At 43.5% G+C, this 72,089-nt stretch overlaps 1 long non-coding RNA gene across 2 annotated transcripts; it reads left to right on the top strand.

Moving 5' to 3' along the window:
• The first annotated feature begins 30,053 nt into the window (after positions 1-30,053).
• Positions 30,054-63,920, top strand: LOC309519650. Of its 2 annotated transcripts, none has more exons than XR_014213933.1 (3): positions 30,054-30,197; positions 56,520-56,643; positions 63,765-63,920. It is a non-coding gene; the product is annotated as an uncharacterized lncRNA (long non-coding RNA). The 2 variants fall into 2 exon arrangements; XR_014213934.1 differs by lacking the exons at positions 56,520-56,643; positions 63,765-63,920 and adding exons at positions 41,920-42,162; positions 52,294-52,520.
• Positions 63,921-72,089: the final 8,169 nt, after the last annotated feature.

Raw genomic sequence — 72,089 nt, 5'->3', positions numbered from 1 at the left:
TTTATCATGAGGGCAGGGAAAATATTGCTGTGTTCCAGCTTGCCTAGAAACACTGTGCTTGACCAGTCTGTCAGCTTTAGCCTTGATAATATCCTGTTCTAAGCTTCCCCCAGCCAGTCCATGTGACTACTGTACTGGGATATAGTTGTTACCAATCACATGGTCCGGTGTGAAGGCTTTCATGGAATACACAGTATGATAGACTTCTTTATGAGCTTTGTCTCAGTGGCATTGGGGGGCCTTTCTTGAAGTTGAGCCTTAAGCTGTGCACAAGCTCTTCCTCCACATATATGTTGAGAGTGGGATGGGACCAAGCCTGCGAGTCTCTTGCCCTCTAGATGACAGGTTGTGTACACTGTACAGCTAAACACATGGACTAGGGTTTAAGGCAGGCATGTCCAGCCTGGGGGCCACTTGCAACCCCCAGGCTGGTTACAAACAGCCCCCCAGGCAATTTTGAAAAAGCAATCTCTTGCAGGCCCTGAGCGCCTGACCACCAAAGCCATTTCCTTTTTGCAGGCTCATCACAAGCTCGCCCCTCTGCGTGGGGGGCGTGGCTAGCCCCTGCAACATTAGGGAGTCCCCGGCTGTGTCACTCCTTGGGTCGACCAATCTGGTCAGCTGATTCCTGGTTAGATTTAGACATGGCTAAATAAATACTAGAGTACATGTTTGGGACGTTGATGCTGCAGCAATGGCGATGGCAGAGGGGCCGCCACCGCCTTGACCCAGTGCCAGATTTATGTATAGGCTAAGTAGGCTGAAGCCTAGGGCCTCTAAATCTAGGGGACCTCGCCAGCCCACCCACTCCCCAGCAGGTAGTCTCCCCTCTCCCAAAATTGTAAACCCAAGACTTCATGCAAGGGCAGGGCAACTCAGGCCCAGCAACTATGAGACTCAGGGCTAGCCAGTGGGGCTCAATTTGAACCAGTGGGGCACAACTTGATTTTTTATTTTTTTTGTAGGGCCCCAGTTCACAGCCAAAGTCTGCAAAATCTTATAGATTTAAATAAAATCCATCTAGATTGCCCTGGTGCGGGGGACCCCTTAGGAGCGGCACTCGGGGCCCAATTTGGCCAAATTGCTCCAATTGCCTGAAGGTCAGCCCTGATGAGACTGTGCAGGGGCTGGACTGACAAGCCCTACACCCTCTAGGTCCCTGGTGTCACTATTCAGAGTACAGACTCAAGAACTTGTTATGGAAATAAGGGGGGCACTTATTGGAAATTAGTTTTGTCACCTCTTTCCCCCCAAACCCCAAGACAATGAGCCCAGCCACCTTTTATTCACAGTCACATAAGCACTACACTACAGCATGGCCATAAACCTGTATGTTCAACTGCTGAAACATATACCCAATATGTAGCAATGGAGATTTATGTTACTGCTTTATGAATGAACACTGTGTTTTATGAATGGACTCTGTGTTTTGTGAATTACCTAAGAGCCACCAATTGGGAGCTCTAGAATCTGACAGCTAACCAAATGGGTACTACCAGACAACGACCCCTATTGCTGAAAGCAGGTAACCAGCAGGGAATGCTTCAGCTCAGCCTTTGCTCTGTTGACTGAACACCCCCTGCTGTGCAGAAAATGGAGAAAGCTCGTAAACTGTATCCCTTCTGGCATCCTGGCCAACTCTATTGCACTGGTGTAAACCCTGGTGCACCAGAAGCCCAGAACAGCAGCAAATAAAATCCGCTCATACATCAGTGACTGATAAGACTTGTCAACCAGTTCTTCCAAAGTCTTCCTAAATTATAAAGCTCCAAAATACAGGCCAAAAAAGAGCAGGTCTGGGAGGAGCAAGGCATACAATGGGCACCACCAGTGAAAAGGCCCTGTTCCTGCCCTGCCACTTGATAGAGTGCCCACTTGCCCTCCTTCTTGAGATGGAATGTTCTTTATTGGAGTCTCCAGGTCCAGTACAAAGACCAAAAGAAGGGAGAGCACAGGCCTTGAAGTTCCCAACAGCTGTTAATCAAGCAAGCAAGCACACACACAGGTCACCTTTGTCACAGTCAGGGTGCCTATGTCCTGGCCAGACCTGCACCCAATCTTATTTTTGTACAATCTTGTTTGTCCTCAGTAATCAAAATTATATTATCAACATATACAAGCAGAAAAGTTATTTTCCTTCATTTGCAAGGAATCATACAAAACAAAGTGGCACTAATAAAGAAAAGTTCCAGGGTGGCAACAGAAAGCAAACTAAAAATGCTTTTGCAGTTCATCAAAACTATCCAGCAATATCAAGTTATAGGAAAACTGGTGCCATTAACAGTAATCCTTCTAGCTGGTTAATTGGTTCGGCAACTTCCATGCACATGACGTGTGATGCTAATTTAAATTTTAGATTAAAATTGATTACTTATTTGAGAAGGGGATTATAACAAAACACTGGGGCCTAATTTGAATAGTAGAGTATCTGGTGGGCAAACCAAAGCACTCGTCAGGAGAGCTATGAGATTCAGGTGAGGGTCAGATGCCTTGTCAATCCCAGCAGGTATATAAGAGGCCTGCCCTAAACGTGTACTGTATAATGAAGGCACCAGGCGAACTTCCCTGGGGAGAGCATTCCACAGATGGGGAGCCACTGCAGAGAAGGCCCGTTCTTGTGTTGCCACCCTCCAGACCTCTCGAGGAGGAGGCACACAAAGAAGATGATCTCAGGGTCTGGGTAGGTTCATCTGGAAAGAGGCCATCCTTGCAGTATTGCAGTCCTGGGCTGTTTCTGAACAGTCTTCAGAGGCAGCCCTACGTATAACGCATTGCTGTAATCTAACCTTGAGGCTACAAGAGCATAGACAACAGTAGTTAGGAGTTAACATAGTGTCCTGAAGATGTTATGGACTAAGATCCCCATTAATGCTGCTGATTGACCATGGCAATTGATGGTTATTGTGGTCCAAAACATCTAGAGAACACCACATTGTAAACACCCATCTCTATGAACCTATGATCTGACTCTGTATAAGACAGCTCAGTACTTGTGGAGGGTGTGTGGCAAACAAGCCATCTTGTTTCCAGGAGAGAAAAAATAAGAAAATAATTGCACAATGTGCATCCCTGTTCAGCAGAGATCCCCCCAATTAAATATGTAGACTTCAGTATGAAAATTTAGTAAGTATAATAATTAACTTTTGACTCCACTACATAGCTGGATAGGATCAGGAGCTTCCCCATTGCTAAGCTGAATCTCGTTTACGGTTGAAACCAGCCTTTCCATCATCCCCACTGTTTCCAAACCCAGCTTCTTTGTGATCAGGTGTGTGGCAGAGTCTGGGTCAAAGGGAGCCCTCTGCCAAGGAGAGACGCAAGCCTCAGCTGTAGCCAGCGGCATTAGCATATGGCACCAAGATCAGGGGTGGGGGTGGGATTGAACAATTGGCAGAGGCGGCACGGAGTGAGAGAGAGAGAAATTAATCGTCATTTAGGAAAGAGTCGAAAAAGGCTGCCAGGCTCCGTCAGCGCTGGCCAGCTTCCCTGCTCTCCAGAGTGCTGTCTGTGCCAGACCCATCCGTGCAGAGCTGCCTTGGGCTGGGTCCGCCGGGGCTCTCTATCCTCCTCTCAGCAGTCTGTTGTCACTTGGCATATTTTCACCCTATTACGGAGGCACGTGAGCAGCCTAACAATGATGCTGGAGGGTCTTCTCAAAAACAATAATTCCCAACTTGGTGGATCGATGTTATTTATTTTACAAAAAGTTGTTCCTCTGCAGCCATTAAGTTGTCAAGATTCTTCTCTCCTCGTCGTATTCATCTGCAGATGTGCCTACTGCTTCAATAAGACTCCAGCTCTCCCATCTCTTTTTTTATTCCATTTGAAAGTAATGAGATATAATCTGTTTAATTCTAGTCTTTGAGCTCATTTAGCGGCCCACTTTTTACTCCTCTCCTTCGATTTATTTTTTCATTTGAAAAGGAAAACTTCATGGCCGTGTTAAAAAAGATTCACTAATCACTGGCTCTAATTACAAAGTTGAGCAAATTGCTATTTTTCCCCTTCTTTTTCCTTTTCCTTTTCTTTCTCTCTTTCTTTCCTCTCTCTCTCTCTCTCTCTCTCTCTCTCTCTCTCTCACACACACACACACACACACACGAAACTTGTTCTATAATTAAAGATCAAATGGGCAGCTGTGGATTTGTCTGTGCTCCATGTAGGTCAGGCCACAGGAGACTGGATGGTGTTGGAGATTAGCAACTGGCTACAGACACTTTTCTTTGGGAGAGAAGGAGGTGACAGAAGAATCTATATTATGCCAAACAGCAGAAAAGTTGGGCTGGAGGTGATATGAAAGCCACAAACCTTGATCCACTAATGTGAGCTGTTCACGTGTCCAGCTGTTTGTGTGAATAACTATACACGTGAGGAATTTAAAAGTAAAAAGATGGGGTAAACTAAAACATATGGAGACTAGACATACAGCTGCACATGTGTTAAGCATACTCATGCATGCTTGTGTGCCTTGTTCTACAGAGATGGGGGGAATGTGTTTTCGATTTTGCTCTACTGGATGTTGAAGATCATAATTTGGTCAGGTCCATTAATTTCAGTGGGTCTACCTTGAGTAAGACTAGCACTGGATACAACCCTATTTTATGTATTGCATTTCTTTGGGTGACCTTCCCTGTGACCATTGTTGATGAAGGGCAGGATATAAATCTTACAATTAATTAATAATAGAGAGGATTGGTCATTGTGTGCCCAGACTGCATGTGAGATCACATATGGCTGCACAGCAATGTGCATCAGTTATTATGCGGATCTGCATAAAAATAGACAGGCTTATAACACCGTCCTGAATATGTCTGCCCAGAAGTAAAACCTACTGAGGCTTATGACCAAGTAAGTGGGTGTAGGTTAACAGCAATTCAGTTTAAAGCATAAATCTCCCTAGAGGCTCTACACTGCACACTGTATTCACAACATTCTCCTCATTCCTCCAAGCCGGAAGTACTGTAACTCACACTGTTCCAAGTTGGAGTTATTTATTAGCAAAAACACAAGCCTCCACAGACTTGGTTGGGTGTCAGGCCTAATGAGCAGAGCAGCTCATTCCCAGTGGTCTTACTCCATGAAAATCAGTTGCTGAGACCGAAAGTCCCCACCTCCTCACAGCCATCAGTAAGTTCTCCACTATCCAGGGTTGTCCATCCCCCAGAAGAAGAAAAAGAAGAAGAAGAAGAAGAAGAAGAAGAAGAAGAAGAAGAAGAAGAGGAGGAGGAGGAGGAGGAGGAGGAGGAGGAGGAGGAGGAGGAGGAGGAGTTTGGATTTGATATCCTGCTTTATCACTACCTGAAGGAATCTCAAAGCGGCTAACATTCTCCTTTCCCTTCCTCCCCCACAACAAACACTCTGTGAGGTGAGTGGGGCTGAGAGACTTCAAAGAAGTGTGACTGGCCCAAGGTCACCCAGCAGCTGCATGTGGAAGAGCGGAGACGTGAACCCGGTTCCCCAGATTACGAGTCTATCACTCTTAACCACTACACCACACTGGCTCTCTCAAGCAATCAGACACTGCATCTGTATGAAGCCAACCTCTCTTCCAACCTTTTCATGACCCTTCTGCTTCTGGGAGACAAGTGGGGAGAGAACCTTGTCACAGAAGGAGAGGGGAGGCAACCACAACTCTTCACCAGCCTGGCTCATCTTTAGCTCTTGACCTTCTTCCTCCCATGCTCCGTCTTCAGCTTCTGCCTCCAATTCTGGATTTCTCTCTGCCACAGACTCTCCCAGCTCACTAAGCCCTGTTACCACTTCAGCTTCCGACACCACTCCTTCCCAATCTTCTCCCTCTTCTCCCTGTGACCACTCACCATTGTCCCACCACCACTTGTTCGGACTTTGAAGCTTCTTCTTTTAGTAGTTCCCCAGCTGGTTTCTCCCACAATCGTTTGCGTCCAACCTATCCATGGCAACTGGGCTTTGAAAGGTCCTACAATGTGTTTTATGCAGCCTCCAGTCCTGCTTCTTACAATGCCACCAAATGTGCTAGCTGGAGCTGCTCTAAGAGGCTAGCCCATCCCATCCCAAGCAAAAGGGCCTTATGTTAAAGGGCCCACTATCTGTAAGCGAAGTAATTTAATGCACTACATTCTGCCGAATGTCAGCGAGGTTCTAAAATACAGCCAAATAAATTTGGAGACAGGGTTGTATAGGTTTATTACATGCATTGATAGTTTCATAGGGTTTGTAAATCAATCCATTTCACAGGTGTCAAGGCCCTCTTTGGAACAGGTAAGTGATAGTGATTGTGTCCTTGCAAAGGATCAGGCGACCCAATTAAATTTCATATCCCCCTTTTCACTGGTGATATGATTCTGCAATTTCATTTGCTTAGTAAAGTCTGAAAGGGAGTTCAGCTATAATCCTGTCCTCCACTCCTCTCATATAACTCATATTCCAGAAGTATAAAGTTCCTTAAAAAAAAATTCTAAGTGAAAATAATGTAAGGGAATGTGGCTGGATTGTGATACAATATGCAATTGATAATGTTAGTTGTGGTTAGTTGTTAAAGTGTCACAGGTGTGTTTGCTGTTTTTCCACAACAGACGAACATGGATACCCCTAGGGCAGAGGTTTTCAACCTTTGGGGGTCCATGGCTCCCTTGACTAACTACATTCTTCCTGTGGCACATCTGTGGGTCTCAGAAGCCCAGTTATGTCACCCCTTGCCTGCAGAGCTGACAGCCCCTCACCCCTTTTGGAGTATTCCCTCAGCCTTATCTCTTCTCCCCTCTTCTTGGGAGTCCTCTGGGCAGCCGCAGCTGCTACACCTGATCTGAGCTGCCCCCCCTCCCCAAAGAAAGATGCCTCCTCTCAGTGCCCCACAGGGGCCTGGGAAGCACCCCCTGGCCAGCCCTAGAGGCACCATTCACCTGGGGAGCTTGTAGCCAGGGCCGCTGCAACAAACAGCTGTGCATGCCTTTGGGAGGCAGAGATGCAAGAGGGCATCAGAGGATGGAGGAAGGAAAGAGGGACAGAGGCCAGTGTTGCCCGTGGCACATGGTTTTCCCCATATATTCCTGGGAGCTGTACTTTATGAAGGGTGTTAAGAAAAGACCCCCAATCCTCATCACAGAGATACAATTCACAGAGCAATCAATCCCTTGTCCAAGGACATTTTGGGAACTGTAGCTCTGTGAGGGGAAAGGGGGCCTCCTAACCTCTCTCATCACCCTTAACAAGCTGCAGTTTCCAAGATTCTTTGGAGGGAAACCAGCAAAGTGTTATGATGCTGCCTCAAAATGTATAGTGCAAGGGATTCTCTTTTTGTAGTGTATAACTATTGACCTGGATTAGGGATGCCTCCAAATTTAGGACCACCTGAATTTGGTGCTCAGTTTTGACAAAAGCCAGCAAAAAATGGAATCAAGGCTTTCCAGAATCTATCAGCAGCTTTTGCAGTGAGCCACTCAGGACGACGTTACTTGAAAGGCTGCCTGCCACTGTTTAGACCTATAATCATCTCTCCCTATATGAATGGACCCAAACCCTGTGACTATCAGCTGAGGACCTTCTTCAGGTGGCTTCTCCATTGCAACACAAGAACGGGCCTGTTCTGTGGTGGCTCCCCATTTGTGGAATGCCTTCCCCAGGGCAGCTTGCCTGGCAATATATATATATATATATATATATATATATATATATATAATCACCAGGCAAAAACATTTCTCTTCAACCAGGTAACATTATTTGGTTTTTTTAAATGTGTGTGTGCAGGGGGGTGGGGTTATTGTTTTGTTTTTGTTTTATTGCGTATTTCGTATTCTCATTTTGTATTTTCCTTTTGTGAACCGCCCTGGGATTTGATATCCCGCTTTATCACTACCTTAATGAGTCTCAAAGCAGCTAACATTCTCCTCTGTGAGGTGAGTGGGGCTGAGAGACTTCAGAGAGGTGTGACTAGCCCAAGGTTACCCAGCAGCTGCATGTGGAAGAGCGGAGACGCGAACCCGCTTCCCCAGATTACGAATCTACCGCTCTTAACCACTACAGCACACTGGCACTCACTGACACCACAGAGCCCAAAAGACATGATTTTTCAGAGCAATGCTCTCACAGCTCCCAGAAATGTGTGTTTGGGGGCACCACGTCAGATGTTGAATTGGGAAGGGGGGATGATGTAGAATTTGACAGCGGGAGAAAAGAGGATCTGGTATCCTTAATGCATGGATTTTCCCTTTTTCTTTCTTGAAGTAACAGCTTCCTTCTTATGTGTATTCGTTCCTGGGGGTGGGTGGTGGATGGGGAGATAATAAAATCTCTGGTGGAGTATGTCGAAAGTTACTTTATAATCCCAGGATAATCAAGAAGGCCCTTCTATTCCAGTTTAGTGGTTCCGCCACCCTCAGACCTTGTAATTGCAGGCAAAAATGCTTTCCATTTTCAGGTCAGTTTTTGATAGAAATTAAATGTAACAATTAAAGAGGCCTGAGTCAGGGTTGCCATGGAAACATGGTTTGTTTTTAGCCGTCATCTGGGTGTTCGGCAGTCTTAGCAGACCCCTTCTGGCTTTCTTTGCTGCCACTTCCAGCTCCAGCTAGACTTTTGGATGGGTGGGAGGGCTGGAAGAAGCAAGTTATTTTTTTCCCCATATCTAAGAGGAAGGTTGATGCAAGGGCATGCAAGGGCAGGGAACTGTTCTGAGAATGGGGCAGAAATTCACTTCAGTTTGCATTTAAAGGGAAACCTCTTTAATTCTCACTTCCCGTAACAACATAGCCAGCGTTCAAGACCACATTTTGCCTAATTTTGCAAAGTAGTTTGCCCAGCCAAGTAGTGTGTACAAAAGTACATATACTTTGATAGTTGTGCATTTTAAAAAGCCTATATCAGTGAAAATTTGAGAGAGAGAGAGAACATAATAAAAATATTTATTATATTAGGGGAAATTGCTTAGCAAAAGTGTGTGTATTAGGCAAAACTGCTTTTTAAAATGTGATTGTTAGGAAAAAATTGCACTAAAAGACTGGTGAGTTTTCATAAGGACTTTTTTTAAAAAAAAGAATTGCAGATTGATGTGGAAATGTGGGAGAATAGAATTGAAGACTGAAAAATGTGAAATGCAGATCCTCCAAGTGCCTCTGTTTTCCAGGGATAGTCCCAGATTTACAGAAGCCATCCCGGTTTCTGATTTGATCCCGGAATATCCCATTTCTCCTTAGGAAGACCCCATTTTCATTGGAGAAATGTTGGAGGTTATGGAGTTATGTGACCACCAAGCCAAGGAGATAAATAACTATACAACTTTTAGAAGACATGTGAAGGCAGCCCTGCATTGGGAAGGATTTTTTTTTTTTTATGTTTAATGTTTTATTATGTTTTTATATATGTTGGAAGCTGCCCAGAGTGGCTGAGGCAACCCAGTCAGATGGGCAGGGTATAAATAATAAAATTATTATTATTATTGAATAGGACGTCCCTATTTTCATCAGAGAAATGTTGGATGGGATGGAAATGGAGAGAAACCAAAACTGACAGCTTTCAGTTTGGTTTGTAACTTGGCCTTGGAACAGAATGAACCTTGGTCTGCTTCGTGAATGATTTACAGGGAGATTAGATAGGGAGAGTATGACCTCCTTTAAATACCATTGACCATGGCATCCTTGTGTCAAACCTGCCTTCTCCAGGGATGCGATAGACCATGTGATAGGCCAGAAACACATCAGTCTGCAGATCTGGGACTCCTCTTCCCAAGCAAGTCCCACCTCCGTAGTTTGTTCCTATTGGCCAGCTTGTAGAAGAAATGACACAAGAAGCCCAAAGAAACCTGGGGACAGTGTTGGGTCAATGGCAACTCTCCTGTTGCTCCTGGATAAGCAGATTACTTCCTCCCATCATGTATCAACTCTGATCTATCTTCCTGCTTAGTTGTTGTTGTTTAGTCGTGTCCGACTCTTCGTGACCCCGTGGACCAGAGCACGCCAGGCCCTCCTGTCTTCCACTGCCTCCCACAGTTTGGTCAAACTCATGCTGGTAGCTTCGAGAACACTAGTCAACCATCTCGTCCTCTGTTGGCCCCTTCTCCTTGTGCCCTCAATCTTTCCCAACATCAGGGTCTTTTCCAGGGAGTCTTCTCTTCTCATGAGGTGGCCAAAGTATTGGAGCCTCAGCTTCAGGATCTGTCCTTCCAGTGAGCACTCAGGGCTGATTTCCTTAAGAATGGATACGTTTGATCTTCTTGCAGTCCATGGGACTCTCAAGAGTCTCCTCCAGCACCATAATTCAAAAGCATCAATTCTTCGGCGATCAGCCTTCTTTATGGTCCAGCTCTCACTTCCATACACCACTACTGGGAAACCATAGCTTTAACTATACGGACTCAATTCCAGGTTCTGCAGCCTTGGAAAGGTGCTCTGTCTTATGCTTTCCACCAGTTCTCATATGCCAGCTGCTCTGCCATGCCTAGAGAGGTTGGGTAATGAAAGCACTGTAAGGTGTTATGATGCTTCTGGTCATTCTTTTTTTATAAAAAATTTTTTATTAGTTTTACAAAAAATTTTAAGACAATACAAACATAAAGAAAAGACATACAAACACGTATAAGTTCATAACCTTTTTTTCATAAACCATATTTCTCCGACTTCCCCATACCTCCCCTTTCTGCATCCCAATGTCCAAAATTTTTTAGCAACTCTAAATATATCCATCAGTCCTCTGTCCTCTTAATCTTTCCTTCAGCTTAATCTTATGTCGCTGTAACCCTTTCTTGCTCAAAACCTCGACATTCTAACATTCAACAAGTTTATAATAGTCCTTAAGGTAGACTTTAAATTTCTTCCATTCTTCTTCCGCCGTCTCCTTTCCCTGGTCGCGAATTCTGCCAGTCATCTCAGCTAATGTCATATAGTCCATCACTTTCATCTGCCATTCTTCCAAGGTGGGTAGATCTTGTGTCTTCCAGTACTTTGCGATAAGTATTCTTGCTGCTGTTGTAGCATACATAAAGAAAGTTCTGTCCTTCTTTGACACCAATTGGCTGACAATGCCCAAGAGAAAGGCCTCTGGTTTCTTAGGGAAAGTGCATTTAAGTACCTTTTTCATTTCATTATATATCATTTCCCAGAAAGCCTTAATCTTCGGGCACGTCCACTAAAGGTGATAAAAAGTACCTTCAGTCTCTTTACACTTCCAACATTTATTATCAGGCAAATGATAAATTTTTGCTAGCTTGACTGGGGTCATGTACCACCTGTAGATCATTTTCATGATATTTTCCTTTAAGGCATTACATGCCGTAAATTTAATACCGGTGTTCCACAACCATTCCCAGTCAGCAAACATAATGTTATGACCAATGTCCTGTGCCCACTTAATCATAGCTGATTTAACTGTTTCATCTTGTGTATTCCATTTCAGCAGCAAATTATACATTCTTGACAAGTTCTTAGTATTGGGTTCTAACAGTTCAGTCTCTAATTTAGATTTTTCCACCTGAAAGCCAATTTTCCTGTCCTGTTTAAAAATCTCCATTATTTGGTAATACTGAAGCCAGTCTTGTACCTTAGGTTTCAATTATGATGCTTCTGGTCATTCTTGAAGGGTAGGTCTTATGCAGGATTCTACTTTAAGGACTAATCTGATTTAAGAACTAAAGTTGAGGATTTTCATCCAATCTATAATTTTTCCTGCAAAATGTTCCCTCAACTTCACTGCAGGGATCTCGCTTCTCCTCAGACACAAGAAATAGATTATAAAAAGTGCTTCCATAATGAAGAATTATCCCTGATACAGAAGTACAGAAATACAGTGGGTGGCGCTGTGGTCTAAACCACTGAGCCTCTTGAGGTTGCCGATCAGAAGGTCAGCAGTTCAAATCCATGCAACGGTGGTGAGCTCCCGTTGCTCTGTCCCAGCTTCTGCCAACCTAGCAATTCAAAAACATGCCAGGGAAAGTATACAGTGTTTCCGTGCACTCTGGTTTCCGTCAGTGTTCCATTGCGCCAGAAGCGGTTTAGTCATGCTGGCCACATGACCCAGAAAGCTGTCTGTGGATAAACGCTGGCTCCCTCGGCCGGAAAGCGAGATGAGCACCACAACCCCATAGTCATCTTTGACTGGACTTAACTGTCTAGGGGTCCTTTATCTTTACCTTTTTTACCTGTATTCTATCAAATCAAATGCATTATAGTTACAACCAACAACAAAGCAACATAGCATCTATGGGCTATGGGAATCCAGTCCCAGAATAGGGAGTTCTGAAAACCACCTCTCGTTCCTACCCCTGTTCCTTTAATCCCCTACAAATCTATCAGCCTCACCCTTTCTAAGGTATGCAAGTCATTACACTAGCTTCCAGCATCTCATTGGTCAAACAGTGCTAATCTAACAACAATTTAAGGTAATAACTTAGGCTCATTAATTTCCATGTGTCTACTCTGAGTAGAACTTAGTGGGTTTTGAGAACTATTTGCATCCTTGAAAATGTGCAGAAATCTGGCAGTACTTTGGGTGATGATCTGGGGCCAATACTCATAAATTGCACTGAAAAGAGCAACTGAAGCAATGAGGCATGGAAACCTCCTCCTCGAAAAGAAATTAACTAAAAGTGGCACCAATCATTTTATTTACTTCAGCCATTTTTCTGCCCTACTCTGCAGACTTGGAGTGGGTCACAAATAAAAAATATTAATGTCAGCACTGGAAGCAGACATAAACATCGAGATTTAAAAAGGTCCTGTTGCACTCTCGGCCCTCTTGCCACATCAGTTGAACTCCATCCATTAAAAGCTGGCCAACGTACACATGGCTAACATAGCTACAGGAAGATGTTCAGATTCAGGGTTTGACAGATCTCCAAACATATTAATCTCACATGGCTTTACAGTAGTTACTGAGTATTCCAAGGAAGGGCTGTAGCTCAGGGGAAGAGCATCTGTTATGCAGGCAAAAGGTCCCTGGTTATTGAACCCTGGCGTCTCTGAGCAGGACCGGGAGAGAAGCCTGCTTCAATTCTGCTGTCAGGAGTGAGGCTTTGTCAGCAGATAACACCTATGCTCAGAGATCTGCGCTGGTTGCCGATCTGCTATTGGGCCAGGTTCAAGGTGTTGCTATTAGTATACAGTAACCTGGGACTATTTTTCCTGCAAAATCACCTTACCCCACATGTGCCCACTCAACCACCTTAGCTGGTGGAATTGAAACTACTACAGGTGCCACCTAATTATTGTTGTTTAGTCGTTTAGTCGTGTCCAACTCTTTGTGACCCTAGGGACCAGAGCACGCCAGGCACTCCTGTCTTCCACTGCCTCCCGCAGTTTGGTCAAACTCATGCTGGTAGCTTCGAGAACACTAGTCAACCATCTCATCCTCTGTCGGCCCCTTCTCCTTGTGCCCTCAATCTTTCCCAACACCAGGTCTTTTCCAGGAAGTCTTCTCTTCTCGAGGTGGCTAAAGTATTGGAGCCTCAGCTTCACGATCTGTCCTTCCAGTGAGGACCCAGGGCTGATTTCCTTCAGAATGGATAGGTTTGATCTTCTTGCAGTCCACGGGACTCTCAAGAGTCTCCTCCAGCACCATAATTCAAAAGCGTCAATTCTTCGGCGATCAGCCTTCTTTATGGTTCAGCTCTCACTTCCATACATCACCTAATACCTGATCCACATTTGTAAGAACTCAGTCATTGGTGTGGCAGCACCTGCACTTTGGAACTCCCTGCTTATTGATATCAAGCAGGCGCCTTCACTGTCTTTTCCTGCTAAAAATGCTCTTGTCTAGATGACCCTATCCAGATGCTTAGAAATGCTGGTGTGAATTCTAATCTGTTTTAGCATTTTAGCTTCCCGTATGTTTTACTTGGGGACGCGGGTGGCGCCGTGGGTTAAACCACAGAGCCTAGGACTTGCCGATCAGAAGGTCAGCGGTTCGAATCCCCACAACGGGGTGAGCTCCCGTTGCTTGGTCCCTGCTCCTGCCAACCTAGCACTTCGAAAGCACGTCAAAGTGCAAGTAGATAAATAGGTACCGCTCCAGCGGGAAGGTAAACGGCGTTTCCGTGCGCTGCTCTGGTTCGCCAAAAGCGGCTTAGTCATGCTGGCCACATGACCCGGAAGCTGTAAGCCAGCTCCCTCAGCCAATAAAGTGAGATGAGTGCCACAACCCCAGAGTCGGTCATGACTGGACCTAATGGTCAGGGGTCCCTTTACCTTTACTGTTTTACTTATTGTGAAATTTTCCTGCTTTTAGGATTTTATATTTTTGTAAACCGCTTTGAGGTGGGGTTTGCTTTTTTTTACAATCAAGTGGTGCATAAATTTTATGAAATAAAACAAACAAACAAACCCTGCGAGGCACTGCCAATAGATGGACCAATGGTCTGGTAAGGCAGTTTCCTGTGTTCCTATGTTTATACTTAATGATTGGGAGATAATTACTCAGTAACTACCCCTTCCCTCCTTTTCATTGCTAGCTTGAGAAATGAAGTGCAGAATTTAGTGAGTGGTGGGCAACATCAGATAGCCTGTTAGGTGATTGACCATTACAGTTTGCAAAAAAAACCAACAACTGGAGAGGGTTGTCAAATACCCGGCCAGCCACCATGTACTCCCTACTTCTCCTGTTCAGGCTTTTGTTACATTAAGAAATAAAATCTGCTGTGCATGTTTGCGTACAGATAACCAATGAAATAAGATGCTGGGTGGATGGAATTCATGGGATAGTCTACCAATAACAAAGAGAATCTAATGTCATCAGAACTTGCTGGATCAAAGATCCATCTAACTTTGAAGAGTGTCCTGTCGCTGATACACAAGAAGCTCACAATGCATAATGCAGGTAGCTTTTCTCACTTGATGTTTGTCTCCAGCATCTGATAATTGAAGGTATACCACCTTTCAGCATTGTGGTTCCATTCTTCTGAAGCAGCCTTCTCCAAGCTGATGATGTTCTAGATGTTCTTGGACTTCAGCTCCCATCATTCTTGACCATCGACCATGCTGGCTGAGACTGATGGGAGTTGCAGTATAAAGCATCTAGAGGACACCAGGCTGGGGAAGGCTAGTCTGGAGGCATGTGAGGCCTTCACTTAGCTCAAGCTGAGCTGGTCTGGATCTGGTTGATGCCTCAATCACCTGGAAACCGCATGCATGCTAGCTTGGGTTCCATGATGGAAGAAAGATGGAATAGAGTGTTAATGCATTCCTCACTAGTAATGTGGCCCTGTAGAATGCTGGGCACCCCAAAAAGATGTCCAACCCCTGGGGAGAGAAGTGGGAAGCTGAAAACAGTTTAATTATGAATTTCATAAGTGGTTTGGACATAATAATGCATAATCAGTTTCATTGGGATTCTCCCAAGTTCTCGTGTTTTGAAATGATCATGATGATTAGCTGTAGTACTCAAAAAAAAACAACAAAAAAAAGCTCTAGTAGATTTGATGATATTTCTGGGGCAGATCCAGGAACATAAGTGTATTTCAGTTAATGTTAAAGCATTCATTTTAAATGTATGTTAGTTGGTTGGTTGGTTGGTTGGTTGGTTGGTTGGTTGGTTTATTTATTTATTTATTTATTTATTTATTTAAAAGAAGTAGACTGGGGGGGGATTTAGAACCCCATATTTGTGACTGGTGGTGGAGATATCCTATTGGTGATACGATGTTATATGCAGCAAATCAAAAGGTAACCAAAGCCGATAGCTTTTAAGGCTTTTGACAACTGGAGAAGTGATCCCCCCCCCTTTTTTTTCCCTTCAGCAAATTTTCTGTGAAAATTAGAAGCGGGAGGGGGGAGCATGTTAAACAAACTGAGAGTGTGTTCCTTTCTTTTATGCACATTGGTTGTAGAGTCCATATCATAAAAAAATAGATAAAAAGGAAAACAGCTTTGTTATCACTTCTAAATTGAACTTTGAATATATTTGCATAGAAATACTCCAAACAGAGACCTGATTTATACATTACGGATGCCAGCATGCAAGCAACATTGGGGGGGGGCACGTCCTACATGTTAGCACAACTGCAGTGACAAAGACAGGAACCATGCGGTGAGTGAAGTTTCCTTGTCAGCGTAAAGCTTCTCTGAGGGCCAACTGCGTTTGGCATGGGAAACAATGGTTGATAATTCCACAGAGGCAAGAGGAAATTGAAGTGCCACTCGGCTTGACCTACTGCCCTTGCTAAGCCCCTGAGCAAGCTGTTATTGAGTGTTTTATTGCCTTGAAAGCATGCTCTGTTATACTTACAAGAAAGCACTACGTATTATTTTCACAGCTAATATATGACATGATATCTGATGCCTCTTTTATAATCCCTGTTGAAATGATGGGGGGAATTCCCCCAAGCAGATGCAAATCTGATTAGGGGAACAGATTTGTCTTCCTCAAACTTCAGGAAATGGTTCAGCTTATTCCACACCCAAACCAGGTTCTGCTGTGCGCCCCAAATGTGTATCAGGAGTTCCACATTGTTGCATGCCCAACAAAACCTGCTCCCAGTTAACCTCCAAGTACTGTGCCTCCTTCCTACATAGCCACACTGCTGCTTGGGTGATATGCTTAGCTAAAGGGTGAAACAAGTTCTGTGGTCAGGTAAGTAGTAGCAGAGCTCAGTGTTTGAACAGACAGTTTTATCTCAGGCTAAAGAAAGCATTTGAACCAGAATCACTTATGCAATATGTAAATATGAATTTCCTCCAGTTTGCATGAATTATTTTGAACACAGAATCAAATTAATCTTGGTGCCTAATTCAGATTTCCCACCCCCCTCTTCCATACAAAAGTCTCACTGGCATAAACAAGTAGCAACATTAGGCTGAGCAGACCAGAAAGCTTGTTGTTTGGCTCTGATAAATATGGATGGCGTGTATCGCCAGGAAACACAAAGCCCACATCAATACAACTTGCCATATTAAGGAAAGTCATTTTGCAAATAAGATTTTAAAGTGGTATAATACACATCAAGATTTTTCAATACCTAATCAGCAATGTAGTCATTTGAAGTAACAGCAAAGGTAATTCTGCAATGGAGAGATGGGGCTGGGGCTTTAAACAAATGGCCTTTGAGTGGCAATATATCATTACATTAATCAATTGTTGGCACCTTGTTGCTTTCCCCTGTCTTCTCTCATCCAAATCTCATGCATTTGCTCTTTGCTTGTAACCACATGTGAGGGGAAAACCCTGAGCAAACCAGAGAAGAAATTTTACTGAATGCACACTGGATAATTGAATGCACAGTGGATATCTGCAAGCAATTGAGTATACAAGGCTGCTATCTAGCATGTACAGTAATAAAAGCCATCAAGTCCAGGTCATGACCTGGTGAGTGATGGTCATGGACCTCCATGGTTCATGGCGAAAAACCCTATCAATTGTAAAGCAGCTAAATTGCTGCAATGTACTCTGTGTAGAGCTTCTCTTAAGCCTGGCCCTGAAGCTTCAGCTAGTGCAGAATATATAGTGGCTGGACTGCTAATGGGGGTAGATGGTTGGATAGCATATGATACCTCTGTTGAAACATCTGGCTGCCCATATGCTGCCAAGGCAAGGATCCTTGGGTCCAGGATACCTTAAGGCAGGCATCCCCAACCATCAGCCCTCCAGATGTTTTGGCCTGCAACTCCCATAATCCCTAGCTAACAGGACCAGTGGTCAGGGATGATGGGAATTGTAGTCCAAAACATCTGGAGGGCCGAAGGTTGGGGATGCCTGCCTTAAGGTGAGCCTTTATACCCCACCTCAATCACTGATATCATCCTTTGTTACAGAGACCTCCTTGTCCTCAGCCAAAAGAGAGCCATTTAGTGTTGCTGGTTCAATGCCATGGAAGCGTTCTTCCAGCAGAAATTCAAAAAAACATTCTTGCTTCTGACTTTCAGTGACGTCTTGTAGACCTTTTTTTTTAAATGACAACAAGCCCATGCAGCTGTTTAAAATTATCTTGCGTAGCCATCCATTTTAATGATTGTTTTGCACAATTTTTAGTGGCTCTTTAATGCTTTTCCGTCACTGCACACAGCCCTGATATTTTATGAGAGGGAGGTATGTGCGTAAATAAATAGGACCACAGCGCTCCTTAAACTGAGTCAGACCATTGGTCCATCTAGCCGCGTGCTGTTTGTTTTAACTGGCAGCAGCTCTCCATCCTTTCTACTCAAGATGTTTCTGAACAGTGAAATCATGGATTAAGGCAGGCACCATGGACAAGCAGCCAAAGCCTGGGTTCTGTCACTGAACAATGTTCCCTTCCCCAAAAGCAGCAGACCTTTCATTATCAGAATATGTGGGCAAACAAGAATGAGTGGCTCCAGCCAGCATTATCCTACGCTTTTCAGAGCTTCGTGGTATTGTGTGTTCACATGACCATTCCCAGAATAGTTCCCCAGCTAGAAGCTGGCTGCAAAGAGCTCTGCGGCCTTTGTGAGCAAACACAAAGCTTTTCTACATGCTTTGAGGATGGAGAAAGGCCCCCTAGTGGGGATGGACAAATTTGTTTTCTCTGTTTATCGTAAAATAAAATAGAAATTTAGTTAAGTTCTCCACATTTCCACATCAATTTCCAATTTTTAAACCCTCATGAAAATTCATCAGTATATCAGAATGAATTTTTCCTAACGTGCATATTTTCGTATGCAATTTTGCCTGATATACACATTTTTGGAAAGCAATTCTCCCTAACATATTGCATCTCTATGTTATGTATGTGCATTTTTGTACACATTACTTAGCTCTGAGAACTGCACTGGAAAATATGGAGAAGTGCGAATTTTGACGGGTGGCTGTCCTTCAACTCTTCTATTTCGGAAAGTGCGAATTCAGTAAGTTCTCTTTCCAATGCAAATTGAATTTCTCCCCGTCTCTACCCCTTGGTCACCTTGTTACTCCTACTCCTATTGGGTTGAACAATTGGTGGTGGTGGTTGGAATTCCTTGCTCCTCATGGAAGAAGCAGGGGGGAAAGGATGATTATTTTGTGGAGAGTGAAGATCTTCCCAGGATGGATTGATGTGGGGATTGGTACAGCACTCAACCAGATAGGCCAGGGTTTCCCAAACTTGGATCTCCAGCTGTTTTGGGGCTACAACTCCCACCATCCCTAGCTAGCCAGGGATGATGGGAACTGTAGTCCAAAAACAGCTGGAGACCCAAGTTTGGGGAACCCTGAGATAGACCCTTTGGTCTAATCCAACACAGCACTATTCAAGGCCAGATTATCATTAGGTGGAGTGAGGTGACAGCCTCAGGCAGCAGATTCTGGAGGCTGGTGGTGAGGTGTCAAAGGACCCCTGGTGGTTCCAGGGTTTGGAAGACGCATGGGCAAGACACTCTCTATGCCCCTCTCAATGAGTCAACCGAACCACCCTCCTTACCAGGTGTTGCTGTTCCTCATCGTTATTCCTACCTGCTTCCTTGCCAGTCAGAGAGAAACTCGGGGAAACCCTGGTCCCTCTAACTCACTATTGCTGACTGGCAGCTTCAGGCAAGGGTCACTCACAGCCCTATCTGAAGATGCTGGGGATTGAACCTGAGACCTTCTGCATGCAAAGCAGATGGTCCGCTGCTGCTGAGTGGTGGTCCTTCGAAGCCAATAAACAGGCAAAGCAGAATGTGTTGCCTTTGCCACAGGTGATCATGCAGGTTACAATGCTGATGAGGAAGTGCAGGCTCAGGGGGAATGGCTCTTAACAGTGGGCCCCATGTAGGTATGTAGGACCTTGACAAATGCTCAACCATGCTATCCCTTGATGCTAGCCCCGAACTTGTGAACCACATATAGTATCCTGAAGTTTGATAGTGGATGCTGTCACATTGTGAATGTTGAAGTGAGATGCAGCTGCCAGTCTGGTTGGCTTATGTGTCTAGAATGGTGGTGGTGGTGTGTGTGTGTGTGTGTGTGTCAGTGTCACCTTGTCCTTCACCTCCAGCAGTAAAATGTCTTTGGGGGGTCCTGACAATTTCTTTCGGCTTCATATCCTTCGGAAGGAATTGCATTGCAGGATGAAGAAAAAAGCATGTTGGTTTTGAATGTGGAGGATCCATTTTCCAATTCCCATTCAGCCATGAACCCAGTCAGTAACCTTCAGCAAATTGTGAGAGTTAAAAGGTCCAATAAAAACGGCTAATAATAATAATAAATTAGTTTGACAGCAACAGAAGAGGCAGCTGATCAGAGCTCATATGACTGATGGTTCAATCTAGAGATCCTGGAAGAGGAGAAGGATCAGCTACTATTATATTCAGTGCTATTTTTCTGGAAAAAGAGGTGCCGGAACTCACCATCAACACCTCCCTCATTCTCTTAGAAAGACAATGGTGCCCACCTGAGAGATGCTGGAACTGAGTTCTGGCAGGTTCTGGCAGAAAAAAGCCCTGATTATATTACTCTTCCCCCCTTGCAGAGATATGGTACATATGGCATGGGAAAATCTAGAATAAACCTGCAGGGGACCCTAAACTGAGTGGATGGGCTGTGATCTATTATTATTGTTATTATTTGTTACATTTGTTAGTCTATACACACAGAGAGAGAGTATGAATTGATGTAATTAGATAAAATACAAACAGATAAAGAGCCATTAAACACCAGAGCATTTTAAAAAATAAATGCAAAATTCATAAAATGCTCTTCCAGCAGCACAATAAGGAGGGCAACGTCTATCCTGCCCCACAAAAGATGAACACCACACTAGAGGCTAACTTAACTACCAAAAGCCTGTGTATAATAATTAAAAGATGTCTTAACAGGGCATCTAAAAGAATGACTATGATGGTGTCTGGTGCTTCACTGGGGGAAACATTCCTCAAATGAAAAGGCTCATTCTTATGTGAGTGAGGGACACAGAGAAGGACCTCTGGTGAAGGTCATAGAGTTTGGGGTGGTTCATGTGAGGAGAGGTGGTCCTTGCGGTATTGGGGAAACTAGGCTATTTAAGGCTTTATAGGTCAATACCAGCACTTGAATCAAGCTGGAAAATTAATTGGCAGCCATTGCAGTTAGGCCAGAATCAGAGTAATATGCTCAACACTTCTGTTCTCAGTCAATAGCACTCATACCATAGCCCTTATGGAGAATAACTCAGGTAAGGCCTCTGGATTCTGTTGAATGTATTTTTATTTTATTAATGCTGACTTTCCTTTTCAAGTGTGAAACATCCAAGGCAGCTGACATCAACAACATTTTTTAAAATCATTCACATAATATTATACAGCCGCCCCGCCCCCCCCAAAAAAAACCTCAAGATAAACTCAATCAGCAGAGAAAATCGTATTTTTTGCATCTCTGGGGAAACAGTCACAATCACATATCCCTGTTTAAGCAATAGTTAGTCATCAATAGGAGGAGACATAAATGACTAGAGACAGAAAATATTCCATTAAGCTATGAAGCTAATTGATTGGGATATTTTACAAAGATGTAATTCAGCTTGTTGACTCTTCTGGCAGTCCTCTTTGCTGACTGGGCAATAGGGACAGTCTGGAGGTATCCTGGACTTATCAAAGCATTGAGAGAAAATGAAATCCTACATGCCTAAGTACCTAGTGACTGAGCGATGCAACACCGCCCCCGCCCCCGGTGGGCAGCCGCAGAGCTTAACAGAGCAAAAGAGCCACTTTGCAGTCCATACCAGCTAGGGTGGTAGTAGGGCAGTAAAATAATAGAATCATAGTCCAACCCCCTGCAATGCAGGGATCTCAGCCAAAGTATCCATGACAGATGGCCATCCAACCTCTGCTTAAAAACCTCCAAGGAAGGAAATATTATAATATCTCCAAATCCTGGAGTTCTGCTGTGATAGAAGTCTTCCAAGTGAACCCCATCCCTTGAGGTTTTTCTCCAGATCCAGAAACAGCGAGTAACCATTCATCTTCAAATCAAAGAGTTCACCACACTTTTTTTTCCAGTTTGGGTAAATTTGTGGCCAATGTTCTAAGTTAGTTATTTTGCTTCTTTTATATTAGGCACCATATTCACTATGCATTTAAAGTGGTAGTCTCATACCACTTTCAACAGCCATGGCTTCCCACAAAGAATTTCGCAGTTCCTTCCTGGGAACTGTAGGAAAGATTGCTGCAAGTTGTTAGGAGAGCCTCTGTTCCCCTCTACCTGGCGGGGATTCCTCTTCCCAGGAAATTAGGAATTGTAGTTCTGTATGGTGAATAGGAGCCTCCCAACAGCTCGCAGCACCTTTAACAAACTACAGATCCCTGGGTTCTTTGGAGGAATCCATGACTGCTTAAAGTTGTAAGATATGCCTTTAAATGTATTGTGCAGGTGGCTTCCTGCTGTTCCCCAAGAACTAGGAACAACACAATGCTATTTCCTCACTGGGAACACGATCCTGCTCATAGGATTGGCTCCATCACAAAATGATTGAAATATGCTTCATTCATCTCTTTTAAATATGTCTATTCAGCCTTCGAGAGTAAAAGGGGAAAAAAACTCTCCCAAGGTGACTTGCATACAAACAAAAAAGCATAAAACTATAATATCCCATTCCAATAAAGTGCAAAGTCATTTTAAGAACCAGCAGTTTAAAACATTTCACAACCCAGCAACCGACTGATATAAAAGTAGCTTAAATACTTGAAGAAGAAACAATTTAACGACAGCAAGTAATATAAAACCATTTACACCCAGAAATTCAGCTCAGTGTCTCAGCTAAAGTCATCTTAGAATAGATAGGTTTTCAAGGCCATTAAAAAGTTAATATTGAGCCAAATGTTTATCTCATGAAAGGAAAGTCCACAGATGTGGGGTCACCACCAAAAAGACTCCTGTGAGGAGATTGAGACTGAGGCAGTGCTCCCTGTGTTATGACCACAGTTGCAAACAGTTGTATGCTAGTAACACTTTATTGTGCTTTAGTACAGGGATACAGAAAACGTGGCCCTGCAGATACGGTTGGGTGGCAAATCCCATCTTCCCTGACTATTGACCATGCTAGCTGAGGCTGATGGGAGATGGAATCCAACAACACGTCAAAGCCACAGGTTCCCCTGCTCTTCTTTATCAGGAGAGTACCCCAACTTCTCTCTCCCACTCCCATGTTCTGCAGCTCTCTACAACCCTTCCTTTGTAATCTCTCTCTTCCCATCTCAAAGGAGCATTACCCTCACTAATGGGCCACTTAGTCTTGCAAGAGCCTAATGATTATTGGCTTGGGGTGATAACACAGAGGTGGTCTTTTCCCTGGTGGCACTGCTGTTATGGAATGCATTACCAGCTGAAATATAAGAGGCCCCATTTGAGGTTGCACCAGTTTACACAGGCATTCTCTTGATCTCTCAATCTCTCAATCTCTAAATCTTCTGTTTTAATTACTGTTATTTTAGTGGGATTATTGCATGTTTTAATCATGGAAGTTTTATACAATGATGCTTGTGTACTTGGTTTTTAGACTTTTAGATCTTTTTAGACATTTAGATGTAATAATAAACATAAAATAATAATAGACATAGAGTAAGGTTACTAAAGGGACCAGGGTTGCACTGTGGTCTAAACCACTGAGCCTAGGGCTTGCTGATCAGAAGGTCAGTGGTTCGAATCCTCACGATGGGATGAGCTCCCATTGCCTGCTCCCTGCTCCTGCCAACCTAGCAGTTCGAAAGCACATCAAAGTGAAAGTAGATAAATAGGTACCGTTCCAGTGGTGAATAGGTACTGCTCTGGAGGGAAGGTAAATGGCGTTTCCATGCACTGTTCTGGTTTGCCAGAAGCGGCTTAGTCATGCTGGCCACATGACCCAGAAGCTGTACGCCGGCTCCCTCGGCCAATAAAGCGAGTTGAGCACCGCAACCCCAGAGTCGTTTGCGACTGGACATAATGTTCAGGTATCCCTGTACCCTTTACTAAGGTTACCAGACATCCTCGTTTCCCGGGGACAGTCCCCAGATTTACAAAATCCATTGAAGTTGAAAAGAGTCCCTGGAGTCACTGAAAAAAATCTTGTAACCTTAACATAGAGTCAGGCAATAACTGTTATCATCTGGTACTTGCATTACATGAAAAAGTAACAAACAGTAACCTTTGACTATAGGATTAAGCCCATCTGAAGCCATTCAGCAACTGGAACTGGTAATGGACCTCGTAACATGGCTGAAAGCTATAGACAAACTGATTACACAACTTCCACTTTGTGAACTTTAAGCAACCATTCCTAATAATCAGAATTCACCCTTGGTCTGGCCTTCCAAAAGCAGAATCATTTAGAACAAGGGTGGGGAACATGTGGCCCTCCAGATGTTGTTGGACTCCAACTCTCATCAGTCCTATCCAGCCTGGTTGATGCTCATGGATGATGGGAGTTGTAGTCCAACAGTGTGTTTGGACAGGTTCTCCTGTCTGGTTTAGAATGAAATAGCCTCCAGCATATCAGAGTTAATTCCTGTGATTTCTGGTGATAAATTTTTAAGTGGTCAGCAAATATCAGTTTCACCCAGTATCATTCTTCCTGCACTGCTGCAAAACATGAGAAAGAGAGCATGGTTGTGCTTGTGTCCTATTTGTGGGATTCCCATAAGCTGAGAACAGAATGCAGGTCTACATAGGCATCAAGTTCCACAGGTTGTCGGATCATCCCTCGCAGTAACGGCACCAATTCTCTAAAAGCTGGCTGAAGTCATAGAACTGGTTCACGCATACTTTGATACATATCACTCAATTATTTAGCACCTGATGATTCACAGCTTAATATTTTATCTCATTTCATTTCATTTATGAATTGCTGCTCATGAACCATCCCGAAGCAATTAATATGTGAACGGACTCCATTGCAAAGTTTGGTTAAAGGTGATGTGCAGTGATACAAATATCGAAGTGTTTCCAATGTAGCACTAAGTTAAAGTCCATGTGCGGAATGTTGTTGTGAAAGGGATCTCTTGATGAAGGGCGGTATATAAATTTAATAAACAAACAAACAAGGAACAAACTCCAGTATGTTACCAAAGATTGTCGTGCAACTGTTGCAAAATAAAAAGTACATTATCAAATATGGTTGGGCAACAGAATCAGCTGTTGCACCCACGCTTCCACTAGCACAACCATTGCATTGAATTCCCATGTTGTGCAGCCTTTAAACTCTGCCATCTGCTTGCTGAAGGGCTCTTAGACATAGAAAGTTGGATACTGCCCATTCTGTGGTTTATGAGCTGTGGTGGCTTATTCTAGAGATTAATTGGGTTGTTTTAGTTTGTGTGTGTTCATTATAAAGTCAATTTTCCATTTCTGCCTTAATCTGCTATTTCTCCCCTAAGAAACTTTTTTTAAAAAGGTATTTTAATGGTTAATATTTGAATATGTGTTTTCTCACAAAATATGCATTTATAAATGTCTTTTTCTCTTCAAGTCTGCATTTATAAATATATATTATCCTTAAAAGATGTGTTTTGTTCTTTTCAACATGCATTTTGGTACTTTCATTTTTGAACCACAAATACATGACAAAATTGGGGGGGGGTGGCAGCATGCCTAATTATTTCACAGGGATGGAAGGATACTTCATCAATTACTTTAGAGAACGGGTATAAAAAGCTGTATTTATAGCAGTTTCTGAGAAATGTATTCACTATTTGTGCACCATAAGAGGGCAAACAGAACCAGAAGTGTGGTGGAAATTTATGCTACATATGAATAATCAACCTGTTCAATTTCTTAGACCCTATAAATACGCAGTAGTAATCTGCTTCTCTCTCACTCGCTCTCATGTGTTTGTGTGTAATTATAATTTGTTGCTGCTGTTGTTGTTATATTTCAGATAGTATGTACTTGCATTTTCCTTTATCATATAAAAATATATATTTTCAGGATGAGGAGGCAGGAAGTGCAGAATCCAAAGTATAACTGCAGAGGCAGATTTAGGGGAGTGCAACCAGTTCACCCACACTGGGCACCAAACCAAGGGGGCACCACAGAGGGCACAGCCACAATGACAAACAATGGAAGGCAAGAAGCAGGGGGCACTGAATTCTGGCATCACACAGGGAGCCAATGGAATTTTAAAGCCCAACGTCTGCTTTATAACAGTTTTCTAATTCACTTACTGATTCTGGAGGCTTGGAAAAAACTCTTTAAGCTCCCCAAGCTTAGGTTCTATCTGCCCTATCCTTTTAAAGCAGTCTCATACTGCTTATATGGTTATGGCTTTCCCAAAGAACCCTGGGAACTGCAGTTTGTTAAAAGTGCTGAGAATTGTTAGGAGGTCCCTAGTCCCCTCCCAAAGCTACAATTCCCAGAGGGATCGATTGTTAATGAGAATTATAGCTCTGTGAGGCAAGGGGATAGGAGTCTCTTAAAGGCTCTCATCCTTAACAAGCTACAGTTTCCAGGATGCTTTGACAGAAGTCATGACTGTTCAGAATGATATGGGGACTCCTTTAAATGTATAGTGCAGAAGCGGTCTTACTGCCAAATTCAAGTCATCAGATGATGCAGTCATCCATTGAGGAATATGCATGTATGAACCAGACAGTGGTGAAGCACAGTTGGGTTCTCATGCAGTTAACATCAGCTTAGGTTGCCACATCAAACCAGGGAGCCCAAAGATATGTGATGATCAGTTTTAAAATAGCCAGAAAAAGTCCAAAGTACACTTGGGGATGTCTTGCTTGAAGTGCACAGCAGTTGTGCTGTCATTAGCAGATCCACCACCATCAGAGAACATCCTTCCACCGCCAGAATGCCTTCTGTGTGCTTCTGATGCTGCCTAAGCATTTCCTGCACACACACACAAAGCCCCTGTAACCATTTGGGATTCTCCACGCTCAAGAGTAATGAAGATGTAACTTGCAATATTTCAAAGCAGTTACATTACTTTTAAGTCCAAGCGCAGGTGCGCTTGACATGATTGTGATATTCATTTAATGTGTGTGCCTGTAATTAGGTTGATTTAATGGGGAAGAAGGGCAGCAAATTGCTTTGGGGAAAAGTAATCACATTGTTTTATTAAATTCCTCTTTTGTATCCACTTCCTTCCAGGGCTTCTTGTTCAAGAAGAAAAAGGCAGAGTTTGACTCGGCACACCCCAGTTATGTCTATTTATTAATATTATAATTCTATAAATCCAGTGGAATTTGGGTTTGCGTGCTGAGTGCAATACAGCCTTTACCTATTGATCTTTGCAATGATTGATCAGATGTCAGGGACTGGCTGGATGAGGAAGAGTAGTGGGGGCTGCCTGCCCAAGAGCCCCCTAGGGCACAGAAGAAGATGACTTAGATCCTGGATCCTGGTGGTGGGACACTGAAGAAGAAGAAGAGTTTGGATTTGATATCCCGCTTTATCACTACCCTAAGGAGTCTCAAAGTGGGTAACATTCTCCTTTCCCTTCCTCCCCCACAACAAACACTCTGTGAGGTGAGTGGGGCTGAGAGACTTCAAAGAAGTGTGACTAGCAGCCCAAGGTCACCCAGCAGCTGCATGTGGAGGAGCGGAGACGCGAACCCAGTTCATCAGATTACAAGTCTACCGCTCTTAACCACTACACCACACTACACCACCACACCACACTGGCTGAAGATTGAAGCGCAGTCTGCAGAAGGGACAAGCTGAGAGGTCTGAGAAGGAAGGGGTCTGAATGATCAAGGGGTGTCAGGAGAAGGAGAGCCTTCCAGGACAGAGGCTAAGAGTCACAGTGTGAGCACAGACTCTAAGAGGAGTCAGAGGAGTAAGAGTAAGAGGAGTCTAAGAGGAGACACAGCAGCAAGACAGTCCCTGTCCAGTTGGCTCGCTTCCCTCACTGACACCCCGCATGAGTCCTGCACGATACTGAGCAATGAGCTGGACAAGCCCAGAGGAGAAGCCCTTGATGCAGCCTTCGTCTGCTTGGGAGGTATCCAGAGTGAGAGGCATAGAAATATACACAGCAGCCCTACACGTTGCTGTAAAGAAGGGATGGAGAACCTATGGTCCTCCAGATGCTGTTGGACTACAAGTCACACCATCCCTGACCTTTGGCCATGCTGGCTGGGGTAGATGGGAGCTGGAATTAAACAACATCTGGAAGTTGGAGTCCAATAGCAGACTCACTAGCTTGACAGCATCACATGGTGAGGACCACTAGCTAGTTTGTTTAGGAGACATTAGTGGAAGGTAGACTTACCCCTGAATATTAACCATAGCTATCCAAATTGAGCCCCCATCATCAGAGGCAATGTGTCTCTGTTTCATGGATGCTGGGAGGAAGAAACAAGGCATCTTTCTATCCACTTTTCGAAAGACAATCCTGCGGTAGATGAAGGATTGGTGTGATTCACCGATCTAAGAAAGAAGAGCTCTGTTCCCTTCCCCACTAAAAAAAATAATGCAATGCACAGCAAAAAAGAAAATGTCTCTGCCTCCCATTGTATAACACATTTTTTAAAATTATTGTAAGCTGTCAATTTTTTCTAGAACATGATGAGAAATAATTAAAGGCTTGAGATATCTTTAGGAAACTCCAAGATCACATTGGTTGAGTGGGCGATTGCTTTGTCCCCTGCCTTCCTCTTCCCAACACATGCCTCTCCTTGTAATGTTAAACTCTGGTTGCTCTGTTACTGACATCTTATATCAACACACACAGTCCTCCTCCCTCCCTCCCTCTTTTTCTTTCTCTCCCTCTCTCTCTCTCCCCAGAAAAGCTCGTCAAAGCCCTTGGGCTCATGAATAATTCAAGCTGACACGGTGCTTGGTTCAAATTAGTTTGGAGGAAACACAAAACCTACAGAATGGGCAAGCGTAGGTGGCATTCACAGATGTGCGAATCCCCCCTCCTGATTCCTCCAGCCTCCAGGACTTGCAGATCTCCCCACTTTGTCTGTCCATACCTCTGATTCAATATCGCCCTTCTCGTTGTGTTAGTAGTGGGCATGCACCGGACACGAGACAATGGGGTTTTCCTTTGCTTTTCGCTCGCCATCCCCAGATCTCCCAGATGAACAGCTCCATCATTTTTACTGCACACACACCTACACTGTTTTTGTACAAGACACACATCTCCTCCTGTCTCTTCTTTCTTAGGTAACTTCGGGAATGGATTTGTTAGGAGAGGCAAATTTAACCAAATATTCAGAGCAGTATTGGTGTTAGGGTCTCTCTCCTAAGGATGGGCAACCCCGTGCATTCCATTCACCTGGGCAAACTCAGTGCCCACCAACCAGAAAATAGTGCATGCTGTGTTCCAATGACATCACTGGGTCTGGTTCTCTACATCCATGACTGATGGTTCCATCCATGACTTGCCAACCCCCCATACTTGGTTTCTGAGCTGGTGGTGGCATTCTACTGCTTGGGAGTAGGTTGGATCTGGACTTGGTTTTGATTGTCATTCTGCTCAAAGTTGACCATTTGCCATTGGGTGGTAGTGGTGGTGAGTGGGTAGGAGGAAAAAATGCCTGAAAACCCAAATTAAATGTTACAAGGGGGCAGAGGAAACATCAAGCTTGGTTACACACATGTGTGTGTAATGTGTAGGTTTCCCTCCATACCTTCTATGGACCATTGTTTCTAGCCACAACTACTGTGCTGGGTTACATACACACCATACATTTTAAGAGCCCTAATTAAACATTAGCCCTGCTCCTCAAATTAATTGAGCAGATCAGGACAGGAGAGCTTCTTCACACAGCTTTGGTATAAGACACTTTCTGCTCAGTAATTGAAAGCCAGACTCTCCATAGTTCTCATACAGTTCTGTACTTAAGGGCATATTTTCTCCCTCCCCTCCACCCCCCATACACACAAATTACAAATTGATCCTAATACCAAGGGGGGATAAGGAGGATTTAATCCTTTGCCCTTTCTGTGATCTCTCTCCAGATTGCTCATCTTCCTGTATCTACAAATTGTATTGTCCAGTTTGTCCCATAAAAATGAATGGGACCTTGCCCTGATCTGCATCTACGTTAAAAATACCCTGGTCTCCCCATACTAGGGTTCCAATCCAGATCGGTGCCCTCATGCTGGCAACATGTGGTGGTGGTGGGGAGTGAAGTAAATCCTACACTTGAGGACAAAACTGCAGGAGAAGCACTGAAGCCTAATGCTGATAGCTGGACTCTAGTGGGCAGAGCTTTTTTGCTGTACTCTAGAATTGGCCCCTCCCTTCAGGTTGTCAGTTAAAAAGAGGCTAACTGTCACTTGCCTCAAGATTTTCTGTTTCTCTCAGTCAGTATTTTTCTACTATTAAAGCTTTGTTTCATATATATACTTGAACTGTTTACTTCACTGGATGAAAAGACAAACTCTGCTGAAGAAGGAGAAAGTGGAATATCTTACACTGGGTGAGTAAGGATATATTTCCCTGACAGGAGGACTGATTTTTAGTTGCACACAACCTCCACAACAAAAACCTGAGTCGCATGTGATTTGGCCCTAACCCGCTGTTATTACAAGCCCATTTGGGCACCCCCCCCCATTCTGCTCACATGGGAATCGGTGTTATAAGCTCCACCTGGGCTTGCAACAGGGCGTAAATTTCTTTTCTGACCTGTGATCATCGCTTGGAGCGGCGTTTCCCTTCCACTGCAGTTCAGCTTCTGACACACACAAAAATACACTATTTGTCTTCCTGTCATCTGTAGTGGAGTTTTACACATTTCATTTCATTATAATTATGTTATTCCACCCCGTTCATTTCAGTGCAAAGGAAATGCAATGCAAATAGGTGAGGGAGTCATTATGCATCATTTGAGGACTGAAAGCAACTACTACTGATTGCATTCGCTGGATTGATTTCTGTTCGAGACATGGCATACATAAGCAAATACCTGCAATTTCCACTCCTGTTTCTGTTCTGATAAGAACTTTTCAGTATCCCTAGCTCCTCCCTCATACATTGCTACCTGCATTGCACTCCAACTCATGGAGAGCAAAGTCGGAAAGGAGGAGCCTGTTGCCGTACTCACATAGGTCCCTGCACATTTTCAAACCCTGCGAGATCAGGATTCTGGGGTTGCAGTGCTCATCTCGCTTTGTTGGCCGAGGGAGCCGGTTTACAGCTTCCAGGTCATGTGGCCAGCATGACAAAGCCGCTTCTGGTGAACCAGAGCAGCACACAGAAATGCCGTTTACCTTCCCACTGGAGTGGTACCTATTTATCTACTTGCAGTTTGACATGCTTTCGAACTGCTAGGTTGGCAGGAGCAGGGACCAAGCAATGGGACCTCACCCCGTTGTGGGGATTCGAACCGCCGACCTTCTGATTGGCAAGTCCTAGGCTGTGTGGTTTAACCCACAGCGCCACCCACATCCCTCTAAATTGCATAGGGGATAGTAATATAGGAGTGGGTGGCAGAGCTTAACATGCTTATCCCTGCTTGTTTGTTTCCGTGCAGGATTTAGACACAAGCAGAATGCCTAAATAGGACTACAGTCTTAAGAAATTATCAGTAGTGATGATGTTGTGATAAGATGGTAAAATGGTGACATTTCCAACCATTTCCCCACTTCCCTTTGAGCTCCCCAACCTCATCTTCAGAAGCACAGAGAGCCCGAAGGGTGAGAAGATGAAGCTTAATGAGACAAGTTTTAAAGGTTACTCAGTGTAATAAACCCACACATTTTACTATTGTAACTTTTGAGGCATTTAAAACTTCAGGGCCATCCCAAGATGAGCCGTGTTGGCGCCAGCCTGACCCGCCAATTGCCACTAAGTGTTTTGCCTCTGGCATTATCTGGTTTCTCACATGGTAATGAAAGGTGGTGGAGTTTTCTCCTGCCACGAGCCTTTCTGCAACTCACCCGCCAGCTTTGCAAGATGAGAAAAGGGTGCCAGAAATAATTATCCATCTAATGGCACTGAGAGATAAATATTCAAACTTCAGTGCAAGGATGACTTAAAGTGAGGATGACTGGTGGCTTTAAATGTTGGGAACTGTATGTGGGAAACCACTGGCTGAAGGTGGGTGGGATGCTGGCTTCAGAACTGTACCCACTGTGAAGCTTGCTGGTTCATTTTGTTTAGCTTGGATTCATTTCTAGTGCTGTGTCTGGCTTTTAAAGGGCCACTGTGACTTTTGGCTACAATCAATGGTGCCTGGTGCTCATCAGGACTGGTAGGGTGGGAGGCAAGGAGCTCAACAGCAGGTGGCGCCAGAGCCAATGTCAGGCAGAGTCAACTAATTCTAGCATTGTCCTCCCTGCTAAGTTCTACAAGGGCAACACTAAGACTAAGTTCACAAGCAGTGCCACCATACTTACAGCTAATCCAGGAGGAGACAGGGAACTGGGATCTGGTTGAGTGCAGACAGAGGTTGGTGGGGCAGTGCCCAGTTCACCCTAGTGGGCCAGCCTCCACTGGCTACAAAAAATGACTGGGTATGAGGCGAGTGGGACTTGGATTAGAGGACACAGCCCTGGTAGCACAGAGCTGTGCGTCAGTGGCAAAGGATGTCAACTGAACCTCCATCATGTAAGAGAACATTGACTTTCACTTCAAATAGACTCCTAGAACCTGCAACTAGAAATGGATAAATCTGACATTTTCAGTTTTTTTCAGCTTCTAATTTTTCCAATCTTAAATCCAGTTTGGCACATTTCTGCTTTGCAATTTTTAAAAAAGTTCTGATTTAAATTCATCTGCATTTTAGTGTGCATTTCTTCTGATATACAGTACACAAATTTTGTATGCAATTTCACTTAATATATGCATTTTTGCAAGTGTACATGTCATTTTTTGTTATCTATACTTATATGCAGTTTGCTTAATATAAGCATTATTGTACACATTATTCAGTTGAAAAACTGTACCACACAATTCAGAGAAGTGTGAATTTCTTTGTTTAGTCGTGTCCGACTCTTCGTGACCCCATGGACCAGAGCACGCCAGGCACTCCTGTCTTCCACTGCCTCCCGCAGTTTGGCCAGACTCATGTTTGTAGCTTCGAGAACACTGTCCAACCATCTCGTCCTCTGTCGTTCCCTTCTCCTTGTGCCCTCCATCTTTCCCAACATCAGGGTCTTTTCCAGGGAGTCTTCTCTTCTCATGAGGTGGCCAAAGTACTGGAGCCTCAGTTTCACAATCTGTCCTTCCAGTGAGCACTCAGGGCTGATTTCCTTCAGAATGGAGAGGTTTGATCTTCTTGCAGTCCATGGGATTCTCAAGAGTCTCCTCCAGCACCATAATTCAAAAGCATCAATTGTTCGGCGATCAGCCTTCTTGATGGTCCAGCTCTCACTTCCATACATCACTACTGGGAAAACCATGGTTTTAACTATACGGACCTTTGTTGAATTTCTAAGGATATGTGAATTTTGGTTTATGCATTGTTTGGGGAAAGGTGAATTGGGTAGGCTTAGGTCAAGTTATGAACCAAACTAAATTTATCCCAATTGATCGTTGCTTCCTAAAGGGATGGCAAAGCCAGATTTTTTAAAGGGGGTGGGACAGAGCGGTGTGGTGATTTCTGTGTTAGACTAGGACCTCTGAGACCAGGGTTCAGATCCCTGCTCAGCCATGAAACTCATTGGGTGACCTGGAGCCACTCAATGTCTCTCAACCTAACCTAACTCACAGGATTGTTGCAAGGATAAGATAGAACCATGTATGCCACCTCGGGTTCCTTGGAGGACATTTGGGATATAAATGTGATAAATAAAATAAAATGTTTAGAGTGTGCTACAGAGTTGTGAGACTGTAAGCTGTTACAAAGTTTTTTTATACTCCCTCTCGCCATTCTCAAACTGACACTGATAGGAATGCTGTATAACATTTGCGCCGAACTTTCCAACGCAGCTGTCAATCACATTAAAAAGTGATCCAGATATATTGATGTGGAAAGTATGCTGCAAGGGAAATAAATTTCAGATTCTGGAGATGTAACTGAACAATCCAGTTTTGTTTGTCTGTCTTTCCCCTCCTTTTGGCTTGATCAAATACTGGAATGACAAAGCTATGCTGCGGGATCAAATGAGGTCAACTGTAGCTTAGAAGTACGTGGTCTGGTAATGCCGAAGCCGACAAGGAAGTCTAGAACAGTGTGATGGGGTAGGGGGCCTTAGGGATGATAATAATAATTTCTCCACTCTATTCCTCTGTGGTTCCACTGGCTTGATCTTCTCCGAGTCCCATCCCTGCTGAGCCTGGAGAATTTCTGCAATTTGTTCTCAAATTGGCACCTGCGCAGTTTGACACCACTTTCAGTTCCTTTACAGTTCATTTGCATCTTCTTAAGAAAGCTTCCTCTTGATTATGAACGGGCACATGAGTTTACCAAAACACTGCAATGAAGCAACTGGGTTGGGATTGTACACAGAAGCTACTTGTAGGGTGGGAAGGAGCTAGTAATCTAGCTTCCCAGCAGGTGGGTTACTGTGGCTCACTGGGAGTGAGGGGTGAGGCAGTGAAGAGATCATGACGGTGCAGTTAACAACAACAACCATTTTTTCTCATGCCCAGGGCAACCCAGACCAACTTGTTGTTTAGTCGTTTAGTCGTGTCTGACTCTTCGTGACCCCATGGACCAGAGCACACCTGGCACTCCTGTCTTCCACTGCCTCCCGCAGTATGGTCAGACTTGGTATGATTTTCCAGGGTTCTGCAGAGGGACCCTGCATGAATATAGAATAGCCTCGCCCTCCAACTTGCAGAGGGGCAAGGGCAAAGCTAGCAAAATTATCCCCACAGGGCTGCCCCCATGTCGTCTTCCTTCATTTACGGAATGCCTCAAGAGGGCTCCCATTAAAATTCTTTCTAGGTCATAGCTTCAATGGATACTGGAATTCCAGATTCAGGGTTCTGCATATTCCTTAACTTGTTGGTTTTAAAGCAGAGAGTCTGGCCTACAGGTTTAGTAATGGCTTTCCATGTGATGTCAATGGCTTCTATTGGAAATGTATGCAGACCTTTTTATTTTTTACCTGAAGGCTTTGTAAGTGATTGACAGTTTCCCTGGAGACTGGAAACTTGTGGAGCTTATCATTGATCCCAGGCAGGACAATTAAGAGCAGAAGGCCTCCAAAATATGTCCACCTACACAGAAAGAAACCTTGCTTTGCATAGGTCTATCATTCATGGTAGGTAGGTAGGTAGATGATATAGATAGATAGATAGATAGATAGATAGATAGATAGATAGATAGATGATAGATAGATAGATAGATAGATAGATAGATAGATAGATGATAGATAGATAGATAGATAGATAGATAGATAGATGATAGATAGATAGATGATAGATAGATAGATGATATAACTGTTTTCAGTCAGAAATATGCCTTTCACTGCATTCAGCCCACTTTAACATGCTATCTATGCCTTGCATTAAGCTAAGAAGAACACTGCTAACTTTGAATCTAGCTGCATTATTTCAACACAAGCCTCACGCCTGTTGAGCAAGCAACTGTTGCAAAACTATTTGTGTTTAGATTTTTTTTTATAAAAAAATTGCAATTCGTGGAGGTGAAAAGAAAGTGGTTTTTTAAAATATTTTTTATTAACAATTTCAACACACAAACTCTCAAAACATATCATATTCATTATTTTTTCCCCTTTCCCCCTTTCAAACCCTCCTCCTCCCCCCCAGACTTCCCTCAGCTCCTCTCTCTGATTTCTCAGCACATATTGTTCTCTGCATGTTATAAAATTATACATATCCTGACGTTATCTCTCTATCATTTTATCAACCAATAAATTTGTGAAAAGAAAGTGTTCTTGAAACAAAGGGGAAAGGAATAGCACAAAGAATCTGAGGACAGGGGAATGGTTTCACCGGGTTCTCTCATATAAAAACAGGAGAGACTTTTTCACAATTGCAGGCGGGTGCTGCTGTGGGTTAAACCACAGAGCCTAGGACTTGCTGATCAGAAGGTCAGCGGTTCGAATCCCCGTGAGGGGGTGAGCTCCCGTTGCTCGGTCCCTGCTCCTGCCAACCTAGCAGTTTGAAAGCATGTCAAGTGCAAGTAGATGAATAGGTACTGCTCTGGAGGGAAGGTAAATGGCGTTTCCATGCGCTGCTCTGGTTCGCCAGAAGCGGCTTTGTCATGCTGGCCACATGACCGGAAAGCTGTACGTTGGCTCCCTCAGCCAATAAAGTGAGATGAGTGCCGCAACCCCAGAGTTGGTCACGACTGGACCTTTACCTTTAACCACAAGGGAAGTGTGGGGCTGGTCTCACCTAGCCCAGGATGGAACAAGCAGCTTTACGGTTCTAGGCAGTAGGTTCTTTTGAGGCAAGAGCTGGTCAGCAGGTCTCACCCAGCCCTAAATGGAGTGCACACTTCATAGAAGCCTAGAAACTTAGAACTGGAAGGGACCCAAGGGTCATCTAGCCCCAACCCCCCCCCCCACAATGCAGGAATCTCAGCTAAAGCATCCATGACAGATGGCTATCCAACCTCTGCTTAAACATCTCCAAGAATGGAGAGTCCACAACCTCTCAAAGGAGACTGTTCCACTGTCAAACAGCTCTTACTATCAGAAAGTTTTTCTGTAAGTCTAGTCGGAATTTCCTTTCCTGCAACCTGAAGTCCTACCTTCCAGAGCAGGAGAAACAAATTTGCTCCATCCACAACTGTTTGACTTAAAAAAAAAAAAGATTTCCTGTATAATAAAGGGATGGAAACACTGAAAAGGGGACTAATTCTTCTCAGTTGTGAAAAAAGATCACCCCCAAAATGAAAAGTTGTAAATCACCATATATGTAACATTACTCCTCAATGAAAATGACTTCCAGAACTTGTCAAAAATATTGAAACCTTAAAAAAAGCATTGGGGGTATTGGAGAATCACTGCAGCCATCCGTACTCCAGATACCAAGAAGTAATCTCTGTGGAACACCCTCCCTTCAGATGTCAAGGAGATAAAGAAGCACACAACTTTTAGAAGACATCTGAAGGCAGCCCTGTATCAAAAAGTTTTTAATGCTTGATATTTTACTATGTTTTTATATATGCTGAAAGCTGCCCAGAGTGTTTGGGGAAACCCAACCAGATGGACGGGGTATAAATAATAAAGTTGTTGTTGTTGTTGTTGTTGTTGTTGTTGTTGTTGTTGTTGTTGTTGTTCAGAACGCACAACTTGATGCAGGAACTTTATGGTGCTTGCAGCAGAAACCAATATTTATTATGGTCACAGACCAGAAATCCACAAAGACAAACTCCAACCTCAATTTATTCTAAGCAATAAGAAGTGATATACAACGTACAAAACATTGTACAAGTATTTGAAAAATTGCAAGCTCTATTTTTCCTGTATTGCAATACATACCGTAATTACAACTATTATGTATAATTACATGATACATTACACATTTACATATACAAAAATTGATGTATTGGGTTTTTTTGGGGGGTGACCTTTTTTCAAAAGATGTGGAAATGACAGTTCATTCCTTTGTTTTTAGGCAAAAGTTCGTCTAACTAAACTACAGGAACATGAGGTTGTAAAAAAGTTATAACACACTCTCTTAAGGGGTCTCATTTCTCAGCTGTCACCACTCAGAAGGAGGAGGTGGCCTCTCATTCACTGGGGTTATTTAATCAAAGATTGTACAGCCATCTCTCAGATCTGCTGTAGCTGGATTTGATACGTTAAATAAAAAAATGGTTAGCTTATAATACACATGCGCACACAGTCACACATAAATATCAGATTTAAAAAGCTTGAAAGCTTAGACCCACCACCCATTCTGTCTCATTCACATCTCACTAGCATTGCTTAAAATGGGGAAGTAAAACACATGAGTCCCATTAGTAAATAAAAATAACAATTATTTACTTATGCAGTGGTACCTTGGTTCTCAAACTTAATCCCTTCCGGGAGTCCATTTGACTCCCGAAACCGTTCGAAAACCAAGGCGCGGCTTCCGACTGGCTGCAGGAGCTTCCTGCACTCAAGCAGAAGCCACATCAGACGTTTGGCTTCCAAAAAAATGTTCGCAAACCAGAACACTTTCTTCCGGGTTTGCAGCATTCGGGAGCCAATTTGTTCGGGAGCCAAGTCATTTGACAACCAAGGTACCACTGTAGTTAAAAGAATGGCTTTGGATTCTAACTCTACATCACTGGAGGATGTTCCATGGATGGGGAGAGGGAGAGCAGGAGGAAGGGTTGGAGTTTAGGTGTTTTGTGGGAAACCATAAAAGTGTATTTTCCCTATCAGTCACAGCCCTACCTTCCACTGACCAGAGGCATGCAAGGTTGCTTATACCCAACAGGATTCTGAGTTGGCATTTCCTGCATTAAGCAGCAGGTTGCACTAGATGAACTACAATTTACCTTCCAACTTTATAATTCTGATTAAACTGGAGCCAGAAAGCAGTAAACCTGGCCTATTAGTGCACCCATAAGCTGTACCGATAAGTAAATTCGGCAGTGTTGGGTGGTTTTCTTTTTTTCTTTTTAACAGCACAGGAGTTTATTTCATCCCTAGAAGCTGAATTGATCCTTAATTGCTCTGTAGCTTAAGTGTGAAAAGTAATTAGAGCTTTGCAGCCTGACGCATATAGGCCAAATGTCAGAAGCAATATGAACTCCATCCTTGCATTGTAGTCTGCCTGTTTCGACACCCACCCACTCACCCCTTTCAAAGGGGAGGCAAAGTGGATGTGAATACAAATAGGTTTACATAGTTTACATAATTTTGGTCAGGTCTAAGCTGCAAACAGACGTGAAAGGCAAGGGAGAGATGTGTCCCAGCACATAAGAGAAAGCATTGAGAGTGCATTCATTGTTGTCTGCTTGTTCATTCACTTCCATGTGGCTCTAGCACTGGGGTCGCCAACGCTTTTTGAGGGCGGTCCAGTCCACTCCCCAACAGACCTCTCGGTGGGCCATGCGTGCACTCAAGCTTTTTGCGGCGCTCTTCCGGGTTGGAAGAGTGCCAAAAATATCATGTGTGCACATGCTATTTCCAGCACACGTCAGGATGGAGGAGCATGTGCACACACTATTTCCGGCACTCTTCCAGCCCAGAAGTCAGTCCCCACGGCAATAAAAAAAATGGCACCCCCACAAAAAAAGCACAGAATCCCCATGCCAATCCACGAAACAACCGTGGGCCAGTTCCAGGAAGCTCATGGGCCAGAACTGGCCCATGGGCCTTAGGTTGCCAACCTCTGCTCTAGCACATGGGTAGGCAAACTAAGGCCCAGGGGCCGGATCTGGCCCAATCGCCTTCTAAATCCAGTACATGGACGGTCTGGGAATCAGTGTTTTTACATGTGTTCTTTTATTTAAAATGCATCTCTGGATTATTTGTGGGGCATAGGAATTCCTTCTTCTTCTTTTCCAAAATATAGTCCAGCCTCCCACAAGGTCTGGGGGACAGTGGACCGGCCCCCTGCTGAAAAGGTTTGCTGACCCCTGCTCTAGAAACATGTGATGACTTGTATGTGTGAATGAATGAACCAGGGGAAATTCTAAGAGCAGGAGCCAAAGAGGAAACACCCACGGCACACACAGGTGGTGATGGCTCAGTAACACTTCAGGTTCCCAAACGAAACTGGCAATGAAAGGTGAGGCCCAGTGCAAAGACAATGAGCAGGGACCTAAGAGCTTTGGATGCAAAGCAGACCCTCCCAGTTGTGTGTGATGTCGCTGAGCGTGCAAATGAGAACTCAAAATAGGTTGCTACTTCTCTCTTTCCCTGTCCAGGAGATGAATGAATGAATGAAAAGGTGGAGAAAGATTTAAGGTTTTTTGAGGTGGGGGGAGGAAGGCTTGGATTTTGGAACTTGGAGCTCTGTGTGACAAAGTGAGAAGCTGTAATGGCTTAAGGCATTTTCGTGAAGGTCCCAGAATTTTTGTGGCAATTGGAGACTATGGAGTGGTGGAGGAAGGAATGCAGGATCCACTCATTTGCAGTTCTCTTTGTTTTGCTGCCTGTCAGCTACATGGAGCAGTAGGCAGGCAGCTATTTTAATGAATGTGTGTGCTGGGGGATGCAGGTGGGGGAAATCTCCTCTCATTCATTTTGCTCCCTGCCAGTCATGTAACAGGCAGCTGCTTGAGGGACTTTTTGAAAGGGGGAGTTGGAGGAAGAAAAGTGGGAAATGGCTCTTTGTTGTTGTGTTTCTTTTGTTACCTGCCAACAGGTGGCACAAGCGGCTGCTTGAAGGAGGCCTCAGTTGATTATGTGGGTGAGGGGAGAATATGGCAAATGTTTCCTGTTTCTACTGAATACAGCCATGGTTGTTCCCAAAAAAAGAAGAGATGGTTAAAAAAGAAAACCACTGTCTCTTTTGGGTCCTTCTGTGTTTGTGAAGTTTCTCTCTAAATTGGAGTTTGGCATTTGGGACAGCATTCATTTTGAAAACATGAATGATTGTGGCCAGATCATGTTTTCTTCCCCAGAAAAAGGAGCAGCTAGCACAGCCTTCAAAACTCCTTAAAGGTACTTGGAGATGCTGAGAACACTTGTGAATCCATCAACAATGCTTGATTTATTAGTACCTGCAAACTGCAGACCCCATCATTTAGGGAAAATATGACCCCATTCAGAATAGGATAACCCCCTACACACACACTTTCAGAGAGGCAACCAAGAGAACCTATGTTTCATCTGGACTCATATGGTAAGTTATGATCCTGACAAACATTGAAACAGGGTTTAGCATACCAAAAACACACAGAGAGGGGGTGGGGAAGGAAATTAAGACGTATTGACTGTGTAAAAATGATTGGGCAAATCAGTTCTAATTGGATGAAATTATAACTCCATCTTAAGCACAGTAGTATGATTACTATTGATGGTATACCAGGGGGAGTAATCAGAGAATTGGTTGTGGACATACTTCCTTTGAAGAGTTAATATCAGTAGTACTATAAGTAGCATAACATCAAATTATCGTAATCAGTTCACATAACAAGCTTAACAAGGGAGTCATCAATAGTACTCGCCCCTGTTGCTGTCATGTAAATTGAAGCTGAATCCTGGTAAGACAGACGTGTTAAGTATTCTGAGTTATTGGACCTGAGAGGGCAGGTGCCTATTTTGGATGGGGCTGCAGTCTCCTGGAAAGAGCAGGTCTGCAGCTAAGGGATATTCCTAAATTCAGTGCTGTCGCTGGATGCTCAGGTGGCCTCAGTTGCTAGCCCTTTTAGGACAGAGATGACTTGGCCACTGCACTCCCATGCCCTGGTAACTTCTGGATTTGATTTTTGCAATGCATTCTATGTTTGGCTGTCCTTGAAGATGACTTGGAAACTTCATCTGGTCCAAAAAACACAGCTGCCAGATTACTGCCTGGGGTTCCATTTAACGCTCAAATAAGCCCTGTTTTGAAACAAAGGTGCTTGTGTTGGTTTTTAAAGCCGCGAATGATTTAGACCCCAAATATCTTAAAGAACAACTCCTTCCTTAAAAACCCTTTGGATTGCTAAGATTGGCAGAGGGACCCTCTTGGTAGTCCCACCAGCCTTGGACATGTGGGGAATGTTGACCCGGGAGGGCATTTTCTGGGTTGTGGCAGCCTCTACATTGTGGAATTCCATCACCAAGAGGTGCATCTAGAACCATCACTGTATAGCTTTGGTTGTATACTGCAGACACCTTGGCTTTGACGTGTGACAATAGGTAGGTAGGTAGGTAGGTAGGTAGGTATATAGATAAGGACTCTCCATTCTTCTGACTGTAATATTTAAATCTGATTTTTAAATTGTATTTTTATATTGTTGCAACCTGCCTTGGTTTGTTATAGTGAAGGGTGGGTAAGAAATTCAGTCATGATGAGGTGATAATGATGATTATTTTTACAATAATATGTATTGTAGTTTTACAATAAGATGTAAAACCACTAATGCAACGGTTTGACTTCACCCCTCGAAGCTCACTCCATTGTCTCTCAAGACAGATGGATGCCAACAACAGGGAAGAGTTTAAAAATCCAAATGATAAGTTCCGTGGCTACAGAATGCTGACATAGGACGGATCTACACTGGTCATTTATAATGCTAAAAAAGCATTAATAAAATGTAACACCAAATGGTGCTGTAGAGCAGCAAGCCTTCGACAATGGGAAACTGCATTGAGAGTTATATAATGTTATATTTAATAATGTATTTACAGATCAATGTAGATCCATCCTTACTGCTGCTAATTGCATTCCAAAGGAAGTCCCCTTTGAAATGAACTTGAAAAAATGAAAACACCTCTCTGAAGTCTTGATATCCTCCCCAAATACTGGCAAAGGGAAAAAAATATTAATCTGCTACTCTACATTAGATCCCCAAAAAGAAGGAACACAGGAAGTTGCCTTATACTAAGCCTCACCCATTTGGGCCACCCAGCTCAGTATTGTCTACACCAGGGGTAAGCAAACTTTTTCAGCAGGGGGCCAGTCCACTGTCCCTCAGACCTTGTGGAGGGCCAGACTATATTTTTTTGGGGGAGGATGAACCAATTCCTATGCCCCACAAATAACCCAGAGATGCATTTTAAATAAAAGGACACATTCTACTCATGTAAAAACATGCTGATTCCTGGACCATCCGCGGGCCAGATTTAGAAGGCAATTGGGCCGAATATGGGCCCCGGGCCTTAGTTTGCCTACCCATGGTCTACACGGACAGGTAGCAGCTCTTCAGGATTTCAGACATGGACATTCCCAGCCTGGAATGTCAGCCTAGATAGCACAGTTGGTTAGAGCACGGTGCTGACAATGCCAAGGTTGCAAGTATGGGACAGGTGCATACCCCTGCATTGCAGGCGTTTGGATTAGATGATCATCAGTGTCCCTTCCAATTCTACAATTCTATGATTCTACCTGGAGATGCTCAGGATTGAACTGGGTACCTTCTACATGCAAAGCAGACGCTCTGCCACTGAGCTACACATGGAACGCAGAAACTGTTCTCTGTCTCCTCTCCCTTGTCTCTGCAGGTGAACAAGCAAAACGAGGAAGGAGGGAGAGGGCTTGGAGACCTGAGGGGTTGTCAGTGAGCCCCTACAGAGGTGTGGGCCTTGGCATGTGCCCTCTCCTAACCCATTCAATAACTTCACAAAACTTAAAAATGGGGAGCTCAGCAAGTCAAATCAAAGGGAGAATATCATAATGCCTTTAAGCAGAGGTGGCAAGGAAAATGACCTGCCGGCAGCCACAATTATCTGATATGAATTTTTGCCTGCCTGAATCCCTCCTTAGGGTCTCCTAAAAAAAATAATGGTCATCACTCTAAGTCCATGTCCCACATTACAGTTTGTAATTATAAGAATAGGTTCACATGCCATAGAACAAATTTGAACCAGAACCTTCCTGGGTCACAAAGTTCACGTTGTTAGCTCACCGTGCTTGTATCGACTGTAAGTTTTTTGCATATCCCAGAGCTACCACCCCAAGAGTATAAAAGGCTTCCCAGAAGCCTTCTGAATTCTGTATGTTCTCTGGGCCTCCTGAAGTGAACCAGCTCTGCTCAGCTATGCACTTTTATCTGCTCAGCTAATGAAGCCCGGGGATCATAATGGGAGTGTGGAGATGTATCCTAGGTGACTCTCCCCCTTAGGGTCCTCCTCATTGTTGGATGGGAAATGAGAAACAAAAACTAGGCAATGAAAGCCAAGAGTCTGCACATTCAAAAAAAAAGCACGTGCATCAGCCCCTCCTGATTCTAACTCAGCCTTCCCCTGACGTGCCAATGCAGAGAATTGCTAGAAAACATGAGTGGTGGAAAGGGATGCAGGTGGCGCTGTGGGTTAAACCACAAAGCCTAGGACTTGCCGATCAGAAGGTCGGCGGTTCAAATCCCCGCGATGGGGTGAGCTCCCTTTGCTCGGTCCCTGCTCCTGCCAACCTAGCAGTTCGAAAGCACCTCAAAGTGCAAGTAGATAAATAGGTACCGCTCCGGCGAGAAGGTAAACGGCGTTTCTGTGCACTACTCTGGTTCTCCAGAAGCGGCTTAGTTATGCTGGCCACATGACCCAGAAGCTGTACGCCGGCTCCCTCGGCCAATAAAATGAGATGAGCACCGCAACCCCAGAGTCGGTCACGACTGGACCTAATGGTCAGGGGTCCTTTTACCTTTATGAGTGGTGGAAGGAGTTCATAGCTCAGTGGTTAGCACATATCTTGCATGCAGACAGCCCCAGCTTCTATCACCAGCCCCTCAGATTCAAAGGCTCAGGAGAGAAGTGATGGGAAAGACCCCTAGCTATACCCCAGAACATAAGAACAGTCTGCTGGAACAGACCAAAGAGTCATCTAGTCCAGCACTCTTTTCTCACAGTGACCAGCCAGATGCCTATAGGAAGCACACAAGCAGGACTCGAGCACAACAGCACTCTCCATACCTGACATTTCCAGCAAGGCATACTGCCTCTGACAGTGAAGGTACAGCATAGCCATCTTGCCTATTAGCCATGCCTTTGCCCTGTGCTACTTTGCTGCCCACTTCCTAGCAGGGTAGATTAGAAGCAAAAATGACCACACTCACTGCACTTGGGTGTGTCTGTGCGCAAGGAAGCATCGCACCATGGACTTGAGTGGTGCCCACCTCATAACTTGGAATTGATTTGTGGAAATCTTTCTAAAATGGCTGCTCAATGGAAGCCATAAGACTTGTGCCAATTAAAGCCGGATTCTGGCAATGCCAAATACCTCTAGTTGCCACATACTACTGAACAAAATCTGATTCATTTATGGATAACGTACAGTGTTCTGCACTCCATTTAGACTTCTTTTTAAAAAAAATGAGTACAGAAGAAAGGCTTCTTCTTTTTTTTTATAAAGATATTTATTAAGTTTTCCAATTTTTTACAAACAAAAAGAAAAAAACAGACATAAAAAGAAAAAAGTTAAAAACATATAAATTTCACAGCTTATTTTCTCTTAGCATATTTCCCTGACCTCCTCATCCCTCCCCTTCTTGTATATCCAGTTCAAATTATTTGTGCAGCAAATCCATATCTCAAAGCATTACAGCTTTAAAAACAAGAAAACACCTTATTTTCTCTCCATCATCTTAGGCTATTATAACCTTAAATTCTTACTTATAAAAAGAAAACCATTTTATCATATTCCTTAATACCATTACACCTAGAATCCACTTAATTTAATTTCAATCCAACATCATTCAACATTCCTTAATTTTACAGTATTTTTGTAAATAGTCCTTACATTTTTTCCAGTCTTCTTCTGCCGACTCTTCTCCCTGGTCACGGATTCTGCCAGTCATTTCTGCTAGTCCCATACAGTCTATCAGCTTCATCTACCATTCTTCCAGAGTGGGCAATTCTTGCATCTTCCAATACTTTGCAATAAGTATTCTTGCTGCTGTTGTAGCGTACATAAAGAAAGTTCTATCCTTTTTTAACACCAACTGGTCAACCATGCCCAAGAGAAAAGCCTCTGGTTTCTTCGAGAAGGTATATTTAAATACCTTTGAAAGGCTTCAACAGTATATATGGATATACAGCATTTATGTCCTGCCTTTCACCAAAAGGCTGCTGGATAGGTTACAATATCTTGCCAAATATACAGTAAGTAATACAGTGGTACCTTGGGTTACATACGCTTCAGGTTACAGACTCCACTAACACAGAAATAGTACCTCGGGTTAAGAACTTTGCTTCAGGATGAGAACAGAAATCGCGTAGCAGCAGCGGGAGGCCCTATTAGCTAAAGTGCTTCAGGTTAAGAACAGTTTCAGGTTAAGAACGGAGCTCTGGAATGAATTAAGTACTTAACCCGAGGTACCACTGTATCAAAATGCACAATACACATATTAAAATTACAAATTGGTGTGTTTCAAAATGCCTCTCATAGCTGAAAAGTAACAAGTGTGAAACTACTAGCTCTGAAAGGCAGAGCAAAACAAAAACAGGTTTTATCTACCACTAAAATCCTATCTAGTTCTCTCCATCCTCGATGTGGTATCTGGTTCAAGCAAGCATCTGCGAGAAGGGATGGTGATTTCTCGCTCCCCAGTTGGGCCTGTTTTGATAGCTATCCTGCTGGAGGTTGGGGTGGCTGCTAAAGGAGAAGGACCCCATCACTCTGTGAAAATGCATTTAATGTGGCACATGTAACAACAAAGAGGCTATTTTAGCACACCATTTCCATAGCAACAGATGATGCTACTAACATACTTATTAGAGTTGGGAAAAGCTATTCCAACTTCAGTGCAAGGAGAGGAGATGGTTAGCTACAAATGAAGACAACTTAAAAGTTAGGTGGGCTGCCCAGGCTTTAGCTCGTGGTTTTTGTTTAAAACAAATGAAGAGTTGAAAGGCCTTAGGAGACCCTCTTTCTCCCTTTCTCTCCCCGTCCTTCTTCCCAGGGAACTCTGGGACTTGTAGCTCTGTGGGAGAAATAGGAGTATTCTAACACATATCAACAGGACGCGGGTGGCGCTGTGGGTTAAACCACAGAGCCTAGGGCTTGCCAATCAGAAGGTTGGCGGTTCGAATCCCCGCAACGGGGTGAGTTCCCGTTGCTCGGTCCCTGCTCCTGCCAACCTAGCAGTTCAAAAGCACATCAAAGTGCAAGTAGATAAATAGGTACCACTCTGGTGGGAAGGTAAACAGCATTTCCGTGCACTGCTCTGGTTCGCCAGAAGCAGCTTAGTCATGCTGGCCACATGACCCGGAAGCTGTACGCCGGCTCCCTTGGCCAATAAAGCGAGATGAGCGCCGCAACCCCAGAGTCGGCCATGACTGGATCAAATGGTCAGGGGTCCCTTTACTTTAACACATATCAACACCCTTAACAAACTACAGTTTGTTCCCAGAATTCTTTGGGAAAGTCATGGCTGTTCAAAGTGGCAGGACACTACTTTCAGTGTGTGGTGTGGATGTGGTCTGAGGCAGGCTGTCTCCCAAATCATCAAACTGGGGTCTGAACCAAATCTTGTGCTTGCTGCACATTCCTTATAATTATGGCTAGTCCCATCTCATAATGAAGTTTATATTCAATATATATTCACCTGGGCATAAGTTGCAAGAAAGCAAATTTTGGATGGATATTAGGCAAGATGCCTCGATTTGACAATGAAACCAGCTACCGGTGCTCTTTTCCTAGGTAAAAAAAAAAGTGCAGGTACTCACCAGCAAGCAGGGGGAGGGGTCAGCGCATGGAGGAGGAGCATGGCCTGATACCAAGGCTGGATGGTGATGGTGGGTTAGCCGCTTGATGCTTCCTCACCTGCCCACTCACCTACCAAGGCACTGCCGCCCAGGTGAAGAGGCCTCTTCCGCCCGGCTTTTAGAAGGAGGCAGCAGGTCTCCAGGACCCTGTCAGAGCATCGTGCCTCCTTCCCTAAGCTGGGCAAATGTTTCCTGGGTTCGGGGAAGGAAGAGCAATGTTCTGATGGAGTCTGAGAGCTTTCCTGCCATCTTCCCACCCCCCAAAGGTACAAAGGTACAAAGGTGGAGCTACAGTGAATCGTTGTGCACCGCCAGAAAATAAGCACTGCCAACTACCATAGGCGGGTGGTGGTGACTTTTCTCTTGCTGGAGGTGTTCATAGAGAGGTGGCACAGACATCTGTTGGGGATGCACTATCCCTGGTTGGACTTGATTAGTGTGTCATTGAAATTCTACTCAATATTGATCCAGAGCAGATTCCAGCGTATAGTTAGCAGAGTAAACACTTGCAGGATTCCCAGAAATAGACCAGAGGCCACTGTATTTCATTCAGCAGAGCTTTACTGCTACTGAAGGCAAATGAGCTTAATGGTTACAGATCCAATACATTCAGGATTGGCCCTGTCCATAAGAAATCCAGTTGCAGCAGACTTAAACTTACAATAACTTATAATAAGACTAAACCTATAGAATACTATGTACAGAACACTACACCAGAAGGAAAAGAGATAGAAAAAGAAAGGTGAAACCCAGGCTCCTTCTGGCTAATAATAATAATAATAATAATAATAGGGTTGACAGAAACCAGTTTAAACCAGCTGCACTCAGCTTCTCTGAAGGAATAACCCAAACATCATGAACCTTCTGCTTGTTTCTTTCACACAGAGAAGCTTCCAGAACCCTCTTGGGTTAAGTAGAATAGGATAGATCTCTACACATCAGATCAATACTTTCTGTACCAAGAAATGAAAACTGACATAGTGTTCTTCAATCTTGGGTATCCAGATGTTATTGGACTACAACTCTCATCAACCCTGACAATTGGCTAAGCTTGTTGTGGATTATGGGAGTTATAATTCAACAACATCGGGGGGGGGGGAGCTGAACTTTACTTGACTAAATGCCCTATAAAGCCCTCTCTCCAACTCCATGATCTTTCTACCAAAGTTCAGAGAAATTCTGCTTTTTTCCACATCCTTTTGGCTGTTGACATTGAGCAAGAGAGTTTGTATCCTGAGTAGGGCTGCAGGGGATTTAATTCACATCTCATTTGAAGCCAGATCTATCAGATTCACATTTTCTGAAACAATAGGAGAACCAAAACACAGCTATTCTTTGACATTCACACTCATCCAACTTTTTCTATACAGTTCACCTACCAAACCATGTGTACGGAAGTGCATATATTAGGGGAAAGTGTGCATAAAACTGAATATATTGGTGAAATTAACAGATAAAAATGTATATATTAGTCAAAGCAGCATATGAAAATGTGTTTGCACTAAAACACTGAATACAAAATCACAAAATGTTGCAGAATATGGAGAACTGAATCTAAGATCAGAAAACTGAGAAACTAAGAGAACTAAAATTGACAGATCCTTCCATTCCTGCTCTGGAAAGCAAAGTACAGACCAGCTGTTTGAACAAGTTCTCCCCACCCTGTGCATCCCCATTCATTGGGCCCCAGCAACTGAATCTCAGAATTTGCATCTCAGTCCCAGTTGCTGCATGCTTGCTCTTCCTCAGCATCACATCAAGGCGGGGGGAGGGGGGTCAGAAGTGCTAGTTGAATGATTTTGCTAACAAACTTGTGGGGAGGGGAGATGCTTGTGTGAACAGATGGCTGCTGCTTATTGTGTCAGGAGTCAACTTGCATCATTTCTGCGGAGGCTGTTAAAAGGATGTGAAAAACACACCCAATGAATAATTCAATGTGATTGTTTGTCAGAAAGGTAGTTCAGAATATTGTTCCCATTGTGAGTCTTGGGGAATGATAAGAATCCAGTACCTAGGAAGGAATGATCTCCTCTATCATACATATATATGCACACGAATGAGCGCACACACAAACCAGAAAAGAAAATCCCAAGGTCTCTCTTCATGTACTTTTCTTTAGAACAAATGTTCCAAACATTTAAAAGACTGTGGAGGAAGAAAAGACCCAGCTACACTAAGTGGGGAGTTTATTAGCATTTTAAAAGGTAGGCAAGAATTTTGTTCCCTAGTACATGCACACACCAGATGCTAACACATTTATTCTCTAACAGCCAAACCACTTTTCGAAACAATTGGTTTTAAAATGAGAAGGAATTGCTGCGACATGATCTGACAGATGCAAACTTTGGGATGCTGTCAGGTTTTCCTCCTTCGCTTTTCTTTGGCTGTCCAGGATTTAGGGAAGGGAAAGGAGGCTGCAGCCAGGGAACCTGCCATCCCACTTAGATTCACGTGACTTAAGGAGCACAAAGAAGTTTACATACAGCAGGGTGTAGTGCCAGGGGGTGGGGGCGGGGAGGAACCCACATTTAGAGGCAGTTCCCCAAATCTGAAACAACAGGAAAAGGGGAGACTGGAGAAGGGAGATCAGTGAGCAATCGCGACAAGGCTCATGCCAGTTTAGCTTGGAATTGCCTGTATTCAGAAGTCTCGGGATCTGAGGCTCCAGAGAATTAACCCCACCTATGTATACCTTTCAACATTTCTCTGATAAAAATAGGGATGTCCAATTAAATAGTCATCATCATTTATTACTTATACCTCGCCTATCTGGCTGGGCCTCCCCAGCCACTCTGGGCATCTTCCAACAGAATATTAAAAACACAATAAAACATCAAACATAGCGTGTTCTCCCTAGCAGAGAGCACGTGTTGCGGTTGGGAACAGGCCACCCTCCAGTGACTAGGCAAATTTAGTTGAATCCCGACCATTTAAATGGTTAAACTGGGTTGCTGGGGTGTTTTGATTGTTGCCAATTCAGAGGAGGGGTCAGAGTCTATATATACAGGGGCCAGACGTTGGCACGGCCTCTTGGCCGTTTTGCATCGGATCACCCGCCCTCCCTCCCTTGTTTAAGGGGGGTATTGAAGGATTGCTTGACCTTGCTATGCCTGTCATGGGGTCGTTCGCCTTGGTGCGAGGGCCTGGTAGGAATTTTGCCATCTGGCTGATTGGCTGGTGCCATTTGGTTTTTGCCTACTGCGTAGCAAATCGTCACAACTTGTAAGGTTGGCGGTTAGGCACTGGTTAAATTGGTGCTTGGAGGGGTAAGTGCCTACCCCTCCAAATGATGCGAATGGGAATTCCGTTAAAGGAAATCCAGGGGCTTGCCATTCTTTCGTCCTTGTCCCCGGAGTCGGACTTGGGCCGTGCAAGCCCCACAGGAACATGAGGGTGAGAAGTAATGGTCTGGTGCCCAGCTTTATTTCTCACCCAATACTTGTTTCCCACACTGGCTTCCGCTGGTATCCGGAAGGCCAGCTCTGTCCCTGAGGGCAAGGACAGATAGTCGGAACCAGTGCCTAAGCAACCACTCACATTTTTGTATTTGAATAAAGTTGTGGCCAAAATTATGCCAAAAACCTTAAACAAAAATTGATGTGTGAAGTGTGAATTATTGGGGGGCTACTGTGACTCAACACGCAATAAAAAACTTCCCTAAACAGGGCTGCCTTCAGATGTCTTCTAAAAGTCGGATAGTTGTTTATTTCATTGGCATCCGATGGGAGGGTGTGGCGTTTGCCCTTCTTGGTGTGTGACATCTTACTGGGTTCATAAGGAAAGGGTTAACTAATTGTAAAATGACTAACCTATAGGAACCCAAGGGGAGGAGTTAGAGTTAGGGTTAGAGTTGATAAGAAGTCAGTCTGGAGTTAGAGAAGAGGGAGGAAGGATCAGTCTGTGGGTTGAGTTAGTCTGATGTGAGAGAGTGAGAGAATCTGTTAAGAGGAGTCAGTCAGACAGTTGAGATAATCAGACAGACGGTATAAGGAAGGTATAGGCCAGTAAAGAAACTAAGGTTAAGAAACTGACAAGAAAAAATATCTGAAACCATAAACTTGTTAATGCTTATAAAATAAACTTGTTTAATTGGTTTAATTTTAACAACTGTCTGGACTCAGTGTGTACCCAAGAGAAACGGGTTGGTGACAGTGGGGAAGCGAGCACAGTGGTGGCACAGGGATCAATAGACCGTCAAACATCCGGGAGGTCAGCACCAACACTTGTGCTCAGAAATGTACTGGGAGCCAATGTAGGTCTTTCAGGACCAATGTTATATGGTCTCAGCAGCCACTCCCAGTCACCACTCTATCTGCCGCATTCTGGATTAATAATAATAGTAGTAGTAGTAATAATCTCATTTTTGTTTTATCTTCCAAGTTTGCCAAAGTGTTTCCTTTCCAACAGAGTTATTCTGGATGTATTAAAGGTAAAGGTAAAGGGACCCCTGACCATTAGGTCCAGTCGTGACCGACTCTGGGGTTGCCGCACTCATCTCGCTTTATTGGCCAAGGGAGCCAGCGTACAGCTTCCGGGTCATGTGACCAGCATGACTAAGCCGCTTCTGGCGAACCAGCTGGAGTGGTACCTATTCATCTACTTGCACTTGACATGCTTTCAAACTGCTAGGTTGGCAGGAGCAGGGACCGAGCAACAAGAGCACACCCCGTCGCAGGGATTCAAACCGCCGACCTTCTGATTGGCAAGTCCTAGGCTCTGTGGTTTAAGCCACAGCGCCACCCACATCCCTCCCTGGAGGTATTAGGCAGGAACAAATTCCAAGGAGGGGGTAGGGAGCAAAGGGCATAGGGAGGATAAATAGGGAGAATCACGCAGTCAGTCTCCCAATATACTTCAAGTACCAAAACAAACTGACATCATTAAATAGCCATGTTGAGAAAGATACAGTAAGAGTTGAACACCCCCCCCCCGGGTGCAAACCTCTTGAGCTCTCTTGCACAACGGAGCCAGGCTCCAATGAGGGAGTATGTCATGAGGGCTCTTGGTTGTGCCTCCTCCAAAAAATGCACCCGGGGTCACAGCCACCCTCCCCCATGCTACGCCACTGCCATAGTGTGAACACAGATTAAAACCCAAAAAGTGGAAACACAGAGAGCACACAATAAACAGAATTGTGAACACAGCCTGTCACTGAAAATGATTCTGGTGATCTTTAGGCAGTTGATAGCTATCAGCTTCTGGGCCAAACCTCCTGTTTCCTTTCCAGCAAGTTTCAAGTGAACATGCAGATTTCATTATGGCTTTGTGAAATCCAAGCCTCCGCTTTTGAACAAAAGACGCAGAGCTCAATGGAAACTGATGGATTTTCTTGAGTTACAACTAGTTTGCTGTTGTTGTTTTCAGCTCAAAGGAGGAAATCAAAGCCAAAGTAGAAGAGGAGGCAAACTCAGCTGGACCTGAACCAAAGTGAATATTTGCACATCCCCCTGAGAAGGAAAATTGCTGAGCTCTGCCTGGCTCTAATGGCTTGTAATTTGCTAACAACGCCTTGAGGCTTGCAAAAGGCACGACATACATCATGTCATAATAATAGCACCTGTCGATGTGAAATATACAACTGCCGCTCCTTTCGGAATCCTTGACACAGAACCTAGTTAGGCAGGAGTATATACCCCCATATATATATATGTGTGTGTGTGTGTGTGTGCGTGTGTGTGTGTATTATTCCCAGCAGTCACCTCCTCCACCTCTCCTTCCTATTTCTTCTAAATAGCTGCTAACAAAAGCAGGCGCCTGATCAGGTTGCCCAGGCTTCCCATTGAGCTGGGGGGCCCATTTGCCAGTCAGGCAAATTGAAGCTGGAACACATAATGCTCTCCCAGACTAGACACTGATGTAAATTAAGTTCAGCAAGAATTAGCTCTGTCCCTATTCATGGAAGCATTATGTTGAATTAAGATATATACGGAATTAGGCTCATAAGAGGCTTGGAGATGTCAGCTCCCTTAAGTTGCTATTATTTGTGTGTCATTTTGCATGGCAAAAACACTCCACAGTAGCGGGTCTGTTCTGTTTAATCACACGGAAAGGCACAGGTTCAGTAGAACTCTTATCCCCCCACCCTGTCTTCTCCACACCCCACACACCAGATTTGATTAATCTAACAGAATATCTGAAAGTCAGAAAATATTCTCAAAACTTGGAAAGCTCTGCCTTCCATCTGTTTTCTCTCCTTTCTCTGCCACAGCCTCTGAGAACTTCCAGGTCCTGCATTGAGAAGACACAGTGAAAAACCAGGGCTGAACCAGGGTCCCAAGCTAAAGAAGCCTTTTCTAACCAGATGCCCTACATTGGCCATGAGGGCACCAGGTTGAGGATGTTGGTGCAAGGAAAAAATGAGTACAAAAAGGAGAATTCCCTGGATGCCAAGATCAAGGTTTGGGGCAAGTACTCTTTGGTGAGAGAACCCCAGCAGAGATTTAGAATCACAAAATATTCAGCAAAGCATGGAAACGTAGGCTGTTAGACCTATAATATATATCCTTCCAAGTTTATTCAAAAGTTTCCTAATTCCACCTAGCATAAAAAAGACCACACATTTGGCAAGTTAAAAATGGTTTACAAATTCTCCAAAGATCAGATTCATGTGCTTTTCCATACAGCATTCAGAAAAACGTTACACGGGCAGTAAAACAGTGGTGAAAGTTCCTAAATTATAGTGGCTTTTAAGAGCCAAGTGGTTTGAGCTGCAGCAACCAGCTAAGCCTCTTCACACACTGAGCTGCTCAGGTTTACTGGAGGGGAGCAATCATTTGATTAACTTGTCCATACTGAAGTGAATTAAGCCTGGCAGGACAGCTTACTCTATGGTCTTAACCCTTTCATGCATTAATTAGACTTAAGAGTGTTGGTTAAATGGGGGTGGTTATCCCACAGAGGAAGGCTGGTATGAAGGAACATGGGCTGCAACGTTTTGAAGCTACACAGGTCTGGGTTTGGTAAATTCCTGGATGGAATTGACAGCCTGAAAACTATATGAATGCCAACTTTGGTTCCATGTTGAAAGGAAGGTGGCATAAATAATAATAGTAAGTAAGTAAACAGAAAAACAACCATATTCCCTTTGGATATGGACCAAAATAATACTACAGTAGATAGTCTTCTATTGGAATAGTTTTACTCTATCTGTAGAAGAGGTATGCAACCTGCCCACCTGATCTTGTTTGACTCCAGTTCCCATCATCCCAGCCAGCATGGCCAATAGCCAAGAATGATGGGAGTTTAATCCAGCCATATCTGGGTAGTCAAACATTGCCCAGCCCAGCCCAACTCTCTTTCTGTTCTGTGCCAACAAGTATGAATGAGGAGTTAAGATCATAAAGTGACTTCCTGCACTTCTACTTTGGCTGTAACACTACTGAATTAATGGTATGAATTGATTTTGAAAATGAAAGGAGAATGAAATGAATGAGCCCTATGGATTTCATTTGTTTTGTTCATGAAAATAAATAAATGCATTCTAAATGAAAATTATTTCTTTCTTTCTTTTTTCTCCAATCTGTTATACATTTGTTTATATGGGATAAAAATATGAAAGTCACTGCAACAGGTCACAATGTTATGTGATGTGGGGCAGGGGGAGGCAGTTAAAAGGATCCTTTATCTATCTGAAATCCGATCCCCTATAGGGATAAGAGAATTCACAGCAATGTCATGCTATTTGGATGAGAAAGACCAAGTTACTGGTAGCAGAACATTAACTAGGGCTCCCATGAAAATCAATGGGGGGAAAACAAAAAATGAAATGGATGCAATTGAAACAACTGGAAAACTAAATGAATTAAATGCCTAAAGTGAAAACTAATTGGGAAATGAAATTATTTTTCCCTTGTGCACTTCTGTGCTGAGCTAAGACTGTAGGAAGCTCCAACATAGATGTGCCTTTGGTGCTCTATTACATTATAAGCATTTAACCCACTCCTCAGAAATAAAGATGCTCCCAGAGTAGCTCTCAAATGTTAGTGATAAGGCAGGTTTGCAAGCTAAAAGACATGACACAAAAGGAAACGGGAATGGGAGGAAGGAGGAAAAAAGTAAACTCAGGTGCCACTTCTTTGTTACAACAGGAGGTTAAAGGCACAGTGTAATTTCAGTGTGGTGTGTAGTCCTATGTGTTAAGTGTGGACAATACTAAGTGGCGGCACCAAGAATGGATAAAAGTTCGTCAATGCACACCCTTTCCTAAATACAGTGGTACCTCGGTTTACAAACTTAATCCATTCCGGAAGTTCGTTCTTAAACCGAAACTGTTCTTAAACCGAGGCACACTTTCCCTAATGAGGCCTCCTGCCACCAGTGCCCTTCCACCATTCGGATTTCATTCTTAGACCAAGGTAACGTTCTCAAACCAAGACACTATTTCCAATTTTGTAGAGTTTGTAAACCAAATCGTTCTTAAACCGGACTGTTCTTAAATTGAGGTACCACTGTAGATAGCTGAGTGAGCTCCAGATTTTCTCGTCCAATGAGATTACTGTTTGTATCACTTCTGTGATCCCGAACTCAGTTTTTGTTCTGGCCTCCGAAGCACTGGAAAAGAAGCAAGGAGTATAAATTATAACAGAGTTCACTAAGTACGGACTACACTCAGGTCTTGCTCGTATGATAATTTCCTGCATGTCAAATCAGTTGCTGTGCTGCTCAAAGAGAAGCATGAGAACACAAAAACTTTAAATTCTGAGCTTCTTACATCTGTACTGCATCATGAGATTTGCAGTGTTCACAATAGACTAGAAATTAAAATGGATCTCACAGCAAATGGTAAAACAATGAGCTTTGAGGAGATTGACATGAAAGGGGGAGAGTTAGTTTACAGGATTAGAGTAGTTATTATATAGCTACTTTAGCTAAATTGTGTGTGTGTAAAAAAATGGATCAGGCATAGGGCTGGAGGTCAGGAGGCCACTGTGCCTCAGTTGATGGATTGGAGCCCTCACAGGCACTTTCCCCTGAGTCTGAGCAAACAAATGCCTCCCACCACATTTCACCGGTCCAGGAGGTAGCTATGGAACAGAGGAGGGCTGCCTGTCTTCAAGCCAGAGGGTTGACCCTTGAAGTCTGGACTACAGCCCAAACGGTTGGCCCTGGAGAAGTCTGGACCACAGTCTGCTCCCAACCTTTGTCAGAGCAAACTGCTCACTTGGAACTATCCGTGGTCCTGAAACTTCTGGCCAGCCTCACCTCTTCCTCCATAAGATCCAACGTGGAACTTGAACTTGACAATACTATTACAGTAAATGGCAGTATATAAAGTACCCATAATAAATTAATAAAATGTGTAAATCCAAGACTAAAGATATAATGAGGATGTATCATGTACTTGAAAGTCAGAATTGACACAAGTGACCCCAGATGTACTTGTTTTGTATCACATTTTTATCCCTTATTTATCCAAGGAGTTCAGGGTAGCATCCCTGTTCTATGTTTAACACTCTACTTACATAACCACATGACTCTCAGTTTGACAGGAGCATTTGGAAACATTTTTCTGAAAGTAAGACTTTTCAGACATGGAAATATTCTGGGAACAACTGCATTAGCATTGCTTATACAGAATTATTTTATTGCAGTTGACCAAAGCACCTAATGCTTCATGGAAACATTTACAGCTGATAATAACAGTTGTAGCTAAAGAGGCCAGGGATAAGGACAACAAGACTTCGTCCTTCAGGGCATGATCTCATTATTGAAAGGGTAAGGGATCACTTTTAATCTCTGTAGAGCACTACACAATTGCTTAGGTACATTATAATGATTTGCTATATTGTCTTCTTTGATACTGCCTGGTACAGAAAACAAAACAAACCAGAACTGAGGGCTTATTCTCATTTTGCATGGACCAACATAAATGTGGAGAATCTAAGTTCCATCTGCTATGAGCATATCAACAGTTGCTGCTAAATTCTATCGAAAATACAACTTGGCAGCACAGTTTTAGCTTACATTAGCTTTTCAATTGTGTTCCAAAATTAGAGGAGGCTCACCCAAATCCAGATGGACTGCACAGTATCTATTGAGTGCTTCTTATTGAGTGTTTTGCTATTTGTGCTAATTTAAGATTACAAAACCCATAATGTGCTGCGCTGTTTAGGAGCGGAAACACATCCACAAGAGCTACTGTTTATACTGCTTGGAGATCACAAAGGTGTGATTAAATGTGATTCTAAGCATGCAGAAAACATCCAAGGCTTAAAGCAGAAACAAACAGGCAGAACAAGACATTAGGAAGTTACCAAATGATTCTAAGATCTAAATTTAATCATCTGTTTTGTGTTCAGCAGGTTGTATTCTTTCTGATACCATCTGCACTATACATTTAAAGCAGTATCACGCCACTTTAAATAGTCATGGCTTTCTCCAAAGAATTCTGGGATGTGTAGTTTGTTAAGGGTGTTGAGAGTTGTTAGGAGACCTCTATTCCCCTAACAGAGCTTGAATGTCCAGAATGGTTAAACAATTCAGGGAGGTCTTCCCAGGGAATACTTGGTCTAACAACTCTCAGCACTCGTAACGAACTGTACTTCCCAGATGGGGCCCCCTCCAGCCAGTTCTAAAGATGTTGCACAAGGATAATTTTAGGAAAAAGGCACAATACTACAGAGGAACACGTTTCTGAAGCTGATATTATTTATTGTTATTGCTATTTATGGAATAAGGGTAAAAGTGTTAATTATAACATTATCCCACATTTTAAAAAAAACCACTGAAAGTTTTGCATAAGTTTCCTTCAGGTGTTTTGAATTTGGAATGATTGAGCAAACTTTGGTTGTAAATATTTGTGGGAGAAAGGGGGAAGTATTTATTACCCTGGCTCATGCATTGACTGATCTGATTGATCTTGAGTTTTACCTCAAAGGCTCGAAACAGGAAACGAATCAGCAAAACAAAATAAGATTTGTTCCAAATCAAATAAATATACTTGCTCTTTCATTACTTCATTCCCATCCTCTAAAACCTAGACTAAATAAGGAGATAAATGAGAGTGGTCACTTTGAGTCAACCTGTTTGTTGCTCTTTCATACTGATTTGTTTGCACAAAGTTTCCACACCAGCTGCTTATTGAACATTCATCTGGATCTGTTTGTGGGATTGAGATTTCTCTCCCTCTCTATTTTCTTCTCAATACAAGAGCAAAATTTTGCATCAGCAAGAAAACAGCTCTGGGGTGTACAGTTATAATGAGACTATTATTGCAGTGCCCCGTATCACTCTTAAAGCTTGCCCTGTGGATCTGATTTCATGACCTCTCTGACCACCATGACCGGTGGTTAGCTCATTTAAGAGAAATTAAAAGTGCAAAGTTAATTGAGTAATACTTTGCAGGCACAAATTCTCTGTTCCCCACATTTTTTTATCTATGTGATTAGATTGGCTACTGCTGTTCTTCACATTTTACTTGTGAGCATCTGAGATGTGCAGTAGAAACCTATCCCCAAAGGTGAGGGAAAGAATGCAATTCAATTAGGTCAAATCTTTGCAGTTTCATAAATGGAAGTAGGGCAGTCAATTCCAAGAGGGATCCAGGAATTTACTTCTATGAAGCCAGATAACATTTAGAGTTGATTGCAAGCAGTCAAAACTCTTACTACCAGGACAAATCAGGTGCTTAAAATGAACAGGGCTTGTCCAATGACGATTCAGCCTAACATCTGCAGTGTTTTTTGAGACAGCCTTGGTTGGAATGGGATATAAGAACCAGGAATGTTACTGAAATTTGTAATTACCTGATTTGGCACGCAAATTTCTTCCTTTCATAATGGTTGGGTGTATTTCAACCCTGGGGCGCAGGAAGGGGGTCAGACCGCCCCCACTGAGGGGGGTGACAATATGCTGGGCAGCACTCATCGTGGGGCCTGCAGCACGCCCAAGCCACATGTCTCTCCACATGGTGGTTTGGGTGCACGCAGACTCCACACTGCCCAAATGGTCCGCCCACTGCCTCCCCCCCCCCCCAGCTGTAGGGCGGATGAGTAGAAGGAGGCAGGCAGACTCCAGAGGCCCCACAGTGCGCCCCACCCCTATGGGCAGCTCACCCCGCCCTCACCCCACCCCTATGGGCAGCTCGCCCCGCCACTGGGCGCGCCACCCCAGGCGCCCGAGCGGCTTCCTCTGCCACTGTTTGAACCCAAGCATCATTTTCCCAAGTCCTACTCTGACTATGAATGCAAAGTGAGGTTGTTTGATGTGCATGGTTGATGTTCAAGGCCTGTCAGGCTGTTTTGTAGGTGCATGCACAAAAGTAATTTAACATTAGCCCCATATACCACATAATTAATTTGTGGGATTCATTGCTGTAAGGTGTCTTGATAGCCTCTAGCTTGGGTAGCAACATGGATCACACACATTTATCGAGAATAAATCTATCAATGACTAGAAGCTCCTGCTTGGAATAGTTACAGTGGTACCTTGAGTTAAGTACTTAATTCATTCCGGAGGTCCGTACTTAACCTGAAACTGTTCTTAACCTGAAGCACCACTTTAGCTAATGGGGCCTCCTGCTGCTGCCACACCGCCGGAGCACGATTTCTGTTCTCATCCTGAAGCAAAGTTCTTAACCCGAGGTTGCTGTACTCAGCTGGTGCCAAAACACACACCCAGAGAAAGAGAGAGTCAGAGGCAGAGAGGTCTTTCAATAGCAGTGAATGTGAATTTGTGTGTATGTAGAACAGAGGCCGAAGTCTTTGAATGTCTGGCATATCCCAGACTAGTATTTCCTCATCATGGTGGGTATATGGCAAGTTTGGATAGAAATATTTCTCCAGTTTTGCAGACATACTGCCTACCGTGTGTTTTCAATTACTGAATCTCCAAAGTGCTTTGGATTGCTTCACAGGTTCCTGCTTCAGTTCAACACACTTTGGAGAGACCCTGCTTCAAATTGGAGGAGCCCCAAATCTATCTGAAGTGGCACACTTTGGTTCAGAATTGGGGATTCAGCTGAATCTGATGCAAATCACTACCCTTACTTCCACCTGCCAGCCCTCTGCGGTCCTAGTCTGCATTTGGGAAAAGCTGTATTGGAAAGGGAGGACATTTTTTTTCTGAGACTTTCCTTTTCTTCACCTCCATCATGGAAAAAGAAATGAACTTTGCAGAATTTTCTCACTTGCAGCAGCAGCAACAATAGCATCAAAAATGTAGTAAAAATAAGTTGTGAATTACAGGCAAGTAATGTCTACTTAGAGTAGATCCATTTACATTAATGGATTTAATTTAGCCAAGTAATTATTTTTCAGTGGAAAGGTATGACTAGTGTTGGATGCCCCTGGAGAAATTCAACAAACTGAATTATCCAATTTATCCACTCACAAACAGAGAATTTCAAGAGGCTACTTGGATGCAGGATACATTCACAATACTTGCCCACTGAACATCTGGAAAGGGCTACAGTTTTTCACTCAAAATGCATTTCAAGCAATCAAAATAATCTCTGCGGTGTGTGTGTGTTATGAGAGCTGGGTTTTTGTCTGCATCCAAATTTATGACAACCCTGAAAAGATAAAACCCCATTAAAATAATTTGCATATCCACAAAATGGTGATAACATCATCAGACTTCCCACTGATATATTAACCAGGCATAACACTTATTCTTTCTACTCTGAGTCTTAGATAAGAATGTGTGGGAGGTAATAAGGTGTCAACATGACCTGTGTTCCTACTGCATATTAGAGGGGAGGGCTTCAAGGAAAAGTTCCAAGTTTCTAAGTAGAAAAGCAGGAATAATGTTGCTAGGAAAAAATATAAAAATCAATCACTTACAGCAAGAGCGGCCCCTCCAAGTGTCCCTACTTTCCAAGGACAGTCCTGGATATACAGAAGCTGTCATGTTTTTTGATTTGATCCCAGAATGTCCCATTTCTCGTTGTTTAGTCGTTTAGTCGTGTCTGACTCTTCGTGACCCCATGGACCAGAGCACGCCAGGCACTTCTGTCTTCCACTGCCTTCCGCAGTTTGGTCATTTCTCCTTAGGACATCCCTATTTTCATTGAGGAAATATTGGAGGGTATGGAGTTAGACAAGGGCGCGGGTAGCGCTGTGGGTTAAACCACAGAGCCTAGGACTTGCCGATCAGAAGGTCGGCGGCTCGAATCCCCGCGACGGAGTGAGCTCCCGTTGCTCAGTCTCTGCTCCTGCCAACCTAGCAGTTCGAAAGCATGAAGTGCAAGTAGATAAATAGGTACCGCTCCGGCAGGAAGGTAAACAGCATTTCCGTGCGCTGCTCTGGTTCACCAGAAGCGGCTTAGTCATGCTGGCCACATGACCCGGAAGTTGTATGCCGGCTCCCATGGCCAATAAAGTGAGATGAGTGCCGCAACCCCAGAGTCGGTCACGACTGGACCTAATGGTCAGGGGTCCCTTTACCTTTACCTGTATGGAGTTAGAAGGCATGTGAAGCTATCCCTATATAGGAAAGTTTCTTAATGTTTAATGTTTTATTATGTTTTTATATATGTTGGAAGCTGCCCAGAGTGGCTGGAGCAACGCAGTCAGTTGGGCAGGGTATAAATAAATAAAAATATTACTGTTGTTGCTGTTATGGAATAGGATGTCCCTATTTTCATCTGATAAATGTCATGACATGGGATCTGTTGCCACCAGTGTGGATCAGATTCAGCCAGATACTGAATCCTGAGGTGAGTGGGCTTGTCAGGGGCAAAAAGGGATCTCTACAAGGCCAGACATTGGGGTCATCCAATGAAACTGAATGTTGAGAGAGTCAGAACACACAGAAGGAAGAACTTTGTCCCACAGGGCATTGTTCAACTATGTAATTCACTACCAAGAGATGTAGTGATAGCTGCTGCTATGTTTGCAGGCATTGTAGACTGAAGCCAGGTCTTCAGGCCTCCTGGAGCTCAGGGGCTTCATCTGCATAACAAAAGATAGAGAGGATTCTAAAACCCTCCATTGACATTGTTAGTAGCTGGCAGGCAGCCAATCCCTGCTGAGATAGAGCCAGTGTTGTGATTTGCTAATTGCAACATTAAGGCGACCTATCACAGGCGGTGTTTGTGTTTTGCCTGGGCCAGCTTAAGGTATATATTCTGGACCAAGTGCCCCTGTTTGTCATTCTAGTTCTTCTGGTTCCTGATGTTCCAATAAATCCTTTTGAGCTGAATCTTGGTCTTGGGTCATGCCTGAAGCCACCTACACTTCAGCTGCCAACTTGGCAAGCTTTGAAACAGGGGTGACAAACTCATGGAAGATAAGGCTATCAAATGGCTATATTGCCTCCAGTATCAGGGGCAGATTGCCTCTGAATACCAACACAGGCCATTCTTATATTTTTACATTGTGATTATCACATTCATAAACAACAGTGAAAGGGGGGGAGGAATGTTAATTCTTTCCTTCAGTCACAGCGCTGCAGGCAATTAGCATACAATATACACCATTGTGGCTTTAGTATTTAACATGGATGCAATATTGAGAATTTATAGCGGCTTGTGGACAATAACAGCATTTAAGAGAGAATTTGATGAGGCACTGTGGATCTACATTATGCAAATTTATTGCTTGGTTAACATGATTCGGATGGTACACGCTGGCACTTTAAAAAGAAACTGCAATCCAGTCAGAAAGCATAACTGTGTGACCCAAGCATCATAGACAACAAAAAGGAACAATTATAAAAAGGGAAATATTTGGCGGGGGGGGGAGAGAGATGTCTAACGAGTGGGACAGAAGAAATCTTTGAACCAACTGAAATTGCATCTCAGCAAGAAAGAACGGGGAAAGGAGGTTCAGGGAGATGCTTTGGTGAGTGAGTTGCTTACTTGATATCTTTTTTGACTCTTTTTTCCAGTTTCTGTTTATTTGATCTACAGAACTTAAACATCAAATGCAGAATAGTGTTATTAAGTAGAGATGGGAAGGCCTGGGGAAAAACCCGGAAATTTGGGGGACAGGGGTTTTTCCCCATTTTCCCCCATAAGTCGTTTTTTGTTCAGAAAAATTTTGGTTGGGGGGACCAGTTTGATACAATTTGAATATTCCGAACACTTCTTTTTTTTTTCAATTTCTCCAGAAAAAAGGGGGGACTGGGGTTTTTCCAATTTTCCCAGTGGTTTTCCAGGCCTTCCCACCTCTATTCTTAAGACAACCACAGCACACAAATTGTGTCTTTTAAAATAAAACAAAGTAAAATCCGTTTAGCATTGAATGCCAGGGAAACTAAATCTTCCTTCAACAAATTCAGTTTTACTTTATATATATTATAAATCTGTGCCTAAGATTCATTTGCACTAGCTATCCCATACATCTTGGTGATTCTACTGAGGGAGTGGAACCATCCATACACAAGCATGTCACTTGATAGGATTTTTTGGACTCATTGTGATTCCTGGGTTGGGGGGTGTTGTTTTTTCGGGGGTTTCATCTGGAATATGTGTGGCAACTCCTTAAAGCGTGGGGATACCTACACTCTGTCTTCAAACTAGATCCTTCACCTGCACACATTTTGTTTGTTTGTTCTTTCCATTTATATTCTGCCATTATGGACGACAAAGCAGCACACAAAGTGGTTGGCTCCTAGGCAGTCACCCATCCAGATAATGACCAGGTGCAGACCTGCTTAGCTTCAGAAAGATGCTGGATGCACATACCTTCAGACTATACCCAGTTTACCCTCACAATGAGCCTGCGAGGGAGGATTGGGAGTAGATAGAGAGAGATTCTTCATGATGAGGAGGAAGGTCAGACTTGAACCCATGTCTCCCTTTTTCTAGTTCACTTCATCTGCTACATCTTGCTGGTAGCTCCTGGTGTTTGACTATTGCAGCTAAGGAAGCTATTCTATTTCTTATTTTTCAGGTTTGCTACTCTGCCAACAGGACACAAGCAACAACAATAACAGCGACAATAGAAAATAAAACCAACCTGCCTGTAAACCAGCAAAAAATAATAGGAATCCCAGTTTATATAACCTCAGGTATTCTCTGCAAAACAAGGATACATAGTCTGATTTCCCCAACACAGCCCTACCTCCTAATAAACTATGAATGCAGCAGAACTGAGCAATATCTTCTTTACAAAATGCACAATGTAAATTGTGCATAATAAAACCAAACTCCCACACCCCTCACACAAATTATATTCCCAAGCATAAAGCAAATGGCATGCCTACCATATAACTCAGCACTTATATGGATTCCTGGGTTGTTAAGGAGCGGAGCCTTTCTCAGACTGCACACCTGTGTTTCTGTCACAAATTTACTTCTGATGGTGAGCAATTTAGTATCAAATGAAGGTTAATTGAGGAATATTTTAATTGCATTATATATGTTCCTCATGAGAACATTGTTGTGACAGAACCCAGGAAAAAAATTAAGGAAAAGATAAGTTGATTGGAACCGTACACACAATGCATACTGGGTAAATGCATAGTAATGAAGTCAGGAGATCACTTTTTTCCATTTACCGTATATTGCTTATTAGTCATAGAGTAGTTCAGTTCCACTGAGCAACGGGCCCCCTGCTGAAGCTGCCTTACTGGCCAGTGGTCCTTCTTGCCAAGGGATGGGGAGCCCATGGTCCTCCAAATGATGCAGAACTCCAGCTCTCATCCTTTATGAACGTTGGCTGAGCTGGCTGAGGCTGATGAGGGTTATGGTCCAACAACTTCAGCAGGTCCCCATCCCTGTCCTCATCCTATTGTCTAGTCTGGCTGGTATTCAGAACCAGAAGTCTTTCTCAGCCAGCCCTACTACCCAAATTACTTCTTTAACATTAAACCTGGGATGAAACCTGGGATTTCTGTGTGCAAAGCATATAGGTTTTCCATCTAGGCCACTGCACCAGGGTCAGCCAATGTGATGCCCTCAATATGTTGAACTAGAACTCCAATCAACTCCAGCCAGGGATGGTGTGAAGTGTAGTTCAGCAACATCAGAGAGACAGAGGTTCCCCACACCTGTTCTAGATGCTGTTGGACTACAACTCCCATCAGCCTCAGCCAGCATGGCCAGTTGTCGAGGATTACTGGCATTGTAGTCCAACATCATCTGGAGGGTGCCATGTTGGTTATCTGTGCCTTAAATATTCAAATTAAAACCCATGCAAAACTGATTTAGAAAGATTTGATGCAGTCATTTATGAGCAGGGGGCATTTATACAGTTATTTACCTCTGCCTGGAAGCAACAGTAAAATCTCAGTAAGAAATAAAGAAAATATTGTGGTTAAACTTTCATGCATCCACTTATGCACTTGATGCAAGGCATTACTCTGCTGTCCTTCCCATTTAAGCATTCTGCCTACCAAGAATGAAGTTTGTAGATCAAGACACTTTCTAAGCACAAGGTCATTGATTAGTAGTTAGAGCCCTTCTTTCTTTGGAACTGCAAAATTCTCTTTAATGTACCATATTTTTCTGTGTATAAGACTAGGTTTCCCCAAAAAAAATAATGTCAAAAATCAGTGGGCATCTTATACAGGGATAGTGCCAAGGGTGGACTGGTGATTGGCTGTTGCCCCAAAAATAAGGGGCGTCTTATACATGGGGGCATCTTATAGATGGAAAAATACAGTATTTGTGAACATTAAAATTTCCAGAGCATTTCTAATCACAGTTCTAAGTCTTCTGCATTTCTAATTTCTTATACATTTTATGGGCACGGACAAACTTAATTTATTTCAAAATAGAATATATTGTTTAGGCACCAAGACTTCCTAAAAGTCTTCGGGGGGGGTCATGTTTCTTTAAAATCTGAGAATATTTCACATCATCTTTTCCTAGCGCCATTTATTATATAAGGTTGGAGTTTGACTTTGGGGGAAACAACACTCAATAACAGTACCAATGAATGCATATTATATCAAGCAGAGAAAGACAAAATATTCCCTCCCACCCCCCAGTTGTTCCCGGACTACAAATCCCAACACTCCCCTGACTTTCAGACATTCTGGTTAGGACTGACGGGGGTTGTAGTCCAACAATATCCGAAAGGATCAGAGACCTAGCTTGTAGCTTCCTTCCACTATAAGGAGTTTAAATCACAGTACAGTGGTACCTCGGGTTAAGAACTTAATTCGTTCCGGAGGCCCGTTCTTAACCTGAAACTGTTCTTAACCTGAGGTACCACTTTAGCTAACGGGGCCTCCTGCTGCTGCCACGCCTCCAGAGCCTGATTTCTGTTCTCATCCTGAAGCAAAGTTCTTAACCCGAGGTACTATTTCTGGGACAGCGGAGTCTGTAACCTGAAGCGTATGTAACCTGAAGCGTATGTAAACTGAGGCACCACTGTAATGCCCCAAATACTCCATCCTGTTAGGAAACCAGGCAGCTGCCTATACAGAGTCAGATCATTGATGCATCTAGCTTAGCATCATCTATGGTCACTGGAAGAGGCTCAGGGTTTCAGTGGGAGGAACATTCCCAGCCCTACCTGGAGACGTCAGGATTGAACCTGGGACATTCTGCATGCAAAGCAGATGCTCTGCCACTAAGTTACAACCCTCAGACCCCAAATTCACAATCAGAGAACTTTTTGTGGGGTGGGAGGAGGAGGTGGTCACCAAAATTCTCTTCTTTTTTAAAATGAATTTTTATTGAAGGTTTCAAAAGTTTTTTTATCACAACAAAAACAAAACAAAACTATACAATAAACAAAACATACATAAGAACATAAAAAACACGTATAATTTCAATCCTTAATTTCTTGTATCTTACTTTCTCGACTTCCTCACACCTCCCCTTTCTGTATTCCAATTTCTAATTAATTGTTCAGCAAATCCTTACTATTCAAGCATCCTTACTATTGTTCAGCAAATCCTTACTAAAATTCTCCAACCATTTTCCGGCAACCTGGAAAAGAAAATTATCCAAGAATTTGTTCAAGAATTTCTCATGAGGAGAATTTTGGGGGAAATTCAGCCTTGATCTCTTTCCAGCAGATGGATGTCAAAGGTTTGACATGAGAAATCAATAGCAGTAAGTTTGAGTGGAATCCTGTGGTTCCCGCTTAATTTCGCTACTCATTTGCACAGCAGAAAGTGCTGAGACAGGTTGAGATGCTTCAGGACCTAGTCATGGTAGCTATGGAAACCCACCTGAGACTGGCTTTGGGCCCAGTGCTTTGGAACTGTCACTGTGGAGGATGACTGGTCCTGGTGCTTTACATGAGAGTGGTCTGTACTTCAGAGCTGTTGATCATGACTTCAACCCGAAAGCATGAACTCTGGGCACGTTCCAGACATAATGAGCAATTAGCTAACATTTGTAAAGGGCTTTGGAAGACGGTAAGTGCTGCATCAGTGTTAAGTATTGTTATTATCAGGGTGGATTATTTGCCATAACATTAGAGCTGTGTCAAAAGGGCTCGGCAGACCTGGCTGAGCATCTTATGCAAGCATACTTAAAACCTTCAATTGCCAAAGGCCTCAAAGGGGAGACTCTTTGCAGAGTGCTTCTCAAAACAAAGAGCAGGGTAAGGAGGAAATCTGGCTCAGACTCTTGTCGAACATTGGTGCTGAAACCAAATGGATGGCTAAGAATTTATAAAAATGGAAGAAGAAGGCATGCAAGGCTTGATCAGTTCAGCTCCTGGGCTCCTCTGCCAACCAAACAGAATGGCTAATGGCATTCAGCTCGTGTGAGGCAGCATAAAGATGAAACTTTACAATCTGGGGGAAGAGAGTGTACCAAGGCCAGTCTTGAAAGAGACACTTCTGAGGAAAGAACTCAGTGTGCCCCTTGAATGGGTGTTTCATTTGGAAGTGCCCTGGCAGGTCCCTGTGAAGCAGCAATGAGAAGATAATAAATTCCATGCTAGGGGACTCAATTTAAAAGTATTCTTGCCCATCAGCTTCTGAAGTCTACTATGAAAGGGACTAGGAGTCTCCGATCTTTTGTTAGGGAGCTCATTGACCAGCCAGTTCTGCAGCTATAGGTCAAATGCCTGATGGTAATTTTATCTTGGTATTTGATTAGATATGATACAAAATAAGTCATTCCAGGTTCCCTTCCTCTTCCCATGAATTGACCTGCCCTTCTCTCCCCCACCCCTTGTCTCTCCCTCTGCTTCTCCTCTTCTCCTTTAAAACCTGTGTGTGGCATCTTCAGTCCGTTCAGCCGGGTCACAGAGATGAAGCTGTCAGGGAATGCCTGCAGGCATTGGCTGCTGCCCGACTTTCTACATTGCCTTGTAGGCCTGTTGGGATACAATAAAAGCCCAGCCCAGACTCTTGGATTTTCCAACAAAGAACATTTGCCAGCAGTTAAATCAAAGCACTTATGCTCCTTCCTTGGGTACTGACGCTATAATATCAAAAGCCACATAGACGTCCAAGAGAGTTTTAAACAACTAGGGGATGCAAACAGTTATATCATTCTCTTTATTGTTTGGCTGCCTTATATTTTGACATCGTTGCTTGAATGGTGCTCCTGTGGCCCTGAGACTGATTGGTGTTCAGGTAAAAAAAAAAAAGAACTTTCCCTTTTCCTTGATGCGGTAAGGCATACAACTCCCCCCACCTTCTCAAAACCCAGTTCAACAAGAATTCACACAGAACTGCTCCTTCCTCTTGTTCCCAATTTTAGCCAAGGAATGCCAGGATCTTCTGGGATTTGAATCAGGAATTTCCCATTCGGAGACTCACACAAAATTACAGTATGGAATAAAAATGGGGAAATGCTATCTTCTTCACAATCCAGAATGGCTCCACCTCCAGGACAACCTATAAGCTTTCTATAGGCTCTCCCTAGCCTGCCCTGGCTATAAATGCTCCCAGATTAGGTCTGGTTAAAGTCTCTCCTATCCATCTTGAACTTCTTGTACACTTCCCTGCCGCTTTGGGGTTTATTGTTTGGCTCTGAACCCTGGCAGCAAACACCTTGGACTTTCAGCATCCCCTCTTTCGGCACCGTACCTTGTGTCAATGGCTAATGAGGCTCTGCCCAATGCAAGAGAGCATCCACCTGATCCAATAGGTACAATAAAAAGCTGAGCTTGGTCCCTTTCTTCATTGCCTATGGGCCAAGCACAGACATTGAGACCTTTCTCTAACAGGATCATAGCAAAGGTAGTCTTCTCAGATGGACTAAAGCTTCCATCCCCCTTGACTTGCTGACTGGGCTAATAAAAGTTGAAGTCTAGAAACGTATAGAGGGTTCCATATTAACTGAGTGCTTTGCGATGCAGAAGTTCCCATGTTTAGTCTCTGCCCTCTTCCTTCATCGTCACCATCATAGTTGATGGTAATTACGATCAGCAGGTGTGGCCTTCTTGGTGATGCTGTCACCGGGAGCTGCCCAGTTGGTGTTTACCTTTAACGTGACCTTTCCAGCGATAGTTCTCCAGTTGTGCAATGGCCTCCCTAGCAAGGTGCACCTCTTTCTACCATTATGAACTTTCAGGGGGAATTCAAAAACATTCCTGTTTACCCAGACATTTGTTGGCTGAAAAATCCTGAGAGTGTTGGATGGAAGAATGTTTCTTCACTGTAACTGCTTTTAGATTTTTAAAAAATTGTAATTGGTTTTGGGGATTTTTATTTTTTTAGAAAATCTGCTTTAGAATGTTTTTGATTTTAGATTGTGTATCTCTTTGTCACCCTGGACTCCTTGAGCAGGAAGGATGGGTTATTTGCTTCAGTATTATAATATATACACCACTGTATCATAAAAATGTCAAATTCAGCAAATAATAAATAATAATTTAGTTAAAGGAGCCCTTTATTTTGAGACTTCTGGTCTCAGTTCAGGAAGAGCAGGGGTCTTGAAGTTGACTGTGAGCAGGTACACCATTCACTCATTCGCTTTCCCCTTTTCAGGGGAGTTATTGTATTTCTATTAATATTTTAGTGATTATTTCTAAATTTGCCTCTCCATAAATCAGCATATGAAATTTTAATGTAAATCTGTACACTATATATAGGCAGGCCTTTTTTCCCAGCCAGAATTTGTCGGAACTCAGTGCCAGCACCTCTCAGGTGGGCGCCATTGCCATTATAAGAGAACAAGAGTTCGTGGTGAGTTCTGGCACCTCTTTTTCTGGAAAAAATAGCACTGGGTGTAGGTATGTCAGGAGGAAGTCATTTGCATCTTGTCCTGTGTTGCAATCAGTGCTGTATCACTATTTGCTGTGGCCAACACAAACATAACTGATCATGTAATTAATTAATTACGTAATTAGTTTCAATGTATTTCAATGCAAGGGAAACATCAAAAGCAATGCAGAAAACAATGTAATGAATTGCATAACATTTGCAAACTGAAAAGGAGGGAGGAAACCACATTGTGATAACAAATATCATCCCTATTTGCTTCTGTGATTTTCTTTCCTCATCTCAGATAAACATGCAAACTGTGGCAATTCCTACTCCCATCTCCATTTCTGATTGAATTTTCCAACACTCCTACTCTTCTGCATTGGTGGCTTGTTGTTGTTGTTGTTGTTTTGTAATATGCAAATACTGACCTTGTGATCTACACTGGAGGATTCACAGTTGGACTTTAAGAAACACATTCTTGCCCTCTGATTCAGTTTAGGACATTTCTGTGGTTCTCATCCCCTAACCCAGAAGCCGCAGTCAGATTCTTCTCCCCTGAATTTATCCTTCACCCCAGCATCTTCTTCCTCCCTGAACATCTGACCAAGGCTGTCACTGATAAATAGAATCTGACTGAGGCTACATGCATGCAGCCCCAGCATGCAGCTGCATGCACGACTGGCTGTATCTAAATCATGGAGTGTGACATTCTGTCTGATTAAGAACTAGGCACTGGGCAGTCCATCTGTAAGAAGGGGGGGCAGGTTCTCCTTGAAATGCTTGTTTACGTGATGGGATTCTTTGCGACAGAGGTCGCTGAGATCTCCCAAACGGTTGTCATGGTCTTCTGAATTCTAATTATCTGCTCCGTGATCCAATGAAGCTCAGACTGAATCTACTGGCCCAAACACAACCTTCAAATGTAGACTGAAGCACTGTTGACTGAGCTTTGAAGAGAGTGTATGCGTATGAGAGAGAGATCTGCCCTAAGCTCTACCTCCAGCCCCTGATACCTTTCAAAGTGGGCTCTAACAAGCTAGCCCCATGCTTTTCATCCCAGCCATCAATACCTAATTAAAGGTAATTCTGCAGGTGGACTTGTTGAACGCTTCCTGGCCATGCTCTTTATTGTATGCCGATGATTCTGAAAAGAAATCCAGCAGAACTGGAATACTGTTTGAGCACAATGGTCAAAGCTAATAGGCAGGCAAGCGTGTGTGACTAAAAGAGATCAGTGTCTGTGTTCAGGATACAGTGGAGGACCAGACTTCTCTTGGTGATGAAGGAGACAACGCAGACATGCAACTGAGGAGACCTGTTGGAATAGTTGTGTAGAGGTGGACCGGGTGGCTTCTGCCTTTGCTTTCATTTTGTTGCTCTTACGTTAATCTTTCTTTGCCCATTTCAAAATGTTCTCATTCACTTTGACAGAAGGCTTCTGACTTCAGTCCAAGGGAATCCTAGAGGTATCGCCAAAGGGCCATGTATAAGGGTCAAACTACACAAAATGTTTAATATGTTGCCTACAACTCTGTGTGTGTGTTTCTTTAATCAAAGTAAGTGGCAGAGGGCCTGATCTGGATTAAGACCACAGAACACAGAGAGCTTTCGTCCTTCACTCCCCAGCTGTGACCTGCCCCCTGAAACTCCCCCCATATGTCACTTAGCAGCGGGGGGGGATGAGCTTCCATGGGTGCCAATGAGGACTTCTTTATTATTGCTGGCTGTTGCACAGGGGTAGCATGACTGGGAAGGAAAACAGTAAACCTCCCATTCATTCCCTTATGCACAAGAAGCCCAATCCAGTTTAGGATTGGAGAAAAAGGTAAAGGTTTAATCCTCTGCATTCCAGCTGTGACATCCCTGTAATTCCACTGATGGTAAGCAATCCCCCCACTGACACCACTGTGAAGAAGGTCTCTTTGTACCTACTTTTGGGTAAACAAAAATCGCATGCATAGCTGAAGGCTATTAAAAGAAATGTGTCATTTGACCTTACCAAAATTCCCAATATAAACAAAGGAAGCTGTACAGAGAGCTCACCCATTTCCCTTCTCCCACAGATCTGACTGATGAGGTTTAAAATCCCCCTCCTTTGGAAAGATATAATAAACCTCTGCTCAATCATCACTGCAGGAATACAGCATCTT

The sequence above is a fragment of the Podarcis vaucheri genome (genome assembly GCF_965113315.1).
Source record: "Podarcis vaucheri genome assembly, chromosome: 15".
Classification (NCBI taxonomy): Eukaryota; Metazoa; Chordata; class Lepidosauria; order Squamata; family Lacertidae; genus Podarcis; species Podarcis vaucheri.
The sequence above is the reverse complement of the archived record's forward strand: the minus strand, read 5'-3'. Positions and strand labels throughout refer to the sequence as shown.